The sequence below is a fragment of the Elephantulus edwardii genome, unplaced genomic scaffold (genome assembly GCF_000299155.1).
Source record: "Elephantulus edwardii isolate Elephantulus edwardi_28Jun2011 unplaced genomic scaffold, EleEdw1.0 scaffold00126, whole genome shotgun sequence".
In the NCBI taxonomy this organism is placed as follows: Eukaryota; Metazoa; Chordata; class Mammalia; order Macroscelidea; family Macroscelididae; genus Elephantulus; species Elephantulus edwardii.
In genome coordinates this window covers 3,267,329-3,327,412 of record NW_006399876.1, presented here as the reverse complement: position 1 = coordinate 3,327,412, position 60,084 = coordinate 3,267,329, and the positions used below count along the sequence as shown (strand labels likewise).

Here is a 60,084-nt window from a genome sequence, read left to right as displayed (position 1 = left end):
GGGTGAATGGATGGGTGGAAGGATGACAGAGGAGCCGATGAGCGGATAGATGGATGGATGGATGGATGGATGGATGGATGAGTGGATGGATGGATGGATGCATTGATGGATGGATGGAGGATGGATGGATGGATGGATGGATGGATGGATGGATGGATGGAGGATAGATGGATGGATGGATGCATGGATGGATGATGGATGATGGATGGATGGATGGATGGATGGATGGATGGATGGATGATGGATGGATGGATGGATGGAGGATAGATGGGTGGATGGATGATGGATGGATGATGGATGGATGGATGATGGATGGATGATGGATGGATGGAGGATGGATGGATGGATGGATGGATGGATGATGAATAGATGTAACAAGGGTCACGTGGAGACGGCCATAACTGACCTCTGTGAACTCCACAAAGGGTAACTGTCCCCACCAATAAAAGCCACTCCTGTGAGGTCAGACGTGTCTCCCACCTCTTTCTGTTCATCCCAGTCTTACTGTTTACAGCACCAAGCTTACTGCTCCACTGGGTCTGAAATCCATTGCAATAGCTCACAGACCACCCAGAACCATATTGGGGAAGTCAACATAATTCACGTTAGTAGTAGAATCCAATCACTAAAGACAGCTTCCAAACCATGCACACAGGCACCTCAGCCTTAAGCTCCATGGCTTGAGGCCAGTGTCACAAATTGCTCTGCTCATTATGGCTCCCCCACCCACCCCAGTCTCCCAACAAACTAAGGCGAAGGCTCGTAGCTCTGGTTCCGCGGGGTAGCAGCCCCAGGTCAGCTCTGTCTTGTGTCAAATCTCTGTTTCTCTGCTGCAACAGCTGCTGCTATCCTGGGGAGCTGGCTGGTGCAAGAATCTCCGGCCCCAAAGGCTGTGCTGCATTCTGTTGCTTCTTCTTTGCTGGTGGTGAGATTCTCAAACTCTGCTGCTGGATCCACTTGGTTAAGTGATGAGACTGGCCAGTCTCATTGTGGACAGGCTAACACACTCTATTCACAGATTCTCACCCATCCACATGGCAAAGTCAAAGTCAATGGCTAGGAAAAGCCATTTTGAACAAAAACCCTTAACACCACAATGAGTGAGGAGACAAGTGGGTTGATGGATGGATGGATGGGTGGGTGGATGGATGGATGGATGGATGGATGGGTGGAATGACAGGTGGACAGAGGATAGTTGAATGGGATGTGTGGACAGAAGGATGGGTGAATGAAATGAATAATGGGTGGATGGAAGGATGGGTGGACAGAAAGATGTGTGGATGAACTGATGGGTGGATGGGTGAAGAGATGGAAGAATGAATGAGTGGACAGAAGGATGGGTGGATGGAAGGGTTCATGGATGGATAACTGGATGGAAGGGTGGGTGGACAGAAGGATGGGTGGATGGGATGCTGGGTGGACGGAAGGATGTTTGGATGGAAGGATGGGTAGATGCATAGATGCAGCCCAGCACTCAGATGCAGGTCTCAGGTACACCTGGGAGGGGTTGTGATGTGCTGTGAAGTCAGTGACTCATAGTGACCCTATGAACAGCGGCTCTGAACCCTGCGCTATCCTGAGCCAGCTTCATCAGCTCTGACAAACGGTCCCTGAGTCAATCCATCTCATCCGGGGTCTTCCTCTCTTGTGCTGACCTTCTGTCCTTCCAAGTATGACGTCCTTCTCCAAGGATTGGTCCCGCCTGGCAGCATGCCCAAAGTATGTGAGATAGAGTTTCAAAATCTTAGCCTCCAAGGAGCAACCTGGTTTCACCCTCTCTGAGACAAACCTGTTTGTTCCCTTGGCTGTCCGTGGGATGTTCAAGACTCTTCTCCTGCACCACAGTTCAAAGGCATTGCTTCTTCTTCCATCATCTTTATTCACTGTACCATTGTCAGATGCATAGCAAGTAATTGAGAAGTCCATGGCTTGGATCAGGTGCGCCTTAGTCTTTAGACTGGCATTATTGCTCTTTAGCACTCGGGAGAGGTCCTGACAGCAGGTTTACCCAATGCAGTTCATCTGATTTCCTGGCTGCTGGTCCCAAGGGTGTTGATTATGAATCTGATCAAGATGGGATCTTTAACAGCTTCAGCCTGGGCAGGCAACGCGTGTCGTATGACTGTTAAGCAGGGTTGGGCTACCAGTACTGCCCCCTTCTTCCTGACTGTAAGTGCAGCCCAGACACTGAGAGGGTAGGAGCTCAGGAAAGGAACTGTGGACAGACTTGTTCCACAGAGACTCGGGGCTGTGTGGGTTCCATCCTCCATCTGTGAAGTGGTCTGGTGACGTGACAGGGATTAGGAAGGGTGTGGGGGACATGGACAGCCCAAAACCCTGATTCCCTCACTCTGATACCCTTCACACATGGGGTGCAGGAGAGACTGGAGGCTGCAAACCGAAGGACCCAGGCCCGCAGACTGCCTAGGCCACCATTCCTGCTCCAGAAGCCTGTCCCACCCACCTGGCCTGGATCAGCAGGAAAGCCTTGGGGGCCTGAAACCACCGCCCTGGAAGGCTGGCCATGGAGAAAGTGGGCCCTTGTCCTGGGCCTGGCAAGAAGCCATGGGCCCGCCCTAAAGGCAGCCAGTGGTGGCCAGGTCTGGAGAAGCTCTTGGTCAGTCTCAGCCTTCCTTGCAGGGAGTGGAGGGAACTTGGGGTCCCACCCTGCCAGTACCCCACAAGCCACAGGCATGGTTTGCTCCAGGAGCTGTGAGCTCTGCGTCTGAGCTGAGGGAGGAGTGGGTGGCTGGAGACTGGCCTATGGGCAGATGCCAGGTACTCAGGGTCACTCTGCTGGTCTCTACCCTCCCTACTTGGGCCAGACTGCAAGAGGGAGAGACGGGGAGCCTCAGCCCCATCTGGGAAAGGAGGAACACTCTCAGCACCTGGGCCAGCTGGAGCAGCACAGCACAGCCCCGTAAGTGGCCAGCCAGATACAGGGGGATGGGGCCGGGGCGGTGGGCAGCAAGGCCTGGAGCATGGGGGCCAGCAGGGGATGTGGTGGTCTAGGACGAAGGGAAACTCAGGGAGGAGCCCTGGGGGCACTGTGGATAAAGCTCTCAGCCACTAACCATCAGGCCAGCAGTTCAAAGCCCAGCCGCTCAGGGAGAAGAATGGAGCGCTCAGCTTCCCCAGAGACGTTTGGCCTTGGAAGCCCTATGGGGTGGACGGACAGTTCCCTGCTCCGCAGGTCACTCTGGCTTGGAATCGACTTGATGGTAGCTGTTTTGTCTTTGTTCAGTGATGTGTGGAGGAGACCAGGTGCTGCAATAGTTAAACTCTCTGCTACTAAACTGAAGGTCATCTGGCCGAGCCCACCAGCCGCTCCCCACAAGACGAGGCAGTAGCTTCCGTGAAGGTTTACAGCCATGGCAGCCCTGAGGGGCCGTTCTGTTCTGTCAGGGTCACACCAGGCTCGCCTTGATGATGGTGGGGCCCAGTGAACTCAGGTGCACCTTGGCCTAAATGCACTTGCATCTTCTCTCCTTGTTAAATGGTAAAGACATTGGTGTCTGTTGGGGAGACTCGGGGTGATTTCCAGCCTGTATGCTCATGCGCACCACTGCCCTCTGTTGGGGAGGCTGTGAAGGTCTCAGCAGGGCGACTGAGAGACTAGGAAGAAAGGCCCGGTGATCTTGAAGTCCACCAGTAAGAGGGCTGGCCTGAGCCATCCTGGGCCCAACGTTTACTATGGTGTGGGCTATCCATGTGTGCGCCATCTGGTGACAAGTCAAAGAAAGTGCAGAAGTCTTATTATTATTAATTTTTTATTAAGGATAATGAAAGTTTGCAGAGGCTTTGGATTTCCATTCATTCATTGTTACACTTTTCTTCCTACCCACCCCTCCCCCCCAATTTGTTCTTCTCTTTGAAAAGTAAAAGAAAAAGTCTTTCATTGTTATGCAATCCCTCCCCCCAAGTCCACTTCACTATGCAGACTTCACTCTGGACTCCTGTCATGACAATAATACCTAATCACATGTCCCTTTTAAACCGTTCTCCCCCTCATCTGTTTCAATGCTTGTTGTTGTTATGTGCCGTCGAGTCGCTTGCAACTCATAGCGACCCTGTGTACAACAGCCCTAAACTCTGTTCTGTCCTGTGCCAATCTCATTGTCTCCGACACACTAATCCTAATTACCCCAGTCACTGAATCAATCCACCTCATAGAGGGCCTTCCCCTCCTGCGCCTGCCCTCCACCCTCCCAAGTATGATGTCTTTCTCCAAGGACCTGTCTCTCCTTACAACAAGACCAAAGTATATCAGACGAAGCCTCAGAATCCTTGCCTCCAAAGAGCAGCCTCTCCAGGATGAATGTTTGTTTTCCTAGCAGTCCATGGTACCCTCAATACTCTTCTCCAACACCACAGCTCAAAGGCATCAATTCTCCTTTTATCCTCCTTGGTCATTGTCCAACTCTGTCACATAACAAGTGATAGCAAAGACCATAGCCTGTACCTATGCAGTATACATTATTTATCCCCTTTTTCTCAATCTCCCCTCAACCTTGATATCAGTGGCACTATACAATATTTATCCTTTTGTGACTGAGATATTTCACTCAGCATAATGTCCTCCAGGGTTACCCATTTTGAATATTTCATGAGTTGTTTGTTTTTCAATGCAGTATAGTATTCCATTGTGTGAATATACCTCAGCTTCTCTATCCATTCATTTGTTGATAGGCACTTAGGTTGTTTCCATCGCTTTGCTATTGTGAACAAAGCCGCGATAAACATGGGTGTGCATATATCTGCTTGGGTGGTGGTTATGATTTCTTTAGGGTATATTCCCAGTAGTGGAATTGCTGGGTCAAATGATATCTCTATTTGCAATTTTTTGAGAAAGCTCCACACAGCCTTTCATAGTGGTTGCACCATTTTACACTTCCACCAACAGTGAATAAGGGTTCCAGTTTCTCCACAACCTCACCAGCATTTGATGTTTGCTGTTTGCTGTTCTGTTGAATTTTGCTATTTTTACTACTTGTTTCTTACTCGTTGTTTTGAAAGTACAGAAGTCTTAGCTGACTTGAGGGCCTCAGAGAGCAATGCAGCCCTTTGCTGAGGGGAGGGGGTGGGACCCCTGTGCCCTACATCCTTTCAGAGCCCCTCTCCCAACTGTAATGGTGGTCCCCCGCTTTCACTGGGAAGTTCATAGCCCAGTGGGGTCAGTGGCCACCTCAGTCCACTCAGCAGTGACCAGAGCAGGCCCAGTTCTGAGCTGGGCTTGAGGGCAGGGCCTGTCAGTGAAAGGCACCTGCCTGCTGTGCTGCAGGGGGGCACTCTTAGGGGGGTCTGGCTCCTGCCTAGGGCTCTCCCATGACTGACCTGGCCAGCCTTGGGTAAGCCAGGCATCAGGCAGAACCTGAGTGACCCCCAGCCCACCCTCCACCCCTCAGCCCTACTACTGAGACATTTGGAGTGTAAGGTGGGTTCCTGAGCACCAGCCCCGGTGTTTCTGCCCCTCCCTGGGTGTCCTCAGGGAGGGGCAGCCAGGACCCCCAGGGGGAGAACTCCACGAATCCTGTGGCCAGGGTCCAAGCCGGGCTCCAGGGTGTGACCATGTGCTTCCCTCACTCCAGAAGCCCCCGAGCGCCCACGCCATGAAGGAGGAGGCCTTCCTCAGGCGCCGCTTCTCGCTCTGCCCGCCCTCCTCCACCCCCCAGAAAGTCGACCCGCGGAAGCTCACCCGGAACCTGCTCGTTGGGGGAGAAAATGAGCTCTACACCCTTGGCCCAGGTCAGTGTCACGTTCTGGGGGTGGGGTGCTGGCTACACCAGGGAGGGGCATCCAGCACGCTGGAGGGGCCTGGACATATCCAGAGGGAGGTGCTGGCCACACCAGGGAGAAGGATGCCAGCCATGTTGGGGAGGGGCGTCCAGACGCTAGAGGGGCCTGGACACATCCAGAGGGGGCTGCTGGCCACACCAGGGAGGGAAGTCCTGGTGCATTCATCGGGGAGGGTCCTGACTGCATTGGGGAAGAGGTCCCTGCCATGTCCAGGAGGGTCCTGACTGTGTTCGAGAGGGGCCCTTGACTGTGATGGGGAGGCAGCCCTGGGCTGTTGAGGAAGGATTCCTGGCCATGTTGGAGAGAAGTTCCTAGCTATGCTGAGAAGGGGTCCCTGGACACCATGTGGTCACTGGGCCAAGGCTCCCATCTGTGCTGTGTGACCCTGTTACCCTCTCTGTGCCGCTTCTGACCAGGGAGGTTGGCTGAGAGCCTTGACCACTCCCCTCTGGCAGTACCATGTGGGTGTGACGAGCAGAGGGGTTTGCAAAGCCAGAAAGCGTCAGGCCAGCTGGCCCCTTGGCACCCCCTTGGGTCCTGGGGAGCCCTGTCGACTGTTAGGCTGAGGAGGGGCCACCTGGGTGAGCTTATCCGCTAGACTCCGTGGGAAGCAGGGTTCTGGAGCCAGGCTCTGAGGACTAGTCTGAGTCCCAGGCTGACTCTCCAGGGACTGGGACAGCTCCTGTGTCTCTGGGCCTCAGATTCCTCCTCTGTAGAACGGGCTAGTGCTATCACTGTCCCCCAAAGGGCATGAGGGTTGGGACAGGGCAGGGCTAGCTCTCGGCCTGGAGGCAGCTCTCAGGAGGAGGCTGGGCTCTCTGGGTGGAGGGGACGGTGACGAAGTGGGTGGGCATAACAGATGCCACAGTCCTCCAGCCACGAGGCAGCCCCGTATCAGGCCAAGTCTGTGAGAGCACTGGAGAACCCCGGAATAAGAGAACCTTGAAAATGGAGTCTTGGTGGCACGGTACATAAGCATCGGGCTCTGAACTGATTAAGTCAGCAGTTGAAACTCACCAGCGTCTGAGGGAGAAGGAGAAGGACGAGGCTGTTCCCACAGAGACTTTCGGCCTCAGGAATTTTCTCTGCTCTGCAGAGTCACTGCAAGTTGAAACTGACCCAGCAGCAGGGACTTGTTTGTGGGTCTTTCCCGTTAGGATGACCTTGGGTTTCCCAGGGCAGAATCCTTCTAGCTCCCCACACCCACCATTCCCCTTGGCGTTCCCAGGAGGTGGGTCAGCAGAGCCCCATCACTCCAGTGGCTCCACAGTGCCTGTATCCCCCCGCCCCTCCTGCCTGACCAGTGGTGTGCAGTGGTGGCCTGTGGCTTTGCAAGATAAATGTCACCCCCTGGCCAGCTCCAGGGACCAGGGGCGGGTCATCAGCCACCAAGCCATAGGAAGCAGCTCCCTCTTTCCTGCTGCCCACACCTGGCCACTAAGAGGAGCTGGAAACAGGCTCTGGAAACTGGCTTCTGAACCAACAAAACCAGGCTGGGTGGAATGCCTGCCTGCTCGGCCCAGGCCCTCTGCTGGCCTGAGAGAGAAGACAGGTCCTAAAAGAGTGGGGGCGGGACATCTGACCACCGGAGGCTGTGTGACCGCGCCAGGTGGCTGGTTGGATAAAAGGTAGTCTGTGTGCCGTAGCCTGAATCAGAGGGGAGCCCGGGAGGCTGGGCCACATCCTGCGTCTGAAAACTTCAGTCACTCTAGTGGCTCCAGAGGACACATCACGCGGGCACACGGACTGGAGCACCTGTCAGTCGGGGGCCAGGCTGGAGCTCTGGGGTCCCGTCCAGTGCTGACATGGTCTGAGCCCAGTGACCTCTCTCCTTGAGCCGCTACTCCCACGTTGGGCTGGCTTCCTGCCCCTCCCAGGTTGTCCTATGTCCCCTGTCCTGTGCCTCACCCTTGCCTCTCCAATTCAGGGAAGGACATGGAGCCCAATGGACTGGTACTGCCGAGGGACGAAGGACCACCAACGCCAGGCTCTGCCACCAAGGTGCCACCGGTAAGCACCCACCAGGAGGAGGAGGGCCCAGGGCCCTGGCACAGGGGGCAGCAGGAAATGACCAGAGGACCGTTCCAGGAAGAGCCCAGCCCAGTCCCAGCTGCCTCCAGAGCAGGGGCCACAAGGGGCAGGACTGGACTGAACACAGCCCTGTTCAGTGTGAGGTGGGGTCAGGAGAGGGGAAGTGGGTGTACACCTGCCAGTTCTGAGGACCTCCCTGAAGAAAGACACTTCCTCCCTGGCACTGTACCCCACCAGAAACACTGAAGAAGTGGGCACTCGTGCAGACGTGCACACACACACACACACACACACACACACTCACACACACGTTCTACCCACTGCGTGCCGGGCCCCCTGCCCTGTGTGACCACAAGCCTTGCTCCTCTGGGGCAGCATTTCCTCACTGGTCAGCGGTGGCCCTGAGCCCTGTGCCTGTGTCCCCAGGGAGAGGGTCCTGGCAGCCCCTGGCTTGGTGCCTTCAGAGCCTGGGAGCCCCTGTATGACGGTGGTCCCCGTACACCGTTGTCACCCTGTTCTTCAGGGTGCGGAATGGCTTCACAAAATCTTTAATCACATGGCTGTGTCTTTCCACAACCCAACAGAACACAGATGCCGTCAGATGCCCCACTGGGTTCTCACATCAAACTCTGTTCAGTAATTGCTTTCTGGAACTTTCTGTGTGCCAGGTGTTGAGCTGCTGGTGGTGTGGGGAGGCAGAGACAGATAAAGGGAGGCTCTGCCCTCAGGGAGCATGTGTGCCCCTTAGGGAATGGCAGGTGCTTCAGGTCTTCCCTTTCAGGAAGGAAGGCGTTACTGAGCAGAAGTGGACCTCTGTGATGACAGCCTGGGGGCCATGGGGACGAGTCTGCTGTCCTAGGAAGGGTCTCTGTGAGCAGGAACTCGGTGACTGTCTTATTCATCCAATGTTGCTGTGACAGGGACCGCACAGGGGGTGTCTGGTTCTCTGGTGCTGCTGTGACGGGGACCCCATAGGGGTGTGTGTCTAGTTCTTTGGTGTTGCTGTGACGGGGACCCCACGGGGTGTGTCTGGTTCGCTGGAGCTGCTGTGACGGGGACCCCACAGGGGTGTGTGTCTGGTTCTTTGGTGTTGCTGTGACGGGGACCCCACGGGGTGTGTCTGGTTCTCTGGTGTTACTGTGACAGGGACCCCACACAGGGCATGTCTGGTTCTCTGGAGCTGCTGTGACGGGGACCCCACAGGGGTGTGTGTCTGGTTCTCTGGTGCTGTTCTAACACAGTGCTGTAAGTCAGAGTGACTTTGTTGTCTAGTGCTGCTGTAACTGTGGTTTTAACAAACAGAAAATCTGTCCTCTCACCATCAGGAGACGAGTGTACATTGAAGGCGCGGGGTCAGGAGCGGCCTCCTCTCTCTGCCGGCCCTGGAGGACAAGCTTGTCTCTTCAACTCTGAAGGCTTGTTCCCGTGGTGAACTCTGAGTGCCTTGGCCTGGCCCTGTGTCCAGGAGCTTCCCAGTACAGGGACCTGGTCTGCGGGACACTCCCCTCCCAGCCCTTCTGTCTTGGGAGTGCTGAGGTCCCTCTACTCTGCCCCTTCTCTCTCCTTCATCCCTCCAGAAGGCAAAAAGGGTGCAGGTCATTCCTCAGGGAAGCTGCTCTCCCAGAGGATCGGGCTGTGATGGGATTTAGGGGTCACCTCCCACCTTCCATCCTCTCACAGCTGATCGGTTTATCATGGGGGTCATCGTCATGACCACCATCTGTGCACGGACTTGGGACGCGATGGCAGTGGGTTTGGTAATTCTGCCTTTCTATTTTTTGGCATCAGCCAAGCTGTGTCCTGTACCTGTGCCTGCTACATACGGGCCGCAGTCCACGAGGCTCCCACACCACCCGCTTCCCCTGACCCTTGTCATTTTCTCATTCATAGATTATAGCTGCCCGTGGGTGTAAGGTGGCGTGCCATTGCGGTTTGGACTTGAGTTTCCGCAGAGGCACAGTGAGCCATGGGGTGGGAGGAGAGTTCTGACTATCCCACTGCCAGAAAGAACCAACAGGTCTGTCTTGGAGGAAGTTTGTCCAGCGTGTCCCTCAGAGCAAGGGTGGGGAAACCCCGTCGCACATACTTTGTCAGGAGAGGTCAGTCCTTGGAAGAAGACCTCATGCTGGAGAAGGTGGAGGTCAGGGAGAGAGGAAACCCCACAGCCAGGTGGGCTGACACAGCGCCTGTAACTGTGGGCTGGGGCGTGTCAGAGACAGTGAGGGTGGGGCTGGGGGGGAGGGGGATGGGAGGGGGAGGGCAGAATGGGGTGGGGCTGGGGGGGGGGGAAGAGCAGAGGGGGTGGGGATGGGGCGGGGCGGGGGTTGTTCAGGTCTGTGGACATGGTCACTGTGCGTAGCTGACACGGGGACGATTTGCCGCAGCAGCATGACAGATCTCTGCATCCTGTGCTGCTCAGCAAAATGTCAGCAGGTCAGACCCACCAGCCTCTCCCTGGGAAGAAGCTGGACGGTCCCCTCTCATAAGGAGGTTGATGGCGGGGCAGCGAGAGTCAGAAGGATGCAGTGGTGTTGGGAATGGCAGGTGATGTTGACCGTCTTTTCACGAGCTGGCTGGACGCTTCAGGTCGACTTTGCAGAGATGGTGGCCCGTGTGGGCGTTGACGTGTTTGTCTTTATGGAGCTGCAGGAGTTCCTTGATCATTCTGGATGCGAGCCCCTTACCCAGGAGCTCTCATGGCTTAGTGGTAAGGAATTGTGCTGCCAACCCAAAGGCAGGCAGTTCGAATCCATCAGCTGCTCCCTGGGAGAAAGATAGGCAGTCTCCTGCCTGCGATGAATGCCCTGGTTTGGCCTTCTTTGCTCAGAAAAAGAAGCGAGCCAGGTGGGAGAGAGCGGAAGATCGGCCGTGGACCAGTCTCCTAGTTTGGGCCTGGGTTCGTACGTCCTGCTCGAAAGCAGTCCAGCCTGTACTGAGCCCTGGTTAGAACAGGGGTTGAGAGGAGGCGTGGCAACAGCAGAGAGGTTTGTCAGGAAAGATGCCCCGCATAGATGGGAAAGGTCAGCCCTGGAGGTGAAGAGGCAGAGGAGACCCGGGACCCCACGGGTGTGGGTGTAGAGATGCGCTGATAGAACTGGGTCTGCATCTAGATTAGCTTCTGTGCCCCAGCCTGGACCTGGGGACTGACCTGGTGGTTCTGGTCCCTTTTTCTTGACTTCACGCCTGTGTCTAAAACACCCCTGACGGGATTCACGTTCCGTGGTTCTGATTGGGTTGGGCCTGGTCCCAGCCATCTGTTTGACTAACATAGGTTCTGCCTCTTTTTGTGAGACTTCTCTAACTTTGCTCCTAACAGAATTTTTTTAAATTCTGTTTATTTTATACTGGTTCGCATACAAGATTCGCTCACCTTGTGTTTTGTTCCTATACTTTGTGTTTCATAGTATCATCCCATTGGTTGTTAGGGACGACTCCAGTGACCAATGAACAAAAGACCTGAACCCAGTCCTGTCCTGCGCCATCCTCACACTTCCTGACACACAAGAGCCCATTGCAGCAGTCACCGTGTCAATCCACCTGGTCGAGGGTCTTCCTCTCCTCTGCCAACCCTCCATCCTTCCCAGCATCATGTCCCTCTCCAAAAAATAACCCCTCCTAGCAACATGCCCAAAGTATGAGACGTGAAGACGCCTCATCATCCTTGCCTCCAAAGAGCAATCCGACTGCACCCTCTCCAAGACATATCTATTCATTCTGTTGGCCGTCCACGGGATGTTCAGTGCTCTTCTCCAACACCACAGCTCAAAGATGTCAATTCTTTTTCTCTCATCTTTATTCTTTGTCCAGTTCTCAGATGCATATCAAGTAATCAAAAAGACCATGGTCTGAATCAGATGCACCTTAGCCCTCAAACTGACATCATAACTCCTCAGTCATTTGGACAGGTCCCTAACTGCAGATTTCCCCAGTGCAATGTGTCTCCTTATTTCCTGGCTTGTACCAAGGATGCCAATTGTGGGTCCAAGCAAGATGAAACTGTTGACAGTTTCAATCTCCTCTCCATCCATCATGATGCTGCCTATTGGTCCAGTGGTAAGAATCTTTGTCTTCTTGACATTGAGATGCAGTCCACATTGAAGGCTGCAGTCCGTGATCATCTTCAACAAGTGTTTCAAGTCCTCCTCACTTTCAGCAAGCAAGGTTATGTTATCTGCATAACAAATGTTATTGATGAGTCTTCCTCCAATCTTGATGCCATACTTCTTTCTCTTCATACGTTCTCAGATAATTTGCTCATCATACACATTGAATAGGTATGGAGAGAGACTATTACGCTGACATATTCCCTTCTCAATTTTAAACCATGCATCATCTCTCCATACCTATTCAATGTGTATGATGAGCAAATTATCTGAGAACCTATGAAGAGAAAGAAGTATGGCATCAAGATTGGAGGAAGACTTATCAACAGCTTGCCTTATGCAAATCACACAACCTTCTTGTTGAAACTGAAGAGGACCTGAAGCACTTGCTGCAGAAGGCCAAGGACTGCAGCCTTCAATACGGATTGAAGCTCAACAACAAGAAAACAAAAATTCTCACCACTGGGCCAATTGGCAGTATCATGATAGATAAAAATATTGAGATTGTTAAGACCTTCAGCTTCCTTGACTCCACAATCAACACTGTTGGTACCAGTAGCCAGGAAATGAAAAGACAAATTGCATTGGGAAAGTCTGTTGTCAGGGACATCTCCAGAGCACTGAAGAGCAACAGTGTCAGTCTGGAGACTAAGATGTGCCTGATCCAGGCCATAGTCTTCACAATCACTTGCTGTGCCTCAGAGCTGGACAATGGATGATAGAAGGAGAATTGATGCCTTTGAACTGTGGTGCTGGATAAAAGTATTATTGAATATACCATGGACTGCTAAGAGAACAAACAGGTTCATCCTAGAGAGGGTGAGACCGGGCTGCCCCTTGGAGGCAAGGATTCTGAGGCTTCGTCTTACTTTGGACAGGTTACAAGGAGGGACCAGTCCTGGGAGAAGGACATCATGCTTGGGAGGGTGGAGGGACAGAGAAAGAGAGGAAGACCCTTAATGAGACGGGTTGGCTCAGTGACTGAGGTGGTGGAGGTAGGCCTATCAGAGATGATAAAGCTGTCTCAGGATAGAGCAGGGTTCAGAGCAGTTGTATGTAGGGTTGCTCAGTATCGGCTGTGAAAACAAAGCCAGGTGCTAACTGTGGAACAGACCACCAACTACACATATGTAAGGTCAAGCTGTGTGATTAGTTGCCCCTAAAAACTCACTGAAGGTTCAGCTATCAGTCAGTTCCAACTTGACGACAGAGAGCAACAGCATCAGGGACACACTGTGTCGGACAGCCTGCGGGCATGTCGCCAGGTGGGACCAATCCTTGAAGAAGGACATTATGCTTGGAAGGGTGGAGGGGCCGCACAGGAGAGGAGGACTCGGGATAAGATGGATTGACATGACTGTGGCAATGGGGTCAGGTGGGGGAAGGTATTGCATTTCAACTATCAGAGCTGTCTTTGCTCAGGGCCAGCCAAAGGCTGGCAGCAGTGGGGTGTAGCCCTGGTCTGCACATGAACCCCCGTTCTGTGTCCTGCCTTCCCCGACCTGGAGCCTCGGTTTCCTGATTGCCCAAAAGGCCTGGGTCCCACATGGCACTACGATCCCTTGTCCCTGTTCTCAGCCCGTCTGCCCCAGAGCTGGACTCAGACCTCTGCCCAGAGGCAGACCCTGAGAGGGTCGCTTCCAGGGGATCTCGGAAGGGGTCCCAGTTACCCACGTCTCACCTCGGGTCCAGGGCTGGACTCCGGCTGTGGCTGACCCCAGGACCCTGCCCTAGGCTAGACTCCAGCTGTGTGTGGCTGACCCCAGGTCCCTGCTCTGGGCACTATGGAGGACGCAGGGCAGGGAAGCAGGTGCTACTCTGAGGCTCTGAGCTGTCTCAGCCCCTCTACAAGCTCACCCTCCCTGCATTGTTCTAGCCCTGCTGGGTGCACTCCCCACCCACCCCCGCCCTGGGGACCTTCCCTTTGGTACACCCCTTCCCCACCCAGGATCCTCCCTCCTGGGGACCCTCCTCCTTCCCTACCCAGATGCTTTTCATCTGGGCACCCCTTCCTCCTCTAGACTTCATCACCCCCCAAGTGACCCTCCCTCCTGGTTATCCCTTCCCCCTCCTGGACACCCCTCCCCCTCCTGAACGACCTTCCCCACTTGGAATTCAGCCCTGTCCCCTCATGGTCCTTGTGTCTCCTTCCTGTCCCTGATATATGTCTATAGCCCCCCTTAGTCCAAGCAGAGGACAGCCCCCACCCTGTTTCCAGCTGTGGAAGCCTCAGAACCATCAGGCCGGGGGCCACCTCCACACTCTTGCTCACCCCACTCCTCCATCTCTGCCCCCACCCAGGAAGTGGTGGTGAGCCTCCACAGGGTGTGGGCAGCAGCGGGGTGCTGGTCTCTGACTTCTCTGTGCCCCCTCTTCCCCCTCTGCAGGCGGAGTACAGACTGTGCAATGGATCTGACAGGGAGAGTGTGTCCCCCACAGCCAAGGTCACCAAGAAGGAAACGCTCAAGGTGTGGATGCCTGGGGAGGGGACACCTGGGCCGGTGAGCCCCCCTTTCCTCCTCTCCCACCCACCCCTTCCCTGGGTTGGGAGCTTCTCTTCCCAGTGGTACGGGGCGCTGGTCCCAGCCCTGAGGTGCTGAGCAGGCATGGGATGGGCTGGGGGCTCCTCTTCCTGAGGGTGGCTGGCAGGGGCTGGTCTGTCCAGAGCCCCTTTGACCTTGTGGTGGCCGCAGGCCCAGAAGGAGAACTACCGTCAGGAGAAGAAGCGGGCCACAAGGCAGCTGTTCAGTGCGCTGACAGACCCCAGCGTGGTCATCATGGCGGACAGCCTGAAGGTGCGAGCAGGGGGCGCTGGGGAAGTGCACACAGGCACCAGTGGGACCCCCACACCACGGGCCCTCCACCACGGGTGTCACTGCACTCTGCCTGGGCAGCTACACCCCATCCAGCGGGACCCCCACACCAAGGGCCCTGCCCCACGGGTGTCACTGCACTCTGCCTGGCCATCTGCAACCCTGTTCAGTGGGACCCCCACACCACGTGCCCAGCCCCATGGGTGTCACTGCAGTCTGCCTGGCCAGCTGCACCCCTGTCCAGTGGGGACCCTCCCAGTGCCCTTGCTGCCCCGTGGAGTCTCCATGGATACCCTGAATGCCCATGGGGCACCTCGTGGGGCACAGAGGGAAGCAGTGAGGGCCCACTCTTGGGCGTAGACCAGGGCTGTGGTCAGGAGACCTCACTCAGCTAGGGTTAATTTGCTTAGACCCTGGCCTCAGTTTCCCCTGGTACAGTGGGGCAGGGAGACCTCTGTGAAGAGCAGAACTCAAGGGCATCTTGATGCTTTGCCCGGTGCAGGTCCCCGGGTATGGGGCATGGAGGGAAGGGCAGCTCCACCCAGCCTCTGTGCCACCTGGACAGACGTACTGGCCCTTCTAGGGGCAGTCCTCCTTCGTCAACTTCCAGTAGCTTCCAGAAACCCTTGCGTTCCCACACCCACTCACTGAGCTGCTCCTGTCAGGACCCTGTGGTGGGGCCAGGTCCCTCCTGCTCAGGTGTGACATCATTAACAGGCAGAAAACAGCCTATTTCTAGTCAGCTGCCAGCCACAGCCCACCTCCTGGGGCACCCTTGGCCCATCTTTGTACCCTCACCCTGACATTGGCTCCCCTCAGTGACACCCTTTGTCCTCCTGGAAGCCCCACTCCTGTTCCCCACCCCAATACTGGCCCTCTCAGTGACATCACCTGCCCATCTGCCAGCCCCACCCCTGCGCCCCCATCTTGATACCAGAGCCCTCAGTGACACCCCTGCCCACCTGCCAGCCCCACCTCTGTGCCCACACCCATCCTGACACCGGCCCCCTCAATTAATGCCCCCTGCCCACCTGGAAGCCCCACCCTGACACCAGCCCCGACACCGGCCCTCTTGGTGACGCCCCCACCCTGCTGGCAGATCCGGGGGACCCTGAAGAGCTGGACGAAGCTGTGGTGTGTGCTGCGGCCGGGCGCGCTGCTTATCTACAAGACGCCATCGGTGGCGCAGTGGGTGGGCACGGTGCTGCTACATTGCTGTCAGCTCATCGAGCGCCCCACCAAGAAGGACGGCTTCTGCTTCAAGCTCTTCCACCCGCTGGACCAGTCCGTGTGGGCTGTGAAGGTGGGCACGGGCCAGGCAGGACACAGTGGAAAGGACAGAGGAGGGTGGGAACAGGGGTTTTGACTTGGCTGAACCAGTCCCTGGAGAGTCCTTGAAGACACTCCTGTGGGCCCAGGACACTGGAGTGGAGATCCAGGCCTGAGCAGAGGAGGAGCCTACAGAGAGGGATCCCTGAACAGAACAGTCTCGTGGGGAAGGGGGAGGGTGGGGGTGGGACCCATCACTCAGCCAGTCCAAGACAGGCGCATCCCCCAGCACAGGGCCACTTTCAATCCCTCTGCACCTTGCATTGTGGCCGAGGGGTCATATGTGTCTGGTGACCCTCCGTGTGGAATGCACATTAGCCCTTAACAGTGGGGGCCTCTGGAAAAGAAGCCCACCCACACACTCCTCCCTCTCCCCACCCCTTGGTCCATGCAGGAAGGGCTGGGCCTGCCTCAGTTTAGCCATCATAGCTGGGGTGTGAATACAGATACAGCCAAGGACCCATACACAGTTCAATCCACAGTTCAGAGAAATGAGTCCCTAAAAAAAAGAAAAAGAAATATTATAAATGTGTCCCAGGGATTGCATGGGATCTGCTGTTGCTAGGTGTCAAGTGGTCTACGTCTCCTAGCGACCCTATGGACAGCTCCGAACCCTGCCTTGTCCTGCTTCCTCCTGTCTCGGCCGTGCCAGGCCCTGCAGCCACTGTGGCAGCCCTCCTCATCGAGTCGTCCTCTCTCACTGACCATCCACCTTTCCCAGCATGCTTTCTCTTCTCCAAGGCCCGGCCCCCCATAACAACCTGCCCCCAGCGTGTGAGGCGGTCTGACCATCCTCGTCTCTGAGGAGCACTCTGGCGGCACTTTCTCCAAGGCCAGTTTGCATGTTCTTTTGGCCGCCCATGGATACTGCACACTCTCCTCCAGCACCACAGTTCAAGGGCGTCAGTTCTTCCCCTGCCATCCTTACTTACGGTGCAGATGCATAAAAAGCAATTGAAGTACTAACATCAGGCACACCCTAGTCTTTACGCTGACATCCATGCTGCCCAGCATTTTGGAGCGGCCCCCACAAGCTGGTGACCCGTGCAACACGCGTTTTGATTTCTTGACTGTGACCGTGGGTGTTGATTGTGGAGCCAAGAAAAATTAAATCAGCGACAATTTCAGTCTTTTCTCCATCTCCCAGGATCTTACCTTCTAGTCCAGTAAAGGGGATTTTTGTTTTCTGGATGTTGAGATAATAGCCTGTGTTGAAGGCTGTAGTCTTTGATACTTAGACTGAAGAAAGCATTCATTATTTCTCTGAAATTCCAAGTTGACTGGGCCACTGGGACTTGTACTTCCTGTGGCTACCATGCAGGGAACTCAGAGCTGGGGGGCCGAGGACACAGCCACCTCTCAGGGCTCCCTTGCCCCTTCTGTCACGTGTGTGGCTGGATGCTCGGTCCCTACCAAGGTGTCCAGGTGTGGGTCTGCAGTACTGTGTGGCCTGTGTGATCTCCTATCCTGGGGTCTCCACACATGATGCGCATCTCTCCCTCTGCAGGGCCCCAAAGGTGAGACTGTGGGCTCCATCACACAGCCCCTCCCCAGCAGCTACCTGATCTTCAGGGCTGCCTCTGAGTCAGACGGTGAGTCACCCCTGAGCCCCTGAAGTGGAATGGGCCCTCGAGAGTGTAGACCTGGGTGTCTGGGGCCTGGTTCCAAGAAGCAGAGGATGCTGTGGGCCCTGCCCTCCCACCACCACTCACAGAGGCAGCCTGAGGCCACAGGACAGGCAGACCTGCTACTCTCTGGCCCACCTCACTGAGCTGCAGTTTCCCCATGAGTAAAATACCAGTGACTGGGGCCCCTCTCTCCCCAAGGCTAAAGGCACTCTGGTGGCACAGTGTTCAAAGTGCTCTGATGCTACCAGGAGGTGTGGTTAAATCGTGAGGGAAGAATTTCCCATCTTTCTCCCTCAGAGCCGCTCATGAATTAAAACAGCCAGGGAGAAGCAGCCTCAGGGTTAGCAACCCAGGTAGTCACTGACCAGCTCCCAGAGCTGCAACAAGGTTACAGCAGCGGCAACAATGTTACTGAAATTGTAGTCCTGCCTTGGTTGTTACAGTGCCTTCTGGTGGCTGCTCTGAGTAATGCAGCTGTTCCCCTTTCTCAGAGTCCTGGGAAGCAGGGGAGGGCTCACGCTGGCCAGCGGTCCAAACAGGCAGGTTTCTGTGAGATGCACTTGACCTTGACTTCTGAGGGGCTCTGACCCTAGAGGCTAGGGCGCTTTGGACTGGCCTTTTCTCCTGCTGCTGTACACTGCGCCCTGGTGGTCAGGCGTGGCATTGCGTTCTGTTCGGCACTGGCTGTCCCTATGTCCTTTCTGTTCTAGGGTCATTTGCCCAGCCCCCTCCTCTGTTCCAGGCCCCCTGTGGGCCTGTAGTGGACAGGCCAGACCATGCCTTCATGGAGCCTGTGGTATGAGTGTGAAGATGAGCAGGGAGGTACCTGACAGGGCAGCTGGAGAGGAAAAACCAGCTGAGTCCCTGATTGGAGGAGGGAGGGATCATGGAGGAAGGCACCCACAGCCCCCATGTATAGTAGGGTGGGCTTCCTGGAGAAGGTGACCGTAACCTTGGGATGGGTTTCAGAGGATGTGTAGTGTTCAGAAGCTACATCCTTCCCATCCTGGCCCCCAGGAATATTGGGGATCAGTCTGCTTTAACCTCAAGCCCAGCCCACAGCAATAACCAGAGTGGGCCCCAGATGCTCTGGGGGAATCAGAGCAACCTGGTGTCCAGGACCCTGGGGTTCCCTCACCCTGTCCATCCCCCCACATGCCATTTGAACACTGGCCTCCAAAGGAGTAGGGGTCCTTGGACTTAAAAGTTGAGTAGAGAGATACCTCTCCAAGATGTCACAGTCCAGACTCAGAATCAGGTACCGTCAGCATTCCCCAGCCTGGTGTCGTACGGAAGGCAACCTAGGAATCCTTCCCTGAATGACTCAATTGTTCCACCTCGTTAAGTCCTCAGTGTTGGAACTGACTTTCTCCCTCGAGCTGCTGGTAGATTCGAACCACCAGAGCTGCTAGACCTTTGGGCTGGCTGCACAGATCCCTGGGGACTGCACAACCAGAGCAACCTTCTCGGACCGGCATGGACCTGGGTTTGGACACATTCATTGTCTAAATCAAGATTCTAGGGGGAAGGGGCTGTTGGTAGTCACAGCAGGAGGTCTGGAGGAGGCTGGGTGGGACCCAGGGCAGTTGACATTGGGACACTCAGTGGTCCCTGGCCTGGGGACAAGGGCAGGGCCCTGAGCTGCCTCAACTCTCTAGCTGGAGATCACTCTCCACTCAGGGTCAGCAGGAGGGCGCAGGGCTCTGCCAGCACTTAGCCTTGCTCTTGTCGGGCAGTCCTCCGCTCTCTGCCTCCCCACAGGCAGGAGGCAGGCAACACTGTGCGCATCTGCGGGGCCACCTGGATGCGTGACCTTGAGCTGCTCAGCTGCCCTGCTGGGCCCTGGCCCTCACTAGTGCTCTGACTATTCTTTGAAACCCCTCTGCTGGGTAATTCTTCCAGTGACACACTCTGCCCACCCTGCACACGTGCACACACACACACACACTGTGCACACACACATCACACACCAACCATACCCCCCACACACAAACTACACATACACACCACACACACACCACAGACACACCCCTCACACACATACCACACACACACCACACACACACACACCACATACACCCACCCCACATACACCACACACACATACCACACACACACACAACCCCACACACACACACTCTACACACACCATACCCCACACACACACACCACATACACCCACCCCACACACCACACAACCACACACACACACCCTACACACACCACACACACACACCACATACACCCACCCCACACACACCACACACACACACACAACCACACACACACACCCTACACACACCACACACACACACCACATACACCCACCCCACACACACACACACATCAAACACACACCACACACACACACACACAGCCTCATTCAGAATTCCTGGTTTCTGAGCTGGGAGGTCTCCTGTGGGGGTGAGGTTGAGGGTGCTCCCAGTTGGGGAGGGACAGAAGCCAAGAAGGGGACAGGTGCCCTGCTGGGGTTGTTCCATGAGTGGCCTGAAGTCTCACTGGCTCTGTCCCCAGGCCGCTGCTGGCTGGATGCCCTGGAGCTGGCCGTGCGCTGCTCCAGCCTCCTGCGGCTCAGTGCCTGCAGGCAGGGCTCCGATGGAGAGCCGGGGTCCTCGCCGGACACGTACCCCTCTTCGCTGTACAGACTGCCCGGCTCGGCTGATGTCCATGCTGACCAGGACCTGTTCCCGTGAGCACCGGGCGGGGGGGGGGGGAACCTGGCCGTCACTGAGTAGGGGGGTCTCTGTTCATGTGGTGGGGAGTGTGCCTCAGAGCCCCGGTTGGCTCCCAAACCTCCCAGCAGGGGCACAGTACCTTCTCCGTCCACCGCCATGGGCCCTGACCACTCCGTTCTTGTTCCTCCATCTGTGAAATGGGCTTCCATCTTGGGCTGCAGATGGTGTGAGGCCCCTAGCAGTGCGGGCTGGCTGGGTGTGCATGGCCTTGCCCAGATCCATGGACAGACACCTCCTCCCCATTGGCCATCTGTCTGTCTTCTAGACTGAATGGGCCGTCACTGGCTAACCACCTGGAGAATGACGCCTTTTCAGACAAGTCAGAGAAGGACAACGCCGAAGAGTCAGACGACGAGACACAGGACCACAGCCGCAAGACCCCAGAGAGTGGCAGTGACCGCTCAGAGCCACAGGGCAGCCCGGTGCGGAGGGGGACCACGTACATGGAGCAGACCTCCGAGGAACTGGGGGAGGTGAGAGCTAGGTGCCCCATCAAGTCAGAAGGACTGAAAGGGGGTCTGCAGGGCCTGTGCCAGGGCCTTTCCCACACTGTGGGTGCCCGTGTGAGCACACCCTTTCACCCCCTGGATAGCAGTGCCGGCTCCCTAAACACAGGCAGCTCCATGGCGGGGTGATGTGCCGCCGTGGGAGAGGACGGGCCTGGAGATAACCATTGGCCTCTGGGGAGGGCAGCGGGCAGTGCGGGCTGCGGAGCCAGCCGAGGCTGGGACTCTGTGACCTTCACAGCTACACTCCCGGCGCCCAGGGAGACAGATGGAGTTCTGGTCCCCCGAGAAGCACACATGCAGACACGCAGGACACTGGAAGACACACTGGACGTTAGGAGGCATGTAGGATACTGGGGGACATGCTGGACATTAGGAGGCATGCAGGACACTGGGGGACATGCTGGACATTAGGAGGCATGCTGGACACGGGAAGACACGGTGGACACTAGGAGAAATGCAGAACATTGAGAGACACGCTGGACACAGGGAGACACGCCGGACACTGAGAGACACACAGGACACTGGAAGGCATGCTGGACATGGGGAGACATGCTGGACACAGAGACACACAGGACACTGGGAGGCATGCTGGACTTTGGGAGACACACTGGATGCTGGCAGACACGCTGTACACTGGGAGACATGCTGGACATAGGGAGACACTCGGGACATTTGAGGGCTCCTCCTGTGACTCAAAGGTGGGAGAGTCTTCTCAAGCTGAGGGGGGGACTCAGGTCCCCCAGGTAAGGGCATGGTGTGTGCAAGGCAGAGGTCACAGGAAAGACTGGATGACGTCTGAGGTGTGTGCCTGGCAGGGTGGGTTCTCTTTGCCCCCCCCCACCTCTGCCTGACACAGTGAGAAGAGAAAGGCTGGAGGTGTGTGCCCAGGAGAGGGTGTTGAGTACGATGCCCCCCTGACCATCTGAGGAGAGGCTCCAAGAGGTGGTGCCTGGAGGAGTACAATTGCCCCCCAGTCCTGAGGAAGGGTGCCCACTGTTGGGGCGTACATCCTGACGCCCCTTTGCCACAGCTCGGCGAGGCGTCCCAAGTGGAGACAGTGTCTGAGGAGAACCGCAGTCTGATGTGGGTGCTGCTGCGGCAGCTGCGGCCGGGCATGGACCTGTCCCGCGTGGTGCTGCCCACGTTCGTGCTGGAGCCCCGCTCCTTCCTCAGCAAGCTGTCTGACCACTACTACCATGCCGACCTGCTCTCCAGGTGAGCGGGGAAGGGGGCATCATGTCCCCGTGTGCCCACCTGCTCTCCAGGTGAGTGCTCAGGGTGGGGGCACCATGCCCCATGTGCCCAGCCCACCCTGCTGAGTGGGTGGAAGCCTGAGTGTGCCCTGGCCTGCCTCCCTGAGGTGCCCTGAAACCCCGTGTCACTGGGCCAGACAGAGCCTTTGGCACGCCGGCCCCAGAGCAGAGCAGAGTTTGACACACGTCCTGGGCCCTGCCCTGTGGCCCAGCCAGGCTGCCTGGCACCTCACATCGGCACTACACATTCAGCACCATCTGGGGCGGCTACAGGGGACAAGGGACCACACACTCTGCACTGACCCGGGACAGGGGAGCACCACTCAGTGCTGGCTGGGGGCTTGGGAGGGTGGGTGCACCTGAGGACTTCATGGGTGAGCAAAGGGCAGACCCCCACCAGGTTCCCTACTGAGGACACTGGACAGGTAGCCTCGGCCTTATTTGTGTCAGGACTTGTGTGTGGAAGGTTGGGTGGAGGTCAGGACGCCACATGGACTCAAGGGCTCCCCCTGCCCCTCTTCACAGGGCCGCACTGGAGGAAACCGCCTACAGCCGCTTCAAGCACGTGTTGCGCTGGTACCTGTCTGGTTTCTACAAGAAGCCCAAGGTGAGGAGGTTACCGCTCAGCACCCTCTTCCTGTACCCCACATGGGGACCTCAGATGGGGCAGGGCCCTAACTTCCACAGAGCAGACCCCAGCTCTATCCCCAGACAAAGGAACCAGGAAATGGGGAAACTTGGTCAAACTGTGAGACACCATGTTTGAGGATGGCTTTGGGATTTGTGAGGGCTGTTGAGTGAGGGACCCCAGCTTAGAGCCCCAAACCAGGCCTCTGAGAAGCCAGACCTGCGGGGAGGGTACTACAGCTCTACTCCTGCCCTGGCAGCCCCAGCAGAGTCCTGGGCTTCCCTGGAACCCTAGCGACTTGGAAACCACAGTTGTGTCTTCGCCTCTTCAGCAGGCACATGGGGAAAACAGGTTCAGGAAGGGGCAGGTGTCATCAAAGTCAGACAGCAGTCTGGGGCAGATCTGGAGACACACCTGCACAGGGGAGCCCCCCTCGCTGGGCAGCCAGGTGTGTGGTGTGCAGGTGTGTAACCACACAGGTGATGTCAGGCAGGGGGAGCTCGGGGACTGGATGTCAGCAGGCAGAACACGGTGAGGTCCCAGGGCTTGTCTCAGAGCAGGTGAGGGAACAGCAGGAAGCAATAGACTCAGGGCTGGGGGGGCTGGATGTGGATAAGTGCTGTTACAGGTGAGGGCACGGACAGCGTCAGGCAGCACAATGCACAGAGCTATTGAATGGAAAACCAACTTGCTTGGTGAACTTTCACTCAAATCACGTTTAAAAACAATTTTAAAAATTTAAAAGACATATCGATGAAATAGAATTGATAGGTAGCCCAGAAATCAGCTCATCTGTCTATGGTCAACCAGTTTTTGACAAGAAGACAAAATCAGTTAAGTGGGGAAATAACAGTCTTTTTAACAAATGGTGTTGGCAGAATTGGAAAACTATCTGTAGAAAACTCATATAAGACCCACACCTCACCATATTCAAAAACCAACTCAGGGAGGATCAAGGACCTAGGAGTAAAACCAGGGACTATCAGCTTCACCACAGAAAAGCGAGGAGCAGCTCCAGAAGGCCTAATCCACATTAACAGTCTCCTAAGTATAATGAAAACCTACAACCAGGAGAGAATAAAATAGATGAATGGGACCTTCTAAGAATCAAATCCCTGTGTACATCTCAAAAGTTCTCCAGCAGGGTAAGAAGGAAAGACACAGACTTGGAAAAATATCTAGCAATGACGTATCTGATAAGGGACTCATACCTAAAATTTATAGAATACTTAAGCACTTCAACAAGATAAAGGTAACAACCCAATCACAAAATAGGCACAAGATATTAACAGACACTTCACCAAAGAATTCAGATGGTGAACAAACACACAAAGAAATGTTCAAAATCCCTAACTGTTGTTGTTGTTATGTGCCGTCAAGTCTCTTGTGACTCATAGCGACCCTATGTACAAGAGCCCTAAATGCCATTCTATCCTGTGCCAACCTCACCGTCTCAAACACACATTCCCACCACTCCACTCACAGAGTCTATCCATCTCATCGAAGGTCTTCCTCTCCTGCGCTGTCCCTCCACTCTCCCAAACATGATGTCTCTCTCCAAGGACCAGTCCCTCCTTGCAACATGCCCAAAGTATGTCAGACGAAGCTTCAGAATTCTTGACTCCAAGGAGCATTCCGGCTTCACCCTCTCCAGGACAAACCTGTTTGTTCTCCTAGCATTCTATAGTATATTCAACATTCTCCTCCAGAACCACAGTTCAAAGGCATCAATTCTCTTTCTATCATCCCTATTCACTGTCCAACTCTCTGATGCATAGCGCGTAATTGTGAAGGCTATAGCCTGGATCAGGCGCACCTTAGTCTCCAGCCTGATGTCGTTGTTCCTCAGTACTCTTGAAAGGTCACTCACAGCTGACTTTCCAAATGCAATTGATGCAAATAAAAACAACGATGAGATATCATCTCACCCTAGCAACAATAGCAAAGTTCAACAGAGCCGCAAACAGCAAATGCTGGTGAGGTTGTGGAGAAATTGGAACCCTTATTCACCACTAGGGGGAGTGTAAACTGGTAAACCAGTATGGAAGGTGGTCGGTCTGGCACTTTCTTAAAAAGTTGGAAATAGAAATACCACTTGGCCCCACAATTGCACTGCCAGGAATATATCCTAAAGAAAACAGAGCCATGACCCAAACAGATGTATGCACACCCATGTTTCCTGCTGCTTCATCCACACTAGCAAAGAGATGGGAGCAACCCAAGTGCCCATTAACAAATGAGTGGATAGAAAAACCATGGTATGTTCACATAATGGAATACTACACAGCACTGAAAAAACAAGGAACTCATAGAACATTACACAACATAGGGAAGCCTGGAGGACATTATACTGAGTTAAAAAAAGGACAAATACTGCGTAACGCCACTGTTATAGAACGGAAAGCTGGGGAGTTTGGAGGAGACCAGGAAGGTAGATAGATACGAAACACTGCATTGGAACAGACAAGGGAGAGAACTGTTTAAAAGAGAGATATTTAGACATTATGTGTGATAACAGTCTGGAATAAGAGGTGCATAGCAAAGGGGCTGGAGAGGGAGGAGAGGAGGAGGGAGGAAATTGTGCAACAATTAATGAATGTTTTTAAAAAGAAAGTAAACTGGGAGAGGGAGGAACAATGAATGACTTAAAATCCAGCTTTTCTGTACTTTCATTAAAATCACAACTTAAAGAAAAAAAGGAGTTTACATATGTTTTGAAAAGCAGGTGGTGGTGTCAGATGCCCAGCCCTGTCCTAACCCACCCTGCTGACCGGTCAGCTCATGGACTCTCTGTCTCTTGTCCGCAGGGGATCAAGAAGCCCTACAACCCCGTGCTCGGGGAGACCTTCCGCTGCCGCTGGTTCCACCCCCAGACAGACAGCCACACCTTCTACATCGCCGAGCAGGTGAGACCCCACCCCCGGCACTGCTGCCCACAGGGGACACTCACAGGACACAGGGCTGTGATGACAGAGAGGGCGTCCATAGGGAGGGTGGGACAGGATGCCGCTATCCAGTCTGAGCCACCACCTGGAGCCCACGTGTGGTCAACTGTGGCCTCACTTCACGGGGTTCCCAAGGGCAGGTTGCCACGCCTTTCTGCCAAGGTGCCTGAGGGTAGACGTGAACCTTCAGCCTTTGCTAGCCACTGAGCGTGCTCTCTGTCTGCTGCCCTTGGGGGATCCTTGGAGGAAGAGGGCAGTGCACCCCGTGTCCTGAGTGCACCCTGAGGTGGAGTGGGAATCGTGGCTGCTCCAGGTGCCAGCGCTCAGGTGTGGTCCCTGCGCTCAGTGAGCAAGCTCTGGGCCTGAATGGGGCCGGAGGGCAGGAAGGCTGGGCTCTCACCTCGGCGGTCACCCTCTGCACCCTACCAGGTTTCCCACCACCCACCCGTGTCCGCCTTCCACATCAGCAACCGCAAGGACGGCTTCTGTATCAGTGGCAGTATCACGGCCAAGTCCAAGTTCTATGGTGAGGGACTGGGAGGGGCCACGGAACAAGCAGATGGTGGGAGTGCTCATAACCTGGGGTTGGGCAGAACCAGGGCCCATACAGAGCCTGGGGTCGGGCAGAGTCTATTACAACTCACAGGACAGGGAAGAACTTCCCCAAAGGGGGGGGTCTATAGCTGTAATCTTTAGAGAAGACCAACATATTTTCGTCTGTAAAGCAGTTGGTGGGTTTGAAACAATGACCTTTCAACAGATATGCACTTATAGATAGGAGTGTGTAAAAAATTAAAATTAAAGCAGGAGGTCAAGTTAGTTTGAAAAGTCCCTTAAGGACACCATCCTCCACTCAGAGAAACTTCGATTTATTCATTGAAGTAAAATGTGAATACACCGCAAGTTAAACAATCCCTCAGGACAGATGGCCATGAGAACTGGGCAGGACGAAGCCAGGAGATGCACCCACAGCCACACAGCTGGGGTGCTGGCCCCTCTAGACTTTCTGAAGGGGAGCTCAGAGCTGATGTTTGTGAAGTGTGGCCCAGGTCCTGAGGGCCATTGTCCACTCACTGTCCCTCTGCTCCCATCTTCTGCAGGGAACTCACTGTCAGCACTGCTGGAGGGCCAAGCCACGCTCACCTTTCTGAACAGAGAGGAGAAGTACACCATCACCATGCCGTACGCGCACTGCAAAGGTGAGAGTCTGGGCTGGACTGACTGACCTGGAACCGAGCCCAAGCCCCAACCGTCGGAGAGGTTCCTGGGCCCAGACTCTGCTGGTTTGGGTGTGCTTGGGGAGCTTTATTTCACTCACCTGCTCTTCAGTGGTGTGTTACCTGGGCGTGAAATTCTGGGAAGACTGACATCTATTCTTCCTTTGTTAACAACCTTTTATCATCGCCTGCTGGCGGCTTTTGTGACAAGTGAGAAGTTGTCTGCCTGCTTTTCTCAGAGCCGCTCTGGGCATCTTACAGCTGTTGTTCTGCAGCTTCAGTCTTGTGTATTATAGGTTGGATCTCTCTCTCTCTCTCTCTCTCTCTCCTTTTAAAATTTTTTAATCTGAAATTTCATGAGTTTGTTCAAGCCTGGAGAAGATAATTAAGAGTGTTAGTATTATTCTCTACTGATGAGATTCTAGTAAAATCTATTTAGAAACCAAAACTAAGCCCCTTGCCATCAAATCACTTCTTACTCATGATGACACCCCCCCCCATCAGGTTCCAATGTTGTAAGTCTTTATGGGGGGAGACAGCCTCATCTTCCTCCATTGGAGCAGATGGTGGATTTGAACTGCTGACCTGATATGTTGTACACTGCGCCACCAGAGCTCCTCTATTATATTGCACAAAATATGTCATTTTAATGTCAAAAGAATTGCTACCTTTGAGCTGTGGTGTTGGAGAAGGGGACTGAATATCCCAAGAACTGCCAAAAGAGCATATACTGTAGAGAAAGTGCAGCCAGGGTGCTCCTTGGAGACAAAGATGATAAAGCTTTGTTTCACATACTATGGACAAGTTGCTAGGAAAGGCTATTCCATGGAGAGGAAGACCATCAACCAGGTGGATTGAAACAGTGTCAAACACAATCAAACCTGCAGCAACAGGTTTGATTGTGTCAGAGATTGTGAGGACGGCACAGGACAGGAGAAGGTTCAGATTTGTGGTTCACAGGGTCACAATGAGTTGTACTCAACCTGATGGCACCTAACAACAACAACAACGACGACAAAGGTACCATCAGGAGCACGTTGACCGTCCTTCATTAAAGATGTGTTTGTTCTTTTTATAGTCCATGACAGAGACAGTACTCTTCACTAATTTGGAGGCATCAAACCTTCTGTCTTCCTGATTTGTCCAATTATTGTGGGTTTGATTTGCATCTCTCTTATTACCAGAGGTGTGGAGCATTTCTTCATGTGTCTGTTGGACATCCAAATGTCTTCCTCGGTGAAAAATCTTTCCATGTCTTTTGCCCATTTTGTAATTGGGTTATCAGTCTTTTTCTCCTAGAGGCCCGGGAGTATTCTGTAAACTTTTATTATGAGATTCTTATCTGAGATAATGTTGCCAAATGTTTTTTTTTCCCAGTCTGTAGGTTTTCTTTTCACCCTCTTGGAAAAATTTTTCAGTAAGCACAGAGATTTAATCTTTAGAAAGCCCCATCCATCAATTTTATCCTCTCCTAGGCCTTCTAAGCTTGGTTCCAGTTTGTCTCTTATGAAGCTTATGGTTTTGGGCTTTGAGTTGGTTTTTGTGTATGGTGTGAGATGTGGATCCTGATTCAGCTTTCTGCAGGTAGCAGTCCATTCTTGCCAGCATCATTTTTATTGAAGAGGTTGTCATTTCACCATTTGGTAGGTTTTCTTTTCTTACTGAATATCAGTGGACTATAGATAGATGTTGGAAGGAGGAGTGGCATCCACTTCCATAATAGCTTCCCTTCAGAAACCCTATGAACCTGGAGAGAGGATGAAAGGCACCCAAGCGTCGAGGACTCTCCTTCATAGGGTCGCTATGAGTTGCCTGCAACTTGACAGCACTTAACAACAACATAGATAGATGAGTCTATTTCTGGGTTCTCAATTTGGTTCCATTGGAATAAGTACCTGTCATTGTATCAGTACCATGCTGCTTTGGTTACTACTGCTGTGTAGTAGGTTTTGAGGTAGGGAGTGCTACACCTCCCACTTCATTTATTTTTTTCAGAAATGCTTTGCTTATTAGGGGTCCCTTTTCTCTCCAAATAATCTTGACAATTTCCCTTTCAGGCCCCTTGAAAAATTAATTTGGTATCTGAATTGGGATTGCATTGAACATGTAGATTGTTTTGGGTAGGATTGTCATTTTCACAATATTGAGTTTTCCTATCCCATGAACAGGGAACATTTTCCATTTATATTTAGGTCTTTTATTGTGTTTTGAAGAAATGTTCTGTAGTTGTATTTGTGCAGGTCTTTTGTGTCTCTAGTTAGGTTTATTCCCAAGTATCTCGATTTGTGGTTGACTATTGTAAATGGTATCGCTTTCTTGGTTTCCTTCTCTGAGTTCTCTTTGTTACTGTTGAGAAAACCCACTGACTTGTATATTGATCTTATATCCTGCCACCCTACAAAATTGGTCTACTAGCTCTAAGAATATTTTTGTTGAGTCTTTGTGCTTTTCCATATACACTATCATATTATCTGCAAATTTGTTGTTGTTGGGTACCAGCGGGTTGAATACCACTCATTGTGACCCTATGAACAAAAGATCTGAACCCTGTTCTACCCTGAGCCATCCTCACACTTCCTGACGCACAAGAGTCCATCATAGTAGTCTTCATGTCAGTCACCTGTTTGATGGTCTTCCTCTCCTGCGTCAACCTTCCACCCTTCCCAGTATCATTCCACTTTCCAAGGAATAGCCCCTTCTAGCAACATGCCCAAATTATGTGAGGTGAAGCCTCATCATTCTTGCCTCCAAAGAACACTCCGGCTACACCCTCTCCAAGACATATCTGTTTGTTCTCTTAGCCGTCTGTGGGGTGTTCAGTGCTCTTCTCCAGCACCACAGCTCAAAGGCATCAGTTCTTTTTCTGTCATCCTCATTCATTGTCCAGCTCTCAGATGCATAGTAAGTAATTGGAAAGACAAAAAAAGGCCTAAATTAGACACAACTTGCTCCTCAAACTGACATCATTATTCCTTAATATTTTGAAGAGGTCCCTAACTGCAGATTTTCCCAGTACAATATGTCTTCTCATTTCTTGACTATTGGTACCAAGCATATTAATTGCTCCTACGTATAGAGCCAAAGAAGAAATAATCTGCTTATAGTGACAGTTTAACCATATATCTTTGCTAATCGGGGTGCCTTTTCTTTCCTTCTCTTATCGTATTGCCCTAGCAAGCACTTCCAATACAATACTGAATAGAAGTGGTGACAGTGGGCCACCTTGTCTGCTTCCCATTCAAAAGGAAAATGCTTTTAGTCTTTCTCCATTGAGAATTATGTTGAGTTTTGGTTTTGCATATATACTTGGCTCCACAGTCAACACTCTTGGCACCAGCAGCCAGGAAATTAAAAGACATACTGCGATGGGAAAGTCTGCTGTTAGGGACCTCTCTAAAGTACTGAAGAGCAATGGTGTCTCTCTGGAGACTAAGGTGCATCTGATACAGGCCATGGTCTTTGCAATCACTTGTTTTGCGTCAGAGAGCTGGACAATGACCAGGGAGGATAGAAGGAGAATTGATGCCTTTGAGCTTTGGTGTTGGAGAAGAGTTTCGAGGGTACCATGGACTGCTAAGAAAACAAACAGATTCATCCTGGAGAGGGCTAAACCAGTCTGCTCCTTGGAGGCAAGGATTTTGAGGCTTCGTCTGACATACTTTGGTCATGTTGTAAGGAGAGACCGGTCCTTGGAGAAGGATATCGTGCTTGGGAGGGTGGAGGGCAGGCGCAGGAGGGGAAGGCCCTCTATGAGGTGGATTGATTCAGTGGCTGGGGTAATCAGGATGAGTGTGTCGGAGACAATGAGATTTTCACAGAACAGAGCAGGGTTTAGGGCTGTTGTACATAGGGTCGCTATGAGTCGCAAGCGACTCGACAGCACTTAACAACAACAACTTTTTACCATATTGAAGAAAGTCCCTTCTATTCCTATTTTGCTGAGTGGCTTAATCAGGAAGAGGTATTAGATTTTGTCAAATGCCTTTTCTGCATCAATTGCTAGGATCATATGGTTCTTGTTACTTCCTTTATTACTGTAGTGAATGACATTGATTTTTTTTCTTATGTTGAACCATCCTTGCATACCTGTTTTGAATCCCACTTGCCAAGATGAATTATATTTTTGTTGTGCTTTTAGATTCTATTGGCTAGGATTTTGTTAGGAATTTTTGCATTAATGTTCATGGGAGATAATTTATCTGTAGTTTTCATTTTTTGCAATTTCTTTACCTGGTTTTGGCATTAGGGTTGTATTTGCTTCATAGAATGTCTCTGGGAGTGTACCTTCTTTTTCTATTTTTTTTAAAATAATTTGTGTAGAATTGGTGATAAATATTCTCTGAATGTTTGGTATAATTCGGGATTTGTGGCGGTTACGGGCCAGAGGATTCTTTTTACAACCTATTCACTTGCAGCCATGGTCCAGGGAATTTTTCAGACAAAAGCCGTGGGTCAGTTAACATTTGTGCGCAGGTTCATGGAACCCTCACTGCTCAAGCTGCCATCTTTCGATCCTTGAAACAGTCTTTAATTATTACCTTGGTTTCTTCCAAATATGTTGACCAACTCTTTTTGGTATAATGACTTTTTAGTCTTTTTTTTTTTTTTGGCGGGGGGGTTGATCCTTTTTATGTCAGTAATATTTTACTAGTAGAATCCTTCAGTTTTGAGGTTTGGGGCTTGAATTTTGTTTTTCTTCAGTTCTTCCAGCTCAAGCAGTCCTTGCATGTGCTTCTCTTTTGGTTTCTAACTCCAGGTCTTTGCACATTTCATCACAACACCTTGCCTTGTCCTCCGACATGTGCTGAAATTTTCCATTCAGCTCTCTTACTTCAATATTTTTCCTTTGGCTTTAGCTTTTCTCTGTCCTAGAACAAGTTTCAGAGCAGAACCTCATCAGACATTAATTTTTATCTTTTCTTTCTTTTCTACTTTACTCTCTTCGTGTATGAAGACTTAGGTTAAACCATCTCATTAATTTCTTTTCTCTTTTTGATTTCTATACAATCAACACAGCCAGGAAATTAAAATATGAATTGCATTCTGAAAGGCAGCTGTCAGAGACCTCTCCAAAGTACTGAAGAGCAATGATGTCAGTCTGGAGACTAAGGTGACCTGATTCAGGCCATAGTCTTTGCAATTACTTACTATGTATCAGAAAGCTGGACAATGACTAGGGATGATAGAAGAAGAATTTATGCCTTTGAGCTGTAGTGCTGGAGATGAGTATTGAATATACCATGGACTGCTAGGAGAACAAATAGATTCATCCTAGAGAAGGTGAAATCAGGCTACTTCTTGGAAGCAAGGATTCTGAAGCTTCATCTGACATACTTTAGACATGTTACAAGGAGGATCCAGTCCTTAGAGAAGGACATCATGCTTGGGAGGGTGGAGGGACAGTGCAGGAGAGGAAGATGCTCTATGAGATGGTTTGATTCAGTGACTGGAATAATGGAGGTAGGTGTGTTGGAGACAGTAAGATTGGCACAGGATAGAGCAGGTTTTAGGGCTGTTGTACCTAGGGTCGCTATGAGTTGCAGGTGACTCTACTGCACCTAACAACAACAACAGTTCTATCAGTCTGTCTGCAGTTCACGTTTACCTATGGTTTAACTTTTATTCACTAAGATTTCAATCTTGTTGGATTCTTCCTTCCTCCTCAGAAGTTCTTCGTTCTAAATCATATCTGCCTTTGATGTGTGTTTCCTGTTGACAGGTCCTCTTAAATCACTTTAGACATCTAAGCAACTTGAGTCTATGTGCTCAACCAGTAATTCTAGTCTTCTGATTTGCTGGTTCTTGCAGCAGATGCTCAGAATGGGAAGGGATGCTTACAATGTTTGGGTCTTTCCTGCTGTGGACCACTCAGGGAGGGTGAATTTGAATCCACGCTTCCCTGATAGGAGCCCTGTGCTTAGAGCTTTTCTTTTGTTGATATTCTTAGTTCCAGACCAACACAGCCATTTCCTCAGCTTTCCTGTTAGGACAAATGGACATTCAGCCACTCTCCCTTTCACTGAGGGGGCAGCCATGTGACAGACCTCAAAGCTGTGACTTTGGCCCAAGGTTTGGCCTCCCATCACTATGGGAACCTCAGCGAGTAAGGTCTCAGGCCAGCCAGCCTCCTCTCCGGTCTGCAGCTCTCTCTACTTCCTCTTTTCTTCCACCTTCCCTTCTTTCGCTTTTTCTTCCCTGAAGTTGCCCTTATCCTTTTTTTTAAAAAAAACAATAATAATTTTAATGAAAGTTTACAGAGACTTTGGATTTCCATGCATTAAATGTTGCACTTTTCTCCCTTCTTACCTGTTCTCCCCAGTACACTCCCTTCTTGGAAAAGTTAAAAAAAATTCTTTCATTGTTTTACAATTCCTCCCCCCTAGGTCCACTCCACCGTGCTGCCTTCATTCTGGACTCCTGTCATGACAAAAATACCTAGTCACATATCCCTTTTAAACAGTTCTCTCCCTCATCTGTTTCAATGCAGTATACATAATTTATCCCATCTTTCTCAGTCTCCTCCCAACCCCAATGTCAGTCCCGTTTTACAACAGTGACACTGCAGTATTTGTCCTTTTGTGACTGAGATATTTCACTCAGCATAATGTCCTCCAGGGTCACTCATTTTGTATATTTCATGAGTTCCTTGTTTTCCAATGCAGCATAGTATTCCATGGTGTGAATATACCACAGCTTCTCTATCCTTTTGTTTGTTGATGAGCACTTAGGTTGTTTCCAGTCTTTGCTATTGTGAACAAAGCTGTGATAAACGTGGATATGCATACATCGTTTGGGTAGCAGTTATGCCCTTATCCTCTTGTTCGCTCATCTGTGCATCTGGTGAACCATCATATAGAGTTCGGACTTTTTCACTGTGGATCATTTCAAGCACATGAATGTGCAGGGTCACTCAGCGAGCCCCATGCACCTCCCACGTGGAGAGCCCCATGCACCTCCCACATGACAAGCCCCATGCACCTCCCACGTGAGGAGCCCCATGCACCTCCCACATGACGAGTCCCATGCACCTCCCACGTGACGAGGCCCAAGCACCTCCCACACGACGAGTCCCATGCACCTCCCACACAGACGAGTCCCATGCACCTCCCACGTGGCGAGTCCCATGCACCTCCCACATGAGGAGCCCCATGCACCTCCCACGTGAGGAGCCCCATGCACCTCCCACGTGACGAGTCCCAAGCACCTCCCACATGACGAGTCCCAAGCACCTCCCACGTGAGGAGCCCACACGTTAGTTTCTCCTGTAGCCTGTACGGAAGCTCTGGTGACGTGGTCCGTAGGGGTTTGCACTGCTAACCCGAAGATAGTGTCCCTGTGGTTGTTCAAATCCACCAGCAAATCGTCAGGAGAAAGGTGGGCAATCTCTACCCCTGCACGTTACAGCCTCAGAAAACCCTCTACAGGGAAGCTGTGAGTCGGTTCCAACTTGACAGCAGTGAGCCTAATACCCCGCTCCCTAATCTGAAAGTTAGCTGGAGACACCATGCCGTATTGTCTGTGTGCTTCATTGTATGGCGCTCATCTTGGTACTGGAGAAACCATTCTAGAGAGAGGGTTTGAGTGGGGAAAGCAGCAGCTTTATTGTGTGTGTGCACTTACAGGAGAAGGAGTGTTGTGACGTGCAGTGAATGCCCTGGTTTGACCTCCCTTTCCTCGAGAAAGAATTGAACCAGCGGGAGAGAAGAGAAGAGAGACCATGGGTGGGTCTCCTGGCTGTGTCCTCCTGGAAAGAGCCCGGTGTGGGCCGAGCTTTTGTTAGAGCACGTGGTTGAGAGGAAAGGCAAGGAGACAGGATGGAGATGAAAGAAAAGATATTTTTATTAGAAAAAATGCGTCTCACAGGGTGAGATGGGCCATTTCTGCAGAGCTGAGGGTGGAGAAAGATGCTTCGCTAGCCAGCATGGCTTAGTAAAGCTGGCTGGCTCTCCAGTGTGACGTGCTGCTGGGCTTGAGGCTGAGCCAATGGACGATGTGGTGGGTGGTCAGTGCATGATGTGTGGTCAGTGCATGATGTGTGGTCAGTGCATGATGTGTGGTCACTGGATAATGTGTGGTCAGTGGATGATGTGCGGTCAGTGGATGATGTGCGGTCAGTGGATGATGTGTGGTCAGTGGATGATGTGTGGTCAGTGGATGATGTGTGGTCAGTGGGTGTTGTGGTGGACCGTTGTGGTCCCCTGTTCTTGGTGTCACTCTTGGGCCTGAAACCAGTCAAGCCTCTATTGGGCATGTCAAAATCATGAGGCCCCGAGGCCCAGTGCCCTCGGTTCAGGTTGGGTAGAGCCCAACACTGGTCACTTTGCTTGACCCCCACTCCTTGCTGGCTCCCAGTGTGGGCTTCATCTGGTTCTGTCCTGATTCTGTCCCTAATTCTCCTTCTCCCCAACCTCTCCTTCTTTCTGCCTGACTTTAGCCGGAATCTGACATGAACTTCCCAAAGCTGTCTCCACAGGGGAAGGTTCTGATATTTGTGGGCCAGGTTATTTGGGAAGTCAGAGGTCAGAGTAATTGTTGTGGAGTCAGAACCCCCATAAGTGACCCCCGGGAGGGTTTTGGAGGCTACAGATCCCACTGGAGGGGACTGCCCATCTTTCTCCCTCAGAGGACCTGGTGGACTGACCCAGCAGAGAGGCCTGGCCGTGGGTCCACAGCCGTCCCTCTGGGGGCCCCCCTAGAGCTTCAGGCTCCCCGGCACTTTCAGGAGGGAAAGGCGAGATTGTCCTTAGAAACGGAGAATCTGCAAATCCGTCGGCATGAGTACCTGACCTCCGGGATGGCATCTTCAGGTCAGCTGTCCAGTCGTCACGGGGCATGCCAAGGCTTTCAAAATGGTGTCTGTCCTGCTAGGTGCTTGGTCATCATGGAGTGTGGCCTTTCACGATGACCGCCCTCTCGGAGGTCGCACAGGGGTCACTCACACAGCTCACCCAAGCCCCTAGGCGCGTTAAAGGTGGCTGATAAGAGGGAAGGCCTGGGGCACACCGGCTGCCCGGCAGTCTGAGTTCTTAGGCCTTGGCGTCATGTGTAACCACGTGCTGGCCTTCATGGTCCGAACTGTCTCCGAGGAAAACACTTTGATTCAGTACATAATGGAAAGAGAATAAAACAAATAGCAAAATCTGTGGTTCAGTGCAACCCTAGCAGTAACTCTAAGTTTAGAACAGTTAGAGGTTTTTCTTGCTGTTCCCTGAAAGGCCGCCTTTGAAACGAGATCTTAAGGACCTTATTCAGTGTGTTACCAGACGGGGAGTGAGGCTCGGCCACAGGCTGCAGAAGGGAGAGGCAGACCTCAGCGTCCACACAGGGCTCCAGGGTGATGAGCTCTTCCTAACGGGGTCCTTCCAGCCTGAGGACAAGGGGCCTCACCTGCTACAGGCCTCTTCCAACTGCCCTTCTCGGCCACAAGGGCACTTCTTGCCTTTGAAATACTCTGAGAGAAGATAGTTGTCTATTGTCATCCCTTCATAATCATGATTGTCATCTCACCTAAAAGAATCTTCTAGGTGGGTCCCTGGTGCCTGTGGGAAGTTGAGCATGTTCCTCTGCCCCAGGTGCTTCCTGGACCTAAGATGTTGACTTGACCTAGCAGAGCCTTGACTGGGTTCAGACACGTTCCTCTGTCCCCGGTGCTCCCTGGGCCTAAGATGTTGGCTTGGCCCAGCAGAGGCCTCTCTGGGTTCAGACAAGTTCCTCTGCCCTGCGTGCTCCCTGGACCTGAGACACTGACTTGACCCAGCAGAGCTTTGACTGGGTTCAGGCACAGCATCTTCAACAGGACTGCTGGCTCCATCGCACGATGTGTCCTGTCCACTGTGTCGTGATGTGAGGGACGTCGGCACTCCTCAGCTGACTTCATCGGCATGTGGTGATGTTCTGTCGTCCAAGCTTCACTCCACCGACAGGAAGATCTCGTCCACTCTAGTTTCCCGAGATGTTCAGGGCATTGAGGATCAAGGCCCACTTTGTCATGTTTCTGAACTTCCCCTGGTGTCTGCCAGAGGTAGTGGTTACTGAGTTGGCATAAACGTGTATGCTGGTTTCAGGACACTGTGTCCATTGATGCCTCAGTGGGCCCATCTTTGGCCAGTAAGAGGGCCTCTTCAAGTCGGCCCATGGGTCCCCTGATGTCACCTTCCCTTTGCTCCTAGGGGGCAGAGCAAGAACAAACCTAACAGGTGGTGCAAACGGTCAACTCTCACAGCTGCTAACCAACACTTCGGAGGCTCAGGTCTACCTAGTTCCTGAAACGGGCCATGGAGTTGCCTGCAGCTCACAGTGACCCTGTATACGTTAGCTCTGGACCTGCCCTGTCCTGAGCCAATCTCATCATCTCCAACAGACCTAATCTCATTGCTCCAGTCACTGAGCCAATCCATCTCATCCTGCGCCCTCCTTTCCTGTGCAGACTGTGCCTCCACCCTTCCAAGCATGATGTCCTTCTCCAAGGACTGGCCCCTCTGGCCCAAAGAATATGAGACAGAGCTTCAAAATCCTTGGCTCCAGGGAGCAGATTGGCTTCACCGTCTCCAGGACAGACCTGATGGCTCTCCTGCCAGTCCACAACTGTTCAATACTCCTCTCCAGCACCACAGCCAAAAGGCATTGATCCTTCTTTTATTATCCTAAGTTATTGTCTAGCTCTCAGATGCATAGCAAGTAATTGCAAAGATCATGGCCTGGATCAGGCACACCTTAGTCTCCAGACTGACACCGTTGCTCTTCAGTACTCTGGAGAGGTCCCTGACAGCAGTCTTTCCCAATGCAGTTCAACTTTTGATTTCATGACTGCTGGTGCTACAAGTGTTGAGTGTGAAACCAAGCAAGCTTTGAGGGTCCAGGTCCACCTCGAGACACTTCAGAAGAAAGGCTTGATACCCTTCTTACCCCGAGGCATTGGGATCCTCAGGGTCACAGCTCTGTTCTGACCCCACGGGCTCAGCCTGAGACCACAGTAACTCGAAAGCTCTCCTCAGACACAGGGATGTTGAGACTTGATGTCACATCCTTTGGGCCTGTTATCAGGAGGGTCAGCAGAAAGGAGGAAGCGTGTCAGGGAGCTGGACTGGCACGGTGGCAGCCATGCTGGCAGCAGGGGGCTGGCACGGGACAGCAGGGATTGTGGGGATGGGGTGGCGTGGGGCAGCTTTCCTTCTGTTGTCCATGGGCTCACTGAGTCAGAGCCCCTCTTCCTAACTCTGCTTGCGCTCTTCTTCCTGGCGTGCTGGCAGTGCCCCCGGACACTCCTGGCTCCAGACCTGGCGTCACCCTTTCTCCAGGGAGCCCCACCTCCTTCCCCTCAGAGCCCAGATTCCAAGACTGCAATCTGGAGACCAGATGTGCTCCTTCCCAGAAGTGCAGTCACTGCGTCCAGAACTTTCCAGTGGCATGATCACGGGAAGCTTTTCTGTTTTAAGATAAAATAGAGTGAGCTCTGGTGGCCTAGTGGCAAGAAGCTGCACTGCAATCTGAGAGGTTAGTGGTTCAAATCCACCAGATGCTTTGCTGGAGAAGGAGGAACAATCTCCTCCTGTACCAGTCAAATCTGATTTGACAATACTCACACACAAATAATAAAAAGAATATATAAAATAGGTCTGTGGGAAGAATACAGTACTTTGTGGGTCCACCTGGGGCCCAGATCCAAAATGGTGACTTTCATGTCATTGATTTTGTAAAAGTTTTTATTGTGAGCTGATGCACATTATATATTATTAGGGAAAACCCATAAATGATATGGATTGTATCTCAACACCAAGAAGACAAAAATTCACCCCACTAGACTGGTGAGAAACATCATGGCAGACGGAGAAAGGATTGCAGTTAACAATGACTCCATCTAACTTGGATCCACAATCCTCAGTCAGGAGATCAGGAGACAGATTGCACTTGCAAAGTGTGCGGTCAGGGACCTCTCCAAATTATTGAGGAGCAGTGATAGCAATTTGAGGACTAAGGTGTGCTTGGTTCAGCCATGGACTTTTTAGTCCCTTGCTATGCATCTGAGAGCTGGACAATGAATAAGGATGACAAAAGAATTGATGCCTTTAAGCTGGTGTTGGAGAAGAGCACTGACTATCCCACGGACGGCCAAAAGGACAAACAGATATGTCTTGGAGCAGGTGCAGCCAGAGTGCTCTTGGAGGCAAGGATGATGAAGCCTTGTCCCACATACTTTGGGTACGTTGCTAGGAGACGCTATTCCTTAGAGAGGGGCATCATGCTTGGAAAGGTGGAGGGTTCAACAAAAGACGGGAAAACTCTTCACTAGATGGACTGACACAGTGACCACAGCAATGGGCTCAAATGTGTCAGAGATGATGAGGACGGCGCAGGACAGGTTCAGATCCATTGTCCATGTCGCTGTGAGTCATACGTGATTCAACAGCACCTAGCAACAAGCGTGTTATCACATTTGACACCTGATGTTTGTGACATGGACCACAGTGCCCACACTGTAACAGTCCCCTTCCCGTCTCAGCGGGTGGAAGGAAAGAACGGGAACATTTCACTCATCCTCCCTCCAAGTCCTCCTTCCCCACACTGGTCAGCCCGGTTCTCCCTGAAAGCGTCACGGCCGCTGGTCTCTCCCACGTGACCCACATCCCAGCCGGCCCCCACCGCGGGATGCAGTGTGCGCTGTGACGCTGGCCGTGGTTTCTGTCCTAAAGCTGCCAGGCCAGCTCCTCTGCAGGGCTGGACACCCAGTGGCTCGAGTGGGTCACAACTTGGTTGCTCTTTATGACCAGGTTGTATACATTGTACTGTTTGTCACAGTGTGTGTCTCTGTCCGTCCACTGATGGCGACCGCCTTGGGGATCTGGCAGGGAGCAGGTGGGCACCAGGCTTGGGAGCTGACCCTGGCACCGGGGACCCCAAGTCATCATGAGTGACAGATATGATATGTGTCCACAGGACAGAGGGCTCCTGTGAACCTGGGCAGGGGTGCTGGTGGACCTGACCTTACCAAGGGTGGGTGGTTTCCCGAGCATTGGCGTTAACAAGGCCCTGGGGAGGACACAGCTGCCGGTCCCACTTACCCACAGGGGCCTCAAACAGTGGTCAGTGCCCCTAGGTCTGGCTGACCCCATGACCCCCACCCTGGTGGTGTTTCAGGAATTCTCTATGGCACCATGACCATGGAGCTGGGTGGCAAAGTGACCGTCGAGTGTGAGAAGAACCACCTCCAAGCTGAGCTGGAGTTCAAGCTCAAGGTAGAGGGACCACCAGAGGGGGTGGTGGAGTGAGGGGTGGAAACCTCAGGGGCACTGTGTGCCCAGGCCCCCAGATCACCCCAAAGCATGTACCCACAAAGGTGCGACCCTTGGCCTCCATAGCGCACGTGGGGTCCAGGGCGGGGGCAGGCTGTCAGGGTGGCCAGTGGGGAGGAGGACCTGCCTCCATCCCTCAGGGAGCAAGGCATCACATCCAGCTCTGGGTGGGGCCCAGGGAAGGCCCTCCACACTGACCTGCCCCCCACACTCACCTGTCCCCCACACCGACCTGCCCTCCACACTGACCTGCCTTCCACACTGGCCTGTCTCCCACACTGGCCTGTTTCCCACACTGGCCTGTCCCCCACAAGCTTGGGCCTCCTGTCTCTGCCAGCTCTTGGGAGGGCATGGGCCTCTATGAGAGGGTGCACTGGGACACAAGGGGCAGACATAAAGGGGGGACAGTAGGAGAGGGTGTGGGGCTCAAGGAGAGATGCAGAGACTGAGAGGACATAGAAGGCTCAGGTACCACAGAGAGGACACAGGGACAGAGCCGAGTACACAGTGACCAAGGAGGGGGGAGGGGACACTAGGAGGGGTCATGGGCTCAAGGAAAGGGTGTGAAGACGTAAGGACACTCAGGGACACTAGGAGAGCACAGTGGACACAGGAGAGGGTACAGCATGCAAGGTGATAGCATGAGGCCTGAGGAGAGGACACAGGGACCGAGGAGAGGACATGTGACATCAGGAGAAGACATGGGGCCCGAGGAGAGGACATGGGGACATCAAGAGAGGACATGGGAACATCAGGAGAGGACATGGGACAGGGAATCAAGGGGAGTCCCCAGGGTCAAGGAGCAGGCGAGATGTGGAAGGAGAGGCCGCAGCCCTGACCTGGCGCCCTTGCAGCCTTTCTTCGGGGGCAGTACGAGCATCAACCAGATCTCGGGGAGGATCACCGCCGGGGAGGACGTGCTGGCCAGGCTCTCCGGGCACTGGGTAAGCTGGGAGACATGGGGCTCTCTGTTTGCTGGGTCAGGCCCCCAGGAATGGTGGGGGCTCTCTGTTTGCTGGGTCAGGCCCCCCAGGAATGGTGGGGGCTCTCTGGATGCTGGGTCAGGCCCCAGGCAGGTGCATGTGACGTCACCTGGTTTGCTGTGGCTTCTGGCCAGCCCCTCCAATCCGCTTGGCACCCTGAGCCCTGGGTCTCCTGGCAGGACCGAGAAGTCTTCATCAAGGAAGAGGGGTTTGGGAGTGCAGAGCTCTTCTGGAACCCATCGGGGGAGGTGCGCGCCCAGAGGCTGAAGCGACACGTGGTTCCCTTGGAGGAGCAGACTGAGCTGGAGTCCGAGCGGTGAGGAGGAGGAGGACACCTCAGGGCCCATCCCTGCTGGTGGCTCAGCGGGGCCCAGGGTGAACCTAGAAGGGATGGGCCTCAGCTGTGCCCTGGGGCCAAGGAGGAGTCTGCCAGAGCTGGAGGCAGCCAGAGGGCGAGGGGGGCTGGAGAAGAGCGGACTTGAGAGGTCAGTGGACGGCTGACACCAGTAGGGAAGAGCCATCTGTGACAGTGCCATGGGGGAGTGAGCTCCTGCCCCAAGGCACTGAGCCCCTCAGGCCATCCAGGGGGGACGACGGGTGGTGGTTCCAAGCCCCCCGGCATGACAGCCCCTCACTCAGCTCAGTGCTCTCCACAGACTCTGGCTGCACGTCAGCAGGGCCATCGGTGAGGGAGACCAGCACAAGGCCACGCAGGAGAAGTTCATCCTGGAAGAGGCTCAGCGGGGCCGGGCCCTGGAGCGCCAGCAGACCCTCACGCCCTGGACCCCGAGGCTGTTCCGGCTGGACCCTGCCACCCAGGAATGGCGCTACCGACATGAGGAGTGGGTGCTGGGCTGGCCCTGGGGGACCCTGGGATGAGGTCTTCTTCCAGGAGACACCCTAACTCCCCCCCTCCCTCCTACTGCCCCCACCCTGGGTGAGGACTGGAGGGCATTGAGAGGATCCTCACTTTGAGGATATGCCCTTAACGTCTCAAAGAGCATCCTGCCCTGCCCCTACCCTGGGTGCCAACCGCTGCTGGAAGGCTGAGGGCCTAGAGAGGGCCCCTCACCCTGACAGCTGCCCCTCTGCTGACCCCCACCCTGTGACCTTCCAGCCACAGCCCCTGGGACCCCGTGAAGGACATCGAGCAGTTCGAACAAGATGGAATTCTCCACACCCTGAGGAGGACAGCCACGGCCCACCTCACGCCCTTCCTGTGCAGCCCAGGGGCCAGGCACAAGGTGAGCCCCTGCTCCGGACCCTGAGCTCCTGACTGCTGTGGTGACCGAGCACCGCCTGGCCCTCAGAGCCTGGCCCTCTCTGTGCACTCCCATCACTAGCAGGGTCCCCTCTCTACTAGCAAGGTCCCTCCGACCCCAGTCCTTTTCTGCTCACTGCAGCACCCTGGTCAGAACAAGGGTCCATTGCCCCTCACCGCTCCTCCAAACACCTTCTTCAATGTTTCAAGACATGTTCCCCACCGATGAGGACACTGAGCCCTGCTCTCTCGGTCTCCCGTGCTGCTGACACAGACACAAGCGAGTGTGTCTCCGTTCCCTGTGCTGTGACATCACAAGTGGCACACCTCATAGGACAGGGCTCGGAGATGCTGTCCGTGGGTTTACTAGGAGTCGTAGTCTACAGCACTCATCCTGGTCCCTTTACACCTGATTGGTTGATCACATTGTGGGAGATGACTGCATTGTCACATGTTGTTGTTATGTGCTGTTGAGTCGCCTGCGACCCATGGTGACCCTATGTCCAGCAGCTCTGAAGCCTGCCCTGAGCCAGTCTCATAATTCTGACACACCAACGCCCATTGCCACAGTTACTGTGTCAATCCTTCTCATCCAGCATCTTCTTCTCCTGCACTGGCCCTCCACCTTCCGAGCATGTCCTTCTTCAAGAACCAGTTCTACTTGGTCACGTGCCCTAAGTCTCAAAATCCTGTCATTCAAGGAGAAATTTGGTTTCACCCTCTCCAAGACAGCTATTTGTTTTCTTGGCCGTCCATGGTACGTTCAAGACTCTTCTCCAGCACCATGATTCTAAGGCATCGATTCTTCTGTCATCCTTAGTCACTGTCAGTTTTCTGATTCATAGCAAGTGATTACAAAGACCACGGCCTGGATCAAGAGCACCTTGGTCTCTAGACTGACATTGCTTTTCAGCACTCTGGAGCCGTCCCTGACAGCAGATTTTCCCAATGCAATTTGTCTTTTGATTTCCTGACTACTGGTGCTAAGAGTGTTGATTGTGGAGCTGAGCAAACTGTAATTGTTAACAACCCCCATCTCTTCTCTATCATGATGCTGCCAATTGGCTCAGTGGTGAGAATCTTTGTTTTCTTGATGTTGAGCTTCAATCCATACTGAAGGCTGCAGTCCTTGACCTTCTGCAGCAAATGCTTCAGGTCCTCCTCAGTTTCAGCAAGCAAGGTTGTGTCATCTGCATAACGCAGGTTGTTGATGAGTCTTTCTCCAACCCGGATGCCACATTCCTCCTCATAGCCCACCTTCCCGAATGACCAGTTCTGCATATATATTGAAAAGGTGTGGAGACAGCATGCATTCCTGATGCACACCTTTCCCAGTTTTGAACCATATACTGTTTCCCTGCTCTGTTCTGAGGACTGCTTCCTGGTCCAAGGATAGATTTCAAATAAGCACAATCAAGTGTTCTGGGATTCCCATTCTCCTCAAGGTTAGCCATAACTTGTTGTGATCCACACAGTCAAATGCCTTGGCATAATCAATGAAACACAGATAGACATTACTCTGGTACTCTTCGCTTTCTGCCCAGATACATCTGACATTGGTGATAATGTCTCTAGTGCCACGACCTCTTCTTCTAAACCCAGCTTGTATTTCTGGTAGTTCTCTGTCAATGTACTGTTCGAGTCGTTTCTGGATAATCTTCAGCAGGATTTTGCTAGCGTGTAATATTAGTGATACTGTTCTATAATTTCCACACTCTGTTTGTTGGGTCACCTTTTTTTAGAATGGGAATAAATATTGATCTCTTCCAGTCAGTTGGCCAGGTAACCTGGAGAGCACATCCAGGGCAGCATCTGTTTGTTAAAATATGTCAATTGATATTCCATCAATTCCTGGGGCTTTATTTTTTTGCCAAGTCCTTCAGAGCAGCCTGAACTTCTTCCTTCATCATCATTGTCTCTTGATCGTATGTTGTTTCTTGAAATTCTTCTGTGTCAGCCAATTCTTTTTGGTACAGTCATTCTGAATACTCCTTCCATATTCTTTTAATGCTTTCTGAATCATTCAATATATTGTCCATAACATCCTTAAACCTTGCAACTCACAGCTTGAGTTTCTTTAGTTTCTTCAGCTTAAGAAATGCTGAGCAAATTTGACCCTTTTGATTTTCTGACCCCACTGCCTTGCACATTTCATTATAAAACTTTGCCTTGCCTTCCTGAACAGCCCTTCAAAATCTTCTATTCAGCTTCTTAACTTCTTGATTTCTTCCCTTTGCTTCGGCTTCTTGGTGCTCTAGTGCAATATTCAGAGACTCTTCTCACATTCATTTTGGGCTTTTCTTCTTCCTTCTTTGTAATGACCTTTTGCATTCTTCGTGAATGATATTCTTGATATCTTCACACAGCTCATCTAGTCTTTGTTCATTAGTGTTCAAGGCCTCAAACCTATTCCTGTGTTGGATTTTAAATTCAGGGACAATAAGCTCAAAGTCAAATTTTTATTCCTGTGGATATGATTTGAACTTCTTTAGCTTTAATTTTAACTTGCCTATGAGCAGTTGATGGTCTTTTCCACAATCAACACCTGGCCTAGTTTTCACTGCTGATATTGAACTTCTCCAATGGTTCCTTCCACAGATGTAATCAGTCTAATTTCTGTGCATCCCATCAGGTGAAATCCATGTTTATAGTCTGAGTTTGTATTTCTTATAAAATAAGTATTTGCTATGAATAAATCATTGATTGTACAGAATTCTATCGTTCTATCCCCAGCCTCATTTCTGTCACCAAGCCCATATTTTCAGACTACTGCTCCTTCTTCCAGGTTCCTAATTTTTGCACTCCAGTCGCCCATTATTATTAATGCATCTGGTTACATGTTTGATCAATTTCTGACTGCAACAGTTGGTAGAAATCTATTTCATCCTCTTTGACTCAGGATGTTGGTGCATAAATTTAGGTGATAGTGGTATTAACAGGTCTTCCTTGTATGCATATGAATATTATCCTATCACTCACAATATTGTATTTTTTCTTACAATATTGTATTTTAAGATGGATCTAGAAACAGCCCTTTCTAACTATGAAAGTGACCCCATTTTTTCTCACCTTTTCCTCTTCAGTGTAGTAGATCATATGATTGTCTGATTCAAAATATCCCATGCCAGTCCATCTCATCTCACTAATATCTAATATGTCAATATTGATGTGTTCCGTTTCTTCCTTAACAATGTCCAGTTTTCCTACATTCCTGCTTCTCACGTTCCACGTTCCAGTCATGAGTTTCTGCTTACGACTGTTGTGCCTCCTTTGTGTTTCCTAATTTGAGGGCTCAGCCTCAGTTGCCATATCTGTTAGTCTACTCCAAGTGTGCTCTACTGTACATAGGGTTTTTAAAGACCTGTTACATTTCAGAAGTGGGTGGTCAATTGTTCGTCCTAGTCTGTCTTAATTTGGCTGCTTAGTTTTAGAACAACATCTGACAGACAAGCATTTTACCGAGCAGATGAAAGACACTTCCCTTACAGAAATAATGAATATATTCACCTGTCCCTACCCACCCCAGCACGTGTGTCTTGTCTCTTCCCTTTCGCTGCTACATCAGCATTCCTTGCACTCCTGTCTGCCAGGTCCAGCCCTCCCTTCCCCAGCCACGGAGCTGCCTCTAATCCCGTCTCAGTAACATCGTAGAGGAAGTTGACATGTATATTGAGGGGAGGGCATAATTCAATCTATGGCACCTATCCAGGTAGGAAGAGCCGTCATCAGGACTTTCAGGGCCTCCTGGATCTGGAAAGGCCAGGGGAGACACACAGATTCCAGGGGGAAGTAAGAAGGGACATGACGTGGACAGACCCTTGCATCACGGGACTGGGAAATGCTGCCGTACCAGCTGTAGCCACCAGGTGACGCCCTGGCCTGCTGCGGAGCCACACCTCCTCCACCCACCCCCGGAGGGACAGTGACGAGGACGGCAGAGACTGCAAGTCCAGAAACTGACCCTGTACGTCCACTCACTGCTCTGTGATCTGCCCAGAGAATCCACGGCCATTTCCGTCCCCTGGGCTTTGAGAAGTGTGGGTGAGATGTGCTCTGTGCTGGGATTATCACTGTTGATGCCAGAAAGGTCCTGGCTGAGAGCAGAGAAGACCAGAAAGGTGCTGTCTTTTACTGACTCTTCAACTGCATTCAACAGAGTGGATCCTAATAAATGATAAAGAACACTGAGAAAAATGGAAACTCCTCAACACTTAATTGGACTAATTCAGAACCTGTATATAAACCAAGAAGCTGTTATACCAAAAGAACACACACACCGCATGGTTCAAAATCAGGAAAAGTGTGTCCGGGTCATAGCCTTTCACTGTACCGGTCAACGTGTGTGCTGAGCAAGTCCTGCTGGACAGTGTGCTCTAGGAAGAAGGAGGTGGTGTCAGGATTGGAGGAAGACTCGGCAACAGCCCGTGTTATCCAGACGACACAACCTTGCTTGCTGAAAGGGAAATGAAATTGAACCACTTAATAAAGAAGATCAAAGAATAAACCTGCAGTATATGGATTGGACCTCACCAGAAAGAAACCAAAAATCTTCACCATGACAGGCAACATCTGGTAATTTAGAAAAGATTGAAGTTGTCAAGGATTTCCTCTCACTTGGATTCAAAACCAGCACTCATGGAAGTGATAGTCAAGAAATCAAAAGATGCATTTGGCAAATTTACTGTCACCAGTCTTTTTCAATTGCTGTTCGTTTAAACACGAAGGTGCATTTCCAGCGGTGATGGCAACACAGACAAGCTGACAGACTTGTCTCTCCCAAGAAGGGACAGAGTTATTCGAACTAAAGTCAAGCCATGGATAATCTGAACGTCCAGGTGCCTGGACGAACCCAAGGGAATGAACACTGACCAGCAGGAATAACAAGAAAATGGATAGGAAGCTCGTAAGCCCCTGGCTGATGGAGCAAAGCACAATTCCCACGGTGGGAGGGAAGGGGTGAACGGGGGACATCCACTGGGACCTTAGAAGACGGAGGACTGTTTCTCCACATCCATTTGAAAATGAGTACCCGAGGGTCCTTCACCTGGGCAGGTGAGATGCTGTGGAGACATGCCCAGGTGGAGTGGGGGTACAAAACATTTCACCCATGTAGCTATGAAGCAAACCAGTGGGCACCATCTCGAGCTGGGTGAGAAGACAAGGCATCCTGAATTATGCACATGTCCTGGAAAGTCTAGTGCATGGACAGGAAACGGAAATGTCCATAGTGAGAGGAACCCCTTATGAAAAAAAATCCGTAAAAAACATTCTCCTAAAAACAAAAAACCATTCTCAGAGACCATGGGAGCCACAGCAGATACCGACTGACTGACTGAAAAAGGCCAGACCACACTATCTGCCAGACCCAGATTCCAGGGCTCTTACCATGAGTGCCAGCCTGCCTGCCATGCCAACCGCCCTGCCACACTGCCCCTGCCCAGGACAGCTCATCAGCTTGCCGCGACAGTCATAGCTAAGAGGCATAACACGACCTTAAAACTACAACCAATCATGGAGCAACAGCTGCACCAGATAATGAACAGGTAGCCCCAGGACACCCCAGAAATGGCTGCACAGAAAGAGGTCACGTACATCAGCTCTGAAGCCTTCCCTGTCATGAGCCATTCTCATCGTCTCTGACAGGCCTAATCCCATTTCTCCAGTCACTGAGTCAATCCATCTCCTCCAGGGTCTTCCTCTCCTGTGCTGTCCCTCCACCCTTTCAAGCATGATGTCCTTCTGCAAGGACGGTTCCCTCCTGGACACATGGCCAAAGTATGTGAGACAGGGTTTCCAAATCCTTGCCTCCACCTAGCAGCCTAGTTTCACCCTCTCCAGGCCAGACCTGTTTGTTGTCCGGGCAGTCCATGGTATGTTCAGCACTCTTCTCCAGCACCACAACCCAAAGGCATCTCAATCCTCCTTCTATCATCCTTAGTCATTATCCAGCTCTTGGATGCATAGCAAGTAGTTGCAAAGACCATGGACTGGATAATGCACCTTAATCTCCAGACTGACATCATTGCTCTTCAGTACTCTAGAAAGGTCCCTGACACAGACTTTGCCAATGCCACTTGCTTTTGATTTTCTGACTGCTGGTTCCAAGAGTGGTGATTGTGGAACCAAACAAGCTGAAGTTACTAACAATCTCAGTCTCTTCTCCTATCATGAAGTGGTGAAAATTTTTGTTTTCTTGATACTGAGCTTCAATCCATATTGAAGGCTGCAGTCCTTGACCATCGGCACCAAACACCTCAAGTCCTCCCCGGTTTCATCAAGGAACACTCCTAGCTTCATTCTATGAAGGAAGCTTAACCCTGACACCAAAACCAAGCAAAGACATCGCCAAAAAGAAAACTATAAACCATTATCTCCTATGAATATAGTTCCAGAAATCCTTAACAAAACCCTAGCTAGTAGAATCCAACAGTACATTGGGGTGAGGGTTGGAATCATCATGACCAAGTGGGAGTCATAACAGGCATAAGAAAAACAATCAATGTCATCTATCCCATCGACAAAGGACAAGAACCACATGATCACTTCAATGTATGCAGCAAAGGTTTGCTATAAAATATAACATCCTTGCCTGATTAAAACACTCAGCAAATAGGAACAGAAGGGAATTTCCTCAATATAATTGAAAGTATATATGCAAAACCAAGAGCAAACATCATTCTCTAAAGATACAGACTAAAGGCATTCCACTTGCGAACCGGGACCAGGCAAAGATGCCCACTATCACCACTCCTTTTCAGCATCATATCGGAAGCTCTGGCTAGAGCAGTAAGACAGGAGAAGGAAATAAGAGGTATCCACATTGGCAAAGAGGAGGTAAAACTATCTATATGCAGATGACACGACATTCTACACAGAAAATCCCAAAGACTCAACCAAAAAACCTGTTAGCCCTAGTAGACAAGTCAGCAGAGTGGCAGGATATAATATAACATACAAAAAGAACATGGCTAACTCGACGGCAACAAAGAAAAAAAAAAGAGGGAAACAAGAAAAACAATACCATTTAAAATAGCACCCACAAGATTAAATACTTCTAATAAACCTTATCAGACATAAAAGGAACAAAACTTTAAAATAAGGGAAACTATAAAACACTATTACAAGACACAATAAGGGACCAAGTTAAATGGAAAAATGTTCCCTGTTCATAGATAGGGAGACTCAACATTGTGAAACAGACAGTCTTACCAAAAGCAATCTACAGGCTCAACACAGTCCTGCTACAGATGCCAGTGTCATTCTCAAGGAGATAGAAAAGACAGTTTTCTCATTTTAGTTGGAAAGGAAAGAGATCTCGAATAAGTAAAGGTCATCTGAAAAATAAAAGCAAAGTAGGAGGTATCACACTCCCTGACCTCAAAACCTACTACACAGACATAGTAATCAATACAGATGCTATTGATAGTACAGGCAATAGACCAATGGGATAGAATCAAGAATCCAGACATCAACCCAGCATACAGTCAGTTGATATTCATCAAGGAAATGAAACTGGCTAAATAGGGAAATGATAGCCTCTAGCAAATTGTTATTGATTGCCTTTGAGTCAAGCATGACTTACGGCGACCCTATGAACAAATGGCCTGAAGTCTTTCTTTAACTATCGAGATTTATCAAAGTTCAGAGTTTCCGGAGGCGTGTTGTTTAGGAAGTGGATGCCAGTCCTGCTTCCAACTTTAACAAATGATGCTGACAAGATTGAATCTCTACCTACAGAATGGAAACAAGATGCTCCTCTTACCCTGTACACAAAAACCAACCCAAAGTAGGTCAGAGACCTAGGAGTAAAACTAAAAACCGTAAAGATCATCAGAGACAAAATAGGGACATACTTTGAAGCTGCAGTCTACACATGAATTATTATGTGCCGTCAAGTTGCTTATGATTCATAGCAAGGCAAATACAACAGCTCTGAACCCTGCCATATCCTGAGCCAACCTTATTGTCTCTGACACACCTACCCCCATACTCCAGTCACTGAATCAATCCATCTCATTGAGGGTCTTCCTCTCCTGTGTTGTGCCTCCACCCTCCCAAGCATGATGTCCCTTTCCAAGGACTGGTCCCTCTTTGCAACATGCCCTAAGTATGTCAGATGAAGCTTCAGAATCCTTGCCTCCAAGGAACAGTTTGGTTTCACCCTCTCTAGGACAAACCTGTCTGTTCTCCTAGCAGTCCATGCTGTATTCTATACTCTTCTCCAGCACCACAGCATGAACAGGCTTGCAAAAATACACAGTCAGGAGAGGATAAAATTGATAATATGAGACCTAATAAAAATTAAATTCTTATGTACGTCAAAAATGTTTCCAATAGAGAGAAAAGAAAATTTACTAACTTTGAAAAAGATATTTGGCAATTGCATTTCTAATAAGGGACTCATAATTGAAACTTACCCAGTACTGCCAGTGCCTCGACAAGAAAAGGTCCAGTGGTTCACTTACCGAATGGGAAGGAGAAATGAGGATATTCAGAAGACTAACACATGAAAGCTCAAAATCACTAGCAATTGCAGAGATGTAAATAAAAACAGTGAGATGACCATCTCGCTCAGCAGCAGTAACAAAGTTTAACAGGGGAGCAAACAGTAAACACTGGTGAGGATGTGGAGACATTAGAACTCTAATGCACTGCTGGTGGGGTTGTAAAAGGATACAATCATAATGGAAGATAATTTCACATATCCTAAAAAGTGACTGTAGAAATCTCATGACTCAGCTATTTCACTGCTAGGAACATACCCCCAGGAAGTCAGTACTGAGATACAAACAAATATGTACACCCGTGTTCACTGCACTATCATTCACAACAGCAAGAAGATAGAAACAGCCCAAAAGTCCATCAACAAATGGATAGAAAAATTGTGGTAGTACATTCACACAATGGAATATTATGTAGCACTAAAGAACAATGAAGAATTTATAAAATGCTACACAACGTGGGCACATCAAGGACATGTTCAGTGAAGTAACTCAGGACACAAAAGGACAAATACTGCATAAGGTGTTGTTTGTTGTTAGATGCCATTGAGTTGAATACGACTCATAGCGTCCCTATCAACCAAAGATCTGAACCCTGCCCTATCCTGTGCCGTCCTCACTCTTCCTGACATACAAGAGCCCATTGCTGCAGTCACCGTGTCAAACCACCTGGTCCTTTGCCGACCACGCACTCTTCCCAGCATCATGTCCCTCTCCAAGGAATAGCCTCTCCTGGCAACATGCCCAAAGTATGTGAGGCGCAGCCTTACCATTCTTGCTTCCAAAGACCTCTCCAGCTAACCTCTCTCCAAGACATATCTGTTTGTTCTCTTGGCCACCATGGGATGCTCTGTATTCTCCAACACCGCAGCTCAAGGCATCAATTTTTCTTCTGTTACCCTTATTAATTGTCCAGCTTTCAGATGCATAGCAGGTGATCTGAAAGACCATAGGCTGAATCAAACACACCTTAGTCCGCAAACTGACATTATTACTACTCAGTAATTCAGAGAGATCCCTAATTGCAGATTTTCCCAGTGCAATGTGTCTCCTTATTTCCTGACAGCTGGTACTAAGAGTGTTAATTGTGGATCCAAGCAAGGTGAAGCTGTTGACAGTTTTGGTCTCCTCTCCATCCATCATGATGTTGCCTATCAGTCCAGTGATAAGAATCTTTGTTTTCTTGACATTGAGATGAAATCCATAGCGAAGGCTGCATTCCTTAATCTTCTGCAACAAGTGTTTCAAGCCCTCCTCACTTTCAGCAAACAAGTTGTGTCATCTGCAAAAGCAGCTTATTGATAAGTCTCCCTCCAAACCCAATACCACACTCCTCTTCATAGAGTCCAGCTACTTGAATAATTTGCTCAGAATATAGATTAAATAGGTCTGGAGAAAGAATACAACCCTGACACACTCTCTTCTTAATTTTAAGCCATGCAGTGTCCCCCCGCTCTGTCCAGACAACAGCCTCCTGGTCCAGGTATAGGTTCCACATGAGCACAATTAATGTCAGCCAGAATTTGTCATGATCTACAGCCTTTACATAATTAGTAAAGCACAAATGGACATTCTTCCTGTATTCTCTACTTTCAGCCAGGATCCATCTGACATCAGCAATGATATCCCTGGTGCCAAGGCCATTCTAAATCCTGCCTGAACTTCTGGTAGTTCCCTATCTATATACTGCTCTAGCCTTTTTTTAATGATTTTCAGCAATATTTTGCTTGCATGTGAATCAATTATATTGTTTGATAGTTTCCACATTTAGTTGGATCACCTTTCTTGGGAATGGGAACAAATATGGATCTCTTCCAATCTCTTGGCCAAACAGGTGTCCTCCATATCTCCTGCCATAGACTAGTGAGTTTATCCAAGGCTGCATCTGTTAATTGAAACAAGTCGGTTGGTATCCCATCGGTTCCTGGGGCCTGATTTTTTTTTGCCAGTCCCTTCAATGCAGCTTCCACGTCCTCTTTCATTACCATTAACCGCTGTTCATATGGTATTTCCTGAAATTTTTCAGTGCCAATCAGTTCTTTCTGGTACAGTGATTCTGTATATTCCGTCCATCTTCTTTTGATGCTTTCTGGGTCATTCAATATACTGCCCATAGCATCCTTCAATATGCTTCTTAAATAACAGGCCTTTGAAACCCCTACAGACAGTAGAGGAATGAGAATAGTTACAGTAGTGTAGCGGTAGAGTCCAGCTTGGAAGTCAGATGAGATGAGAGAGAAAACAAACATTGTCTAATAATTGGAACATGGAATGTATGTAGCTTGAATGCTGGGAAGCTGGTTATTGTTTAAAATGAAATGGAATGCATGAATATCAACATACCAGGCTTTAGTGAGATGAGCTGGACCAGCTTTGGCCACTTTGAATCAGATGATCACATGTATATTATGCAGGGAATAAAAAAATAGAAGAATAATGTTGCATTCCTCGTCAAAAAGACAATTTCAAGTTTTATTCTGAAATACAATGTTGTGCCAATACACATACAAGGAAGACCCATTAGCATGACTATTATTCAAATATATGAGTCTACATCTGGAGACAAAGAAAAATAAACTGATAATTTTTACCAAATCTTGCAGTTCACAATTAACCAAACATACAATCAAGATGTGTTAAAACTAATTCTGAGTGGAATGTAAAAGCAGGAAACAGTGAAGAAGGAATAGTAGTAGGAAAACATGGGCTTGGTGACAGAAATGGGGCTGGAAGTAGAAGACTGAATCTTGTATTTACAATGATTTCTTCATTGCAAATACCCTTATTAAAAGACAAACGACAATTTTACGCATGATGGGCTGCTTAGGAATCAGACTGACTACATTTGTGAATAAAATCATTGGAGAAGCTCATTATCAGCAGTCAAAACTAGGCCACGGGCGGACTGGGGGTTAGACCATCAATTACTCTTATGCAAGTAAAATTGAGGCTGGAGAAAAAATAAGTCCACTGGAGCCAAGATTTGATCTTGAATCAATTCCATCTGAATTTCCAGATTATTTCAGGAATGGATTTAATCATTGAACACTAATAATCAAAGACCAGATAAGTTGTGGGATGATATCAAGGATATCATCCATGAAGAAAGCAAAAGGTCATTACCGTTAGATAGAAAAAGAGTTGGAGGCAAGAGAAATAAAGAAACTGGTCCCAAGAAACGAACAGGCCTTGATTGCATGGTCTGAAAGGGATGCCAAGTGACCAGGAGCGGAGAAAGTCAGAATGGCACGCTGCAATTAGGGGCAGTTTCTTTTTATAGAGGTTGGGGAGGGCTAAGGAAGATGGTACCTCTCGGAGCTTGGGGCTTTCATGATCAGGCCCAGAGCCACCTCATGGTTTATTATTTGGTCTGGTCTTTGTCCTGGCTGCTTTTGGCACCGTCAGGTTTCTCAGGGAGTGATCAGGCCTGGGGGACAACTGCTTTATTTTTCCTGAATTACAAAAACGGAGGAGAAAGAAAAAACTGAAATGGATGTCAGAAGAGACTCTAAAACTTGCACTGGAGTGTTGAGAAGTCAAAGCAAAAAGAAAACATGCCAAAGTAAAAGAGCTGAACAGAAGAGTTCACGGAGCAGCTTGGGAGGAGAAAGCAAAGTATTAGACTGGAGTTGGAGAATTAAAAGGGAAGAACTCACTCTGCATTTCTCAAGCTAAAGGAACTGAAAAGCAAATTTCAAGTCTCAAAATTGAAAGATGCTGTGGGCAATACATTGAATGACTATGTAAAGGGATTATGTCACAATAGAAGGGTGACTGGTGGTGGGGAGATGGGGAGAACTGTGAACACTACGGAGCATCCGGATAAAGGATGATCAGCCTAGAACAAATCCATCAAACAACAATACGGCTGTTGTACTTAGAACTTGGAATAGGCGACGTATAACTTCAAAAGGGAGCAGGAAGAAGGAGAGGAAGACAGGCAAGGGGCCGCAGGGATCAGGGGATGGGTGGGGGTAAGGAATAGGCAAGGAGACGTGGGGATTTGATGAGACGGGGTGGTAAAAGGTATTATCAATTGTAACTGATATTATAAGCAATTTATATGAATTATCATATGAAAACCAATTTATACACACACACGTGCACCTGAGTCAAGTCACCATATTGTTTATTGCTTTGTTTACATGTGAAACTTGGACAATGACTAAGGAAAACTGAGAATGAATTGATGCCTGTGAACTGTGGCACTGGTGAATTTTCGTATCCCATGGACGGCCAAAAGAACAAACAAAACTCTTGGAGGATGGAGATCCAGATTGCTCCTTAGAGGAAAGAATAATGAGGCTTCATCACAGACTTCGGGCGTGTGTCAGGAGAGGTCAGCATCGTGATAAAGGGAGAAAAGACTGAAGTTGTGGAAGATGTCCTTTTACTCAACACCTGAGGAAGCAGAATTCAAAAGACCAATGATGTATTGCGTCGGGCAAATCTCCAGCAAAGGACCTCTTTAAAGTGTTCAAGAGCAAAGATGTTACTTTGAGGAGTGAGGTGCACACTAGACCTGAACATGGTAGTTCCAGCTGTCTCATCTGATCGCAAAACTTGGACAATGAATAAAGAGTGTTGGAGAAGAATCCAGGTCTTCAAATTACGATGTTGACAAAGTATATTGAATACATCGCAGACTCCCAGAAGAAGAAACACGTCTTTCTGAGAAGGGGTCCTGCCAGAATGCTCCACAGAAGAAAGGATGGCAGGACTCTTTCTCACGTATTGAGGGCAGGTTATCAGAAGGGACCAGACCCTGGAGAAGAATATCATGCTTGGTAACATCATTGTTGCTGTTGGGTGCTGTTGTGTCATGTATGACTCATAGTGACCTGATGAACCCTGTCCTGTCTGCACCACACTCATCCTCTCGAGTCCACTGTGGCTGTCACTCTGTCATCCGTCTCATTGGGGGTCACCCTCTTTTTTGCTAAACCTCCACCTTTTCAAGCATGATGCCCCCTTTCAAGGGTCAGAAAACCCAAAACTCTGAAGACCCTCAAGGAGAAGTGCTGATGCAGGGCTACAGCCTTGGACCCCACCAGCACGATGCGAGCGTGGTTCAGGGCCAGGCAGGGTTTGTGCTGAACGACAGGGGAACTAGAACTTAAACCTGGCTAACGAGAGCCACAACCATCTGGAAGTCTTTGTGGAATCCGTTAGCTCGTGGGATGCAGAGACATGGGTCAGCCCGTGGGTTCCCTACATCCGGGTCACTGTGTGGACCGTTCTCACCACTTCCACCCCTCTGTGCTTTGCAGATACCGGTACCCAGGGTGCAAGTTGGGGGTACCAGTCCTCCTCACTAATGGGGAAACTGAGGCCCAACAAGTGCAGGGCCCTGCAGTCCCCCAGGGCTGGGGCTTCTATCCGTCCAAGCCCAGAGCCCAGCAGCCTTCTGTGTGTGCTACACTGGCAATGCCACCGGAACAGGCCTGAGGGAGCAGCACTGTGGTGGACGGACTGTGGCCCCTGGGTGCTCTCGGAGCTCCCAACTGGACCTCACATACAGGAGGGGTACGTGGCCCCTGAGGCTGCACAAAGGGGACAGTGGGCTCCTAATGGCCAAAGCTCCTCTCTTCACAGGGGCCAGGCCCCGACCGCCGGCTCCGCAAGGCCAGCGACCAGCCGTCCGGCCACAGCCAGACCACCGAGAGCAGCGGCTCCACGCCCGAGTCCTGCCCCGAACTCTCAGACGAGGAGGAGGAGGAGAAGGACGGCCAGTCTGCTCCCGGTGAGCCTGTCTGGGGTGATCCAGTGGGGAGGGGCAGTAAGCAGGGAGCATCACACCTTGACCGCCAGCCCTGTGGGATGGGAGGACCCAGGATGTACCTTGCCAGGTGTGGGCTAGACCAGACAGCATGTTCCTCCCACCATGCCTCTGTCGCCTCCCAGCACCGCCAGGGGCCCTGCCTATCCCAGCCTCCAGAGTAGAGAGGGGAAACACCCAGGTGAAGCACCCCCAAATCCTGCTCCGGTGAGGTCACCTTCCTCACTGGCAGGTGCTGGGGGAGAGGCAGAGTGGCAACCTTGTCTGCACCCCTCTGGGCATCTGTGTTTCTGCCCCGGGGCCCCTGTCCATCCCTCGACCACCATCTCCCCAACTAGCTTTGTCAGAAAGATTCTCATGAGGTGGGTAGGGGTGAGCCCCATGGACCCCTAATGCCCCTCTGCCAGACCCTGGCCCCCAGTTCACCTCTGCCCATTCTTTGTCTGGCTCAGGCATAGGGAGCCCATGTCCACGGTGCAGGAAGGAGGCCCGACGGCTGCAGGCACTACACGAGGCTGTACTGTCCGTCCGGGAGGCCCAGCAGGAACTGCACAGGTGAGGAGGCGTCGGGACGCTCCCCATTCACACCCAGGGCTGGGGGCACAGAGGTTAGGAGAGAGCTGGCAGAAGGCAAGGCCCAAGACTAGGGCACCTGGAATGTACTCCCCAACCGAGGTAAGGCTCAGGCTTAGAAACCTAGAGTTAGGATGGGGCTGCAGGCCCGGGGTCCCATGCACCAGCAGGGCTGTGAAGGGTGAAGAGGGAAAGGAAGGATGTGGTCTGTCCTCACTCAGGGTAACATAGGGTAAGGCCTGCTGGGCAGACGACGGCGCCCTGGAACACCTGCCTCGCAGGAGCTCTTACCCCTGAGCTGGCTCCTAGGCAGGCAGCTGGGTGATTGAGCCCTGAGCCGGGCCGAGGGAGCCCTGAGAGACAGACACCCCCCGAGCACAGGGAGTCAGGTAGAAGCCCAGAGAGGACAGCGTGTGGGCCCCCTTGGCCCCAGGTCCCTCTTACTGTTGCGGCCCTGGTAGGGTCTTGAGGATGGCAGGATGTGGGGCTGGCTCTGTGACCCCTCCAGTGACCCCGAGGTGGGTCAGAGCAGACCTCACTCAGGCTTACACTCGAAACCAGGCTCCTGGCATTTGATCAGGACGCGAGCTTCTGGCCATGGGGCCTCATGCCAGGTATCCCTGCCTCAGTCTCCCCACCTGCAGCATGGAGATGACCGCGGAGATGGCTGGGCTCTGCCAGGGCCCAGTGACAGTATCCCTGTGGTCCCATCTGACCTCTGGAAGAGCAGCAAGCACTTCGTGGCATCTGGGTCAGGATGGTAGCCCAGCAGGAAAGCCAGGGCAGAGAGCAGAGACACAGGGTGGCCTGGAGGAGGGCCACAGGTGGTCAGGAAGGGCTTCCTGGAGGAGAAGAGGGGACGACCCAGAGGGCAGATATCCCTGCTGTCCACCCTCCACCCCAGGTACCAGGCACCTAAGAAGCAGGAGAGGAGGGTGGGTGCTGGTACAACCCTGGCCATTTTGCAGGCACCTCTCGGCCATGCTGAGCTGCACCCGTCGGGCCTCCCCTCCGTCAGCCCCCGCCGTCCTGCAGAGTCCCCGCTCCTGGGTCCTGCTCTGCGTCCTCCTGGCCTGTCAGCTGCTCATCAACACCGTCCTCAAATGAGAGCCTGGCCCAGTGACACCTGTCGTCCGGCCCCAGCCCCTCCCAGGCACCAGCACTTTACCAGCCCCGGAGGCCGAGGCCCTCAGCGGGCTGTGGACAGGCGCACAGCTGGGGATGGCCCCACAGTCAGTGGGCCCCCCTGCCGCCCAGAACCTCCGCCCAGCCTTAATGCTAAAGCCAAATGCAGCTCTGACCGCGCTGGTCCCGTCGTGGGTCTGCCTTGCTGTTTGTGGTCCAGCCCTCTCACCAAGCAGGACGATGGACATCTGAGTGGCCTGGCCAGGTGGGCAGTCGCCCCAGGAGCAGAGTGCACAGAGGAGTAGCCTCGGGTGACCCCAGGGGTGTCCCGGCGGAGGAGGTGGTGCCAGGCTGCCCTGGGGAGGTTTGGCCTTAGCCTCTGGGCCTGCCAGCGTGCCCTGGTGAGCCCTCCCCTCCATCCTCTAGCCTGGACCAGCGAGTGCCCCGCGGCTGGGAGTGGGGGTCTCAGAGGCTCCCACTTGCAACTCTGCAGGGGCAAAACACAGTCTTCCTGTTTGACACTTTTGTAATAAATATCATCGTAGCATATTGTGCCTCCGCGTGTGGCTCCGTGCCTGCGTCTGTGCACCTGTGGGCTCTTGGCCACACCTGCGTGTACGCGCGCTCGTGTGTGTGTGTGTGTGTGTGTGTGTGTGGATGTGTGTGTGTGTGAGAGAGAATGTGTGTTACACCCCACCCTTTCACTGTGTGATGGTGGTGCCCATGAAGGAACCGGTGGCCATCTTCCCACGTCCATCCGTGTTCTTGTCTTCCTGTCCCTTCAGGGATGTGTGTGGGGACATCTGCCCCACACAGTGAAATAAACGTACACACGCCTCTCGCGTTCTCTTCTTGGGGGTCTACTGGGAGAGATGCACAGCCAGCAGGGATCGCCTCTGGGATTTCAGACGCTCCCATGGGGTGGGGGTGGTGAGGATGAGGAGTGAAAGAGGGCAGGGCCTGAGAGGGTGAGCAAAGGGTGGGTGCAAGGCTGGGCCTGAGGGGAGGGGCACAGTGAGGCAAGGCCTGCGAGCACAGGGAGGAGGCTGGGGGGCGGGCCCTAAGATATGGAGGGGAGGGGCCTATGCGGGTGGGGAGGAGCAGAGGGGTGGGGTCTGAAAATGGGGTGGGGCAGAGGGCGGGGTCGGTGAAGATGGGGCTGGGAAGAGGGCAGGCTCTGTGAAGGTGGGATGGGGCAGAGGGCGGGGTCTGTATGGATGGGGAGGAGCCGATGGCAGGGCCTGTGTGAATGGGGAGGAGCCGGGGTGGGGTCTGTGGGGGATGGGAAGGAGTCGAGGGCGGGGTCTATATGGATGGGGAGGAGCTGGGGTGGAGTCTGGAGACATGGAGAGGAGCTGGGGCGGGGTCTGTGGTGGTGGAGGGGCGGAGCTAGGGCGGGGTCTGTGGGGTGGGGAGGAGCTGGGGTGGAGTCTGGAGACACGGGGAGGAGCTAGGGCGGGGTCTGTGGGGATGGGGAGGAGCTGGGGTGGAGTCTGGAGACATGGAGAGGGGCTGGGGCGGGGTCTGTGGTGGAGGGGAGGAGCTAGGGCGGGGTCTGTGGTGGA

The 60,084-nt window shown here is 51.7% G+C and overlaps 1 protein-coding gene across 2 annotated transcripts; it reads left to right on the top strand.

The window, feature by feature from the left end:
* Positions 1-5,609: 5,609 nt before the first annotated feature.
* OSBPL5 (oxysterol binding protein-like 5) lies at positions 5,610-58,501 on the top strand. Of its 2 annotated transcripts, XM_006893217.1 has the most exons (21): positions 5,610-5,745; positions 7,724-7,806; positions 14,318-14,398; positions 14,624-14,725; positions 15,843-16,046; positions 17,580-17,664; positions 20,236-20,410; positions 20,722-20,929; positions 21,996-22,180; positions 22,744-22,825; positions 25,654-25,752; positions 26,221-26,317; positions 26,892-26,990; positions 40,143-40,240; positions 41,152-41,241; positions 41,460-41,596; positions 41,937-42,122; positions 42,398-42,524; positions 56,638-56,785; positions 57,274-57,376; positions 58,363-58,501. In XM_006893217.1, exons 1-21 carry the CDS (start codon positions 5,610-5,612, stop codon positions 58,499-58,501), a joined length of 2,664 nt encoding a protein of 887 aa, XP_006893279.1. The 2 variants fall into 2 exon arrangements, with proteins under 2 accessions (XP_006893279.1, XP_006893280.1); XM_006893218.1 differs by lacking the exon at positions 15,843-16,046.
* The last annotated feature ends 1,583 nt before the right edge of the window (positions 58,502-60,084 follow it).

What these genes read in the sequence shown, in the direction of transcription:
- OSBPL5 (XM_006893217.1), top strand. Translation starts at nt 5,610, where the DNA reads ATGAAGGAGGAGGCCTTCCTCAGGCGCCGCTTCTCGCTCTGCCCGCCC. An exon ending in GCTCTACACCCTTGGCCCAG is followed by an intron (nt 5,746 to 7,723) that starts GTCAGTGTCACG and finishes TCTCCAATTCAG; the next exon opens with GGAAGGACATGGAGCCCAAT. An exon ending in CCAGGCTCTCCGGGCACTGG is followed by an intron (nt 41,242 to 41,459) that starts GTAAGCTGGGAG and finishes GTCTCCTGGCAG; the next exon opens with GACCGAGAAGTCTTCATCAA.